Below are 56,860 nucleotides of genomic sequence, written 5' to 3'. Positions count from 1 at the left end.
ATGCAAACATGAAATAAATTTAATAATGAAGGAATTACAAAGGAACCCAATCAAGGTTAAGAGGAAATACAAAGTTCAGTTTAACAGTTCATGTCTGACTGGTGTGTTGTTAATCTTACATAGTAACTATTCCATAGACTTTCTAAAAAAATGTTGCAAAGAGATTTTCCTTGGAATTTTTAAATGCAGTTTAAATACCTTTTAAAATAATGTTTTTCTTTGCAACTTTGTCATAACTTAGGAATGGTACTTCCCAATTTAGTTCTCCTACTGAGATTTTCCAAACCACACTGCTACTATCTGCCTCCCCCTTCCCCCTCTTCAATTCCCACCCTGACACAGGCGGCCAGAGAGGAGAATTGGAGGCACAAAAGGTGGAGATCATGAGTTGAGATAAGAAGGACAATTTACTGGATACTGGAAACAGCAATGAGACAATACAATTAATAGCAACAGCAATAATATTAATAACAAAAGTATACAAAAAGAGAGAATTGCTCACATACAAAAATGCTCACTGCAGATCCTAGAACAATGAACAGGAAATGGAACCAGGACACATGTCTGAAAGACAGATGTTCTTCAATTTCCTTAGTGTGTGGCATGGAGAAGAGCTGTAGACTTTATTAAACTGAACTTACTGTCACCTTTCCCACTGCCTGAGGAGCACCAGAGAGTTAATGAAGAAGTAACATGGGGGGCAGGAAGAATTATTAATTGAGTTATGTGTAATATACTGGGAACTTGACAGGGCCTTTGCAGAATCCATTCAATACCTTTGCAAAGAAAGAGAAGTAAATCTTTGCAGAGAACTATTTTCCTGGTATGTTCTATTTTCTATATATTCTGTAATTCAGTAGGCAACCTGAACAAGAAGTAAATAAAAACATGAGGACTTCAATTTTACCTTAAAATGTGGTCAATGTTAATCTTGTATCTTGTATCACACAATCTTGTATAAAAGATTGCTTTCTGAAAATACAATTTGCTCATTAAAAAAGACAAAATACAGGTAAGCATTGAAGATTCTCTATGCTAAATATTACTAACACAAAGCTTAGACATGTCTTATGTAAAATCCATGTGAAAAACAGAGCTGCAAAAAGCTCCCTTGTCTTCAAAGCTGAGTTCACAGTCATCTTTAAAGGTATCAAGGCTTAACAACCGTATGTGCTGTTTTGCACCTTCTACTGCATTTTATCTTTGCGCCTTTTACATGCTGTTTTATGCCCACAGTGAATACTCTCACTTGCTTTAGTACTGGCTTCCAAAAATGTGGTTGGTTCTCACCGGTGACCCAGTTTGGGCCTTCTCTTTTGCCACCCAAGCACTTACACAGCTCACTAAGCAGCAGCTCTCATGTGCTGCTGCAATGGCAGTCACCCAAACCTGAGGGACACTTCTGTTCATTGCTTGCTCATATGAGGTGCTGGCTGGCTTCTGCACAGACACAGGGATAATTCCTCAAAGCATGGCACCTGGCCATACTAGTCCCCTGTTTTAATCTTCAGACTGACTGAGGTTACTAATATGATCTAGAGACACAATAAGTAGCCTAAGTACAGAGCCACATGTGCACTGCTGTTAAACCTTTGAAGACAGAACCGACCTTTTACTCCCACAGCACTTAACTCTTAATTAGCTTTACACCTATTTTTAAAACTTATCTTTAATCTCCTGGAGGTATCTGGAAACAGTTTTGAGACTTCAAACTATTTTTTGAAGGACATGTAGTCATTGCAAAGAGATCATGCTGTGTAGCGACACCACTTCTACTCAATGCAACAAAAGTGTAAAGTGAAGCTCATGTTTCATTTCTGTATTGGTCATTTGATGTGAGGTCTAATGATGTAGCAAACAACTAATTAAAAGCTTTAAAACTGCTAAACTATAAAGGAAACCATAACAAATAAACTATACAGGACATTAAGCATTAATTCATTTAGGGTTATCCGCAAAGGATCTGCTTAAAGATCCTAAATTCTTCTGACACTGCTACCCACTGCTGCATCCTTTCCTTTCAAAATTCCCTCATGTTAATCATTGCCTGTTGTCCTTAGCTGCTGTCCTCTGTCCTGTGATATGTTACCAGATCTTCGTCCTTTTTGCATGGTTGTGAGAATTGTAGCTTCTTTCTGACAGTCATCCTTGTCCAAACTGCAGGGCTACCTGTTAGCAGGAGCAGAAAGTGAGCTGACTGAGCACTGAGCTGCACAACAATTCGTAGTTTGAAGGAAATGTTAATGAAAAACAAGGCAAACAAAAAAAAAATTCATAGTTTTCGGTAACTCAGCTAATTTTAATTAGAATTACTTTTTGCTTCACTTTAGGATTCAATAAGAGACTGCATTCTTTAAAAATTAAAAGATTTCTTTCTCTTGCTCTTCCTGTAAAATATGGATTTCTTTTTTTTTTTTTTTTTTTGTTATGAGGACAGCAGGACAAGGGAGAAACTACCTGAAGATTCAGGAACATAAACTGAAACTATTGCAGAACACTATGGCAAAAGTACAGTTCCTGCACTTCTGTGCCCACATATGGGCAGGTACCTGGCATTAAACATAGTTCAGATAAGAAAAAAGTAAGCTTATTAGATATTCATTAGGTTCATCTTCTTAGACAATCTATGACATGGACTAATACTCCTAGAGGCAAACTCACGTCACTTCCAGCACAGAAGAATCCTCTGCCACTCTTGGGTGGTCACAAATGAGGACAATATTTCTGCCTCAAGGACTTGGCAATATTAAGACTGAGTCTCTTTTTGGAGCTGTGGATATTATGTCTGAGCTCCTGCCAAGCTTCTGTACAGCTCCTACAAAAAGATCCTTTCTTACATAAAGTACAGCTAAAGTTAAATTACTATTTGATGCACACTCTGTCTGATTCATTGGAATGTCAGGCAAAAATCAGACAAATCAGAAGCTGAGAAACGAGGTTAAATCACAGAGAATCTAAGACTTGAAAGAGAAAGATAGTAACAAGAACTGGTCTTTGAAATAATTCAATTTATTTTCTTATTATATAATTTTCTTTGGATTTTTTTTGCCTTAGTTATATACTCAGGATAAGTAGGCTTTTAGAGACAGGAAAAGAGTTCATATTTAAATAAAGATTTTTTTTTAAGTGCTACCTTGCATTGTTATCCTGGTTTTCAGTGCTCTGTGTGCAACAGGGTTTCCAAAGATTGTTTCAAATAACTTTATATTCATGGATAATAAATAAATAAATAAATAAATAAATAATTTTTTTTTATTGTTGGGCTTAAGCTGACAAATATCCAAATGTGTTCCCTGTCCCTCAGCTCCATCTGCTAACCTGCATCTGCTCAAACACCAGTTTTAGAACAATACAAATCCAAATTTCTGCCCGCTAATAAAAAAATTAAAAATACTGCACCCTTCTAACACAATCTGCTATTTCATATTGATTCAAGGTATTTTCAAACAATATGCCCTATGCAATCAGCCTCATGTGTTTTCTCAAAGACAGCATAAAACTGGCATGGAGGAAGCATAAATGCTCAGTGTCCTCTGGCTAATCTGACTAAAACATAAATACAACACACATGATCTATATGAAACTGGTGATGCTTGGTGATATGTTTCTTCCACAAACATGGTTCTTAGTATCAGGGAAAACAATTTAGTCTTTAACCACTTTTACATCCAAGCTATGATCTCCAAAATCTGTCCATTCATAGCAATCTGTAATCAATTCTCTACTTCCACGTTCATCAGTCCTTTTTCCTCTAGTGCTGAAGAAATTGGAAGCTAGAAACAATGTGGCACCTTTTTCTATAGCTCATAGATAAGGAAGAATTTTTCTGGCATGGACTCTCTCATGCTTCTCCTTAAAATGCAAACATACAGGTCATAGCAATCAACATTTGATTAGAACTGAGCTTCCAAGGTCCTTTAATTCATCAGAGGCCACTGAAGGAGAAAATTCTTCTCAGGTTTAAAGTCTAAATCATCTGGTTTTGCCCACAGAGAATGTATATTCTGTAACTTAAACTCTGAAACTAAGAGCAGACCATGGTTTGCTAAATTTTGTGTTTCAGCTTTCTGTTATTAATATCAAACCCAATATCATATCCCATATGCTGTCATCAGTAAGCTGACAGCTCACTCTAAATCCTGCTAGTGTCTGGTTTACCCCTTCCTTGGCTGGTGCTCTCTACAGCTTTTTCCATGGTGGGCACTTCATATCTTCCAAGCACGGATCCATCCCTCATCACAAATCAGTCTGTCTGATCTGAGAACTGAGTTAAAGGATGACATTTTAAGACTAGTCAGTCAGTTCACAAGGAAAACCTCAATTGTTTTTATAATTCTTTAATACAAACTAAGCCTTTGAAGAAAAGTCTCTGTATTTAGCCACACTTCCATATGATGGCATCATGCTCTCGGGTGCTCAGAGAAGGCTGCAACATATTAGGACAAATCAAGTTCTTACACAACTGTAATTTCACCAGCAAAAATTATTTGTCTTTTTTTGTCAGGTCTTTTGTTATGACAGTCCACTACATTTTTTTCTCCTACATGTTATTTTTCCCCTCAATTTTTTATGTTTCCCCATTCTTTTTTATATTAAATATTATTTATGTTAAAACACATCTTAAAAATTCTACTACAACCTTCTTGCAGTAATCTAACTAGGATGAGATTTTAAAATTTTTTTAATTCCTGTATGTCATTACTATCACAGAGAAACAGAGAAGAGATTGGCTATATCTTGAGTTACAGTGGCTGCAGCTACAGGTTATCTATAAAAAGTGAAATCATTGTTCATTTTATAAAATCCTCTGGACAGTTTTTTTCCAAAAGTCATCTAAAATCTTGCTGTTTTCTTTTCATGGTGAGGAAACACCATGTATTATATTAGTTTGAAAAAATTAACAGAAGAAAAATGGTTACATGGGTAAGTGAAGTTTTTCTAAAGTTTAACATGGCAATGGTGCTCTGAAACTGCAGAATGTCCACATCCCATCAGTAGTGTTGCAAAGGGCCCCAGTCATCATCTTTAGGATGTTGCCGCTTTAAAGGTTGCAAAAAAAGAGAATTTTAGTATATTTTATTCTGCTACTATTTCTAATTATTTTACTTTAGAGCATGTTTTACTCTTCCCAAATAAGTAGCAAGTTTAGAAGATTTATATTTCCACTTGCAGAGAAATGTGTGAGAACAGAGGCATTCACAGAGTAGCACTTTTATTTTTCTTATTGGTGATGGAAAGATGCAAAAATAAGTAATGGTGATGCATCTGTGTGGGCACGGCTCAGTTATAGAGAAGAATTCTAAGTTTATTAGTTGCCAGGAAAAGTGATCTGCTTCCACATGTATGGTTGTCTTTCTTTGCATGTCGTCTCATTGACAGTAAGTAAAAGTAAAATATATAAAAAAAGAAAAGTAAGTAAGTAAGTAGGCAAGTTAAAAAACCCAAACATAAGGGTTCTATTTGCCATGGCCACTACAGCTATTTCATAAAGTTATGTTTAACTCATTTTTCAGGCTTTGCCACCTGGGGCTTATATTCTGCTTGCTGAGCTGCTTTCTGCGCTGTGTAGAATGTTCTGACAGCAAGATGAAAGAGCATAAGCCCTAGTGCATTTGAAAATCAGCTCATGTAGCAGAATTTGCTTTCAACTCCATGGAACAGCTTTCTCAACAGCTGGTCAGAAAACTGACTACTGGGCAGGCCTTCCTGCTTTTCAAGTATGAAACAACAATTCTAATGCACCCTAAGAGCAAAGAAGACCTACATCCTTATGGGTCAGGAAATTAGGAAAAGCATCACCAGCTGGTCAAGTGAGAGACCCTTTGAGACCACATTGGAAGTGCTGTGTCTAGTTCTGGCCTCCCCAGAACAAGAGGAAGATGTACATAGGGAAGCAAGTGTCCAGTGCAGGGTCGTTTAAATGGTTGCAGAACAAGAGTATCTCTCATGTAAGGAGAGGCTAAGAGAGCCAGGGCAGCTCATATGGGAAAAAAAAGGCTCCTGAGTGTCTTTTCAAAATGCATTGAGTCTGGGGCACAAGTCTTATAAGGAGCAGCTGAGGGAGCAGGGATTGTTTAGAAGAAAGGAGGCTCAGGGGTGGGTGGTGTCATCACTCTGCACAACTCCCTGAAGGGAAGGTGTAGCCAGGTGGGGATTAGTCTCTTCACCCAAGTAACAAGCAACAGGACAAGGGGAAATGGCCTCAAGTTGCACCAGAGAAGTTTTAAATTGGACATTAGGAAAAATTTATTTGCCAGAAGGGTTGTCAAACCCTGGAACAGGCTGTCCACGGAAGTGGTTGAGTCATCATCCCTGAAAGTATTTAAAAGATGTGTAGATGGGGCATTGATAGACATGGTTTAGTGACAGGATTAATGATCTTAGAGGATCTCTCAAGGACCTTTCCAACTCAAACAACTCTATGATTCTGCAGGAGGGAGGGAATGAAGTAGTTTATTACACCCCTTACTTGACAGGAGAATCATGCTCCAGAATTAATTACCACACGAGTAACAAGCAGATAACCAATACTCTGCTTGTGAGGCCTCTTCACACAACAAGCAGAAGTATTCCTGCAGTGCTTCCCTGCTCCTCACCATCTCTCCCACGCATACTGCCATGGTGCCAGACTGCTTCTGAGGATGTCACTTGTCCACTTATTCAAAAGCTTTGCAGGCCCCTACACTCCCTCTCCTAGGCCCTCCTGGACATGTGGGAGAGAAAGGAGAGCACAGAGATTTCCCATTTCTCTTTCAACTGAGAGATTTGGCCCAAGAATTTGCATTACTTGAGTTTGTATCCTCATGTGGTTCTGAAAAATAAAGACAATACAGCAGCCAATCAAAATACCCACTTTCTTTCCAGAGATTTATTGGGACATAACATTAAATTTCTTTAATCTCAATGTTACATCAATACTTCTGTCCAGCCAATAACTGAAAAAAATAACACTGAGTTTCAATCCTCCCAACTACTTTAGCCTCTTCCTGAATTGCTTAGAGATCTATTAGGAGCAGATCTATTTTCCCCTCTCTCACCTTCTTTCAGCAAAAGCTACACTCTATTTTGCTTAACGAATATGTTTTGAATATGTACTTAATGAATAATGCTAGACCAAAAAAAAAAAAAACAAAACAAAAAAAAAAAAACCAAAACAAAACAAAACAAAAAAAAAAAAAAACCAAACCAAACCAAAACAAAACAAAACAAAAAACTCTGCTAGGTATGGACTTCCAGAAGTATAGGTTGAAAAATAATACAGGATTTTTCTCACAGTCTATCATATGATCCCCATGAATCAATAGTGGGTACCACACTGTTCAATATCTTCACCATCTTCATTAACGACTGGGAGGATGGGATTGAATTCACCCTCACTAGGTGTGATGATGATGCTAGACTGTGTGCTGAAGTGGACATGTCAGAAGAGAGAGCCATCTTACAGAGAGATCTGGTCAGGCTGAGAGTAATACACCAGGCTAGCAAAAACAGAACTGCATGAAGTCTAACCAAAGCAAGAGCAAAGTCCCGCACCTGAGTCAGGATAATCAAAGAGCCCAGTACTGACTAGGATCTGTGTGGTTTGGGAGCCACAGTGACCATTCTGGGGGTCCTGGTGGACAACAAGCTGAATGTGAGTAATCTGGGCAGTGGTAAAAAAGGCAAATCAGATCCTGGGCTGCATCTACAGGGGCATTATTAGGAGAGATGCAGACATGGTCATCCTAATCTTAGCGCTTGTCCTGCTGCATCGGGAGCGCCGTGCTCAGTTCTGGCCCACACAATTCAATAGGACGTGGGGCAGTCCTCTTCACTGCAGGCTTTCAAAATGCAGTTGGACAGGGTATTTTGTAATCTCATCTAGGCTTCCTTACCCATGAAAGGTTGGATCAGATGATCTTTTGAGGGTTATATTATGATTCAAGGACAAGAATCATGATCACAACTAAATCTGCTTCCAATTCATTTCTGTGAATGAACCAAAGGATGCAACATGACATTTAAGATAAATTCCAAGGCTTTAGATTATACCATATACTTACAGTTGAAGTGATGAAATAACAGATGCTGCTGATAACTGAAATAACTGTACAGATCTGAACTTTGTAAAAGTCAGTATAAAGACAATATTGTTGAAAATAAATTGGGAGAGGTGAAAAGGTATTACTGGAAAGTAAGAATATTAATTCTATTTAGATGAAATATAGCAAGAAAAAATAATCCAACAGCTGAGTCTTGATATTTGGGGCTGAACAACAGAAACCTATGATCTCAAAATGAGAATCTGTGACCAAGGCATCCTTTGGGATAGTAAACACATGGGCCTCATGTAACAAAGAAGAGAAAAGAGAAAGAGGGACCATTCATGTTCTCTGCTCCACACTTCATCTTTTAAATGGCCCAGTATTTAGAGTGATTGCTCTAGTCTGTCTTAGATTACTATCAAGTTAAGCACATATTTTCCAGCAATCATGATACACTTCTCCTTCAGGTTTAGTAAAGAGAGATCTAGCATTGGCCAGTAAGTTTGCAGCATGGCTGTCAAACAATTTTAAAAGCTGCTGCCAATTAAGGGCCAGAAATATCTCAAGGAAAGGTATATGGCAGGTGTTTGGAGGCCCTTCTGGACCCACAGAAAGAGACATTAAGAGACTATGGGGGAATGGGCATTAGTCGAAGGAAAGGTTGAAAATTATCCAAGAAAAATAAATTAAAAAATCCAGATCCCAAATTCTGCTGTTAGGCACCTACATCCATCTCTTAGGTTTTGCTGATACATTCAAAATTGAAGCTTCATTCCTAGCAGAAATCTTCAATTATATGATGTCTGCAAAATTATGGCAAGTCTATATTTATTTCACTTCCAGAAAAAAATTAAATTCAGATATCAAAAGCACCTTTAACTCTGCCATCTAATCATATGTTTCCCATTTTTCTTCATGTTGGTGACATCATCTTTTACAGATAAATAGATTAAAAGGCCAATTATATATTTGAGATAAATACAGAATTATCTATCGAATGAGATTGCCTCCACCATCTTTTTCTTCTGTCACCTACAGTGCTTCAGACACTTTAAAATTCTTCTAATGAAAAAAAAGTACACACAAAAACAATAAAATAAATAAATAAATAAAACCACTTTTATAGTAGTTAACTTTTCAGGGATAACATAAGACACAAAGAAATACATCTTCAGTCTATGCTGTTGATAGTAGAAAATGGAACAGAGACAGCTTCTGAAGAAAAACACACTAAACAGAAAAATGCATTTACAAATGAAATGTCTTCAGAAGGAAATCTTCACACATTTTACACATAATAGAAAATATTTTCTTGAAAAATAATGCTGTAAAGATTAGGAAGGCCCCAGTCAGGCATACTATTATTACAGAAATTGAAAAACAGCTTTCATACAGACAATGCACAAGTAGCTAAATAAAGGATGTTGTTATTTTAGGAGACAGCTGCTAAGAAAAAAGGAGTTGGTAGGAACCAGCAAGTAGACACTAAAAGAAAGAAATAGCCTGATGTCAAAGTACTCACAGATGCATCTTATATTTTCATATAAAATGAAAACACTAACAAAAAACATGGGGAAGGAAGATTATGTAAGCTTATGTATTTTGGCGGGAAAAAAAACAAAAAAACAAACAAAAAAAATCAGGTAGTAATTCAAAAAGGAAAGAAGAGAACCAAAATGATATCTTCTTAATTCCCTACTATTAAGCAGGCACAGATAGAATCATACACCACTGTGCACTGTATGATGAACCGCAATGCGAAATGTACGTTGAGGTGATTCGACGATCGGTGACTTCAGAGCAAGTCTGAAGAATTTTTCTCAGGAACTAGATATAACCTTTTGTATCTCTTCTGTCAACTTTTTAATAGTTGTGCTGTCTCCAATCAATATATAAATGCATGCAATAAAATGTGGACACCTGATGAGAACAAAGAATATATCCAAACTGTAAAAGGTAAAAAACTAGCCCAATGTAGGATCAGAGCATCACTATATAAGGCAGACACAGTCTCTGGGCTGAAAATGTTTATTCAGAGGGGTTAAGCCACAGACTTTCTTCACAGGAAGGCTGAAAGCAGCCTCTTTTTATCAGACTCCCTTTTCTATTTTATTTTAATTATGTTTGTTGAATTCATTCCTTTTGGTGACAATATACTATGTTATCCTTCTAAAAGCCATAAAAATGAGTTCAAGAAAAAATAATCACAATTTTGTCATTGATAGGAAATAATTGATATAATCTTCCAGCTTACTACCTTTTTCAAGTCAAAAACAAATACTCAGTTCTATCAACTGCAAGCTGCAGATGCAAACATAAGAAAATCCTCACAAGATTCAACCATCCTGGTCCACCTTTCTTACTGACAATATCTTGCTTTTAGATAAGAAGATGCAGGCATGCTGCAAGATATACAGCTGAGTGAAAAGCAAGTTGCAGCAGAGACAAGCTTAGCAAAAGCTCCAGCAGCTCCTGGTGGCTTGGGGAGGGATAACTATCAGCAGCTGACAACAAAGCTTTTGCTTGGTATTTCATCTGTGGTAATACAAAAAGCCCAGATAGCAAATCTAATCTGAAATTGGGTCAACACATTTTGAAGAACAGAGCAGACAGGACAAACACAAGACTTCAGCTGGGGCTTTCATACCAAATCCTGAATATAACTGCACCCACATCCAGATGATACTCTCATCACATTTGGTGCTGCAGTGAAGCAATTTAAAATCGTAAATTGTGAATTATCTTGTAGTCATTTTCAAAAGCATGAAAAATACCTCAGACTACTGTAGGAGAGGTTTGGAGTCTTTTGTTGCTCTGGTAGTATCTATTGTGCTATGTCAGATGGGACTCCCAGAGGTAAATACACAAGTTTTTGAATTGTCTAATTAGAGTTCCCAAAGAATATGCCTATTTCCACTGAAAGTAGTTTAAAAAAAGCAGAGATAAGAATTTATGGATGGAAACAACAAAAACCAAAATGAAACATCACTGAAAAGACGTTTTCTACTGCTGTAAGAAGAAGAGACAGTGGTGCTGCACAATGTGTAGCAAATATTTTTTCAAGAAGATGGGAGGCAATGTGCTTGAAAAACAATTTCAGAAAGCCATTGGCTTTCATGTGAATATCTTGGAAGCACACCCTTGCATACAAAATCTGACCAGAAACTGCAGAGAAAGGCTGATTTACTGAGAACTTCAGCAAGTAAGGTGGGGTAGCTGAATGGAGGATTTTTCCCTCAAATTTTTTTATAGACCAAGACTGGTTGTTTCTTGGGCTAACATGGCAGAACCAAACTTCATGTCTGAGTGATTCCTCCCACAACCAGCTAGTTTTCAGTCTTTCTCAATTACAGAAAACCAGGTTTAATAATAAAGAAGTATAAAGAGTTAGAAATATATGCATTTGAGCTTGAAACTGGTATCTCAAATTCAGACAACACCACCTTGTAAAGCAGTGTTTTTCAGATGGGTGATTGAAATCAGCCTGATGTACTCCAGCTTTCACAGTCCACCACAAGAGGAGTCTCTGATCAGTGTAAAAAAAATATCTGAATCAGTCCAAATTGGAGTTTACTTTTCAGTGTTGATTTTTACAGCTTCTGTTTTCCAAGGAAAATATTTCTTTTCAACCCCATAAACCCTGCTCATACAGTCAGCACTTGTGGGAGGTCTCATCTTGGCCAAGTATGTGCCGTGTTGCTGACATTCCTACAACAGTAAATCTCACCAGGACTTTGCAAGGGAGATCTTTACATCGTCTACAGCCTGTGAGCTTTCTGTATTTAGACAAGAGAAAGGCAAAACCGCAGGCTCAACCTCCAGAAAGAAGCTGGGAATGCTTTTGCTTAAACTATCTACCACTCCAGTCAGGCAAAGCAGGATTTTTAGTGAGTCATAGTGATGTGAGCTGTAACTGAACAAGTAATCTGAAAGACATCGTTATTAATAACAAAAAGCAAATACTATAAAATGAAGTTTTCCATGGCAACTAGCCTAGTCACAAAAAAACCCCACAATATTTCAAGTTAAAATACAACTGAGCAACAGAATACACTTTTACATTCTAGTCTACAAAGTCATAAACAGGTGTAGAAATGCACACAGAGGACGCAGAGGGTTCTGATCAGTTCATTAGAAGCACCAAACCACCTTTCTACTAAAGCTAGAATATCTTTCATCCAAATATATTTCCTGGGAAATGAGGCAATGAGACAACGGGAAGAAGACAAAAACAAGTGAACACACAGAAGTAAACCAAAAATTACAGAATTTCTTAATATTGCTATTCTAAAATAAGGCGAACAAAAAAATTGCTGCCTCAAAGCACCCTGCACTAGAACTCAGCAGTATTAACTCCCAGTGTCATGCAATTACTGCTTAGTACTCTGGTCCTCTTATGTAAAAAATCTCATGATCTGGTGAAATGTTTTGGAGTCTACTTTCTACCATTTTTCATAACCTTACAGGTTTATTTTTATTTTAATTTGAACACTTCCCTGTGGACTTTCTTCAGCCCCTTTTACTACAGACTTGCTTATGGCTAATCTGTGCTTTTGAGAGAAGAGATGAAGTCAGACTTCCAGCAGAATATAAGGGCTATCAGTGTTCAAGCTTTGCTACTTCTTTTCCTCAAATTTGTCTTTCATACTTCTAAATTTTACTTGTTTTATTTTATTTTCTGTGTTTGCACCCACTATTTGTGTTGTGGATAATCGTTCTTCTCACGCATTTTTGGCATTTCCTAAAGAATCATCATTTAATTTTTGAGACAGTACTCCAAGATAAACATCCTAACTCATCATGTACTTGGCCTACCATCCTGATTTGCTTACAAGGTGCTTAGTGCTTTATGTTCTGCATTTAATATTCTTTCTGTTATGACAAATTTATGACATGTTGTGTTCTGGAATTAGCTGTCAGTGAAGCAGGATTGTAGCTGTGTCTAACCCCACAGTCAAGGCAAATTGTAAAGCAATTGCAAGTATTGCACCCTAAGCCTCAACCTGTCATCACTGCTTTTCTTGTCAGTGTTTTCCTTTTCCCTTCATTGGTAAGTCTGTTGGTGTTGCAATTTGAGATTTGTGCGGCTCTCTAAGGCCCTCCATCCATACCCCTACCTTCAAGAACTCTAAATGCACAAACAAATGTGGAAACAAAACTAGAGCCATCATCAGACCAAAAAAATAAAAAGTTACGTCTAATCCTAACTCTCTTTTGGACTTTTTCTGGACTTTATGTTAAGCCAACATATTTTTTTCTGTTCCCTGGTCTATAAAGGTCTAAAAGATCGCTTAAAGTCCTCTTGGAGCTGAGTGAATTAACATTTCTAACATTTATTTCTCCCTTTGGTCTTTTTCACAAACTGTATGCAACCAAATCTATTCATTATTCAGAATGATTCACAATTTTCTTCAATGACTAATTCTTAACCAGCCCATAAATCTCAAACACTGAAGGAATACTACTGGAATCCAATGTGTTGTCTGGAAATCCTTTCCAGGTTGGCTAACTCTGTAAGTCAATCAATAAGAAAAGACAAAAGAATCTCAAATTTTTACAGAATTTGTTTGGTGGACAGCAAGATCAGAATGCTGAGTTTTTTGTGGCATGACTAAGTAATTAGGATATTATTACAACTCACTGCAGATACAATCCTCCTTTGCCAGACAGCATCTACCCTAATGTAAGGTATAAGATATTTTTGGTGAAATTTCTGTTTGAAAATTATAAACCCATGACATTTAATCTTGAAATGAAATAACTGAAAGTGAAAACTACACGGATTCCAACCAGTATTTTTTAGAAGAACACACCCTCAGGAGCAAATCAGCAGATTTATTCAACATAGCTTTTTTTCCCCCTAGCTATCAATGAATCAGCTAAGGCCAGATGCTGCAGTCCTGTCTTGCTCCAGATCAAGCAAACACCACTCCACCAACCATCAGCATCCCAACAGGTCTCTGAAAGCATGCTGCTTTCTATGATACTAAGATGGAATCTCTACAAGTCTGGTGGAGGACAAAGTCAGAATTCACAATGACCTTGCCAGACCGAAAACACAGTCTCAAAAAAGAAATGAGAGGACACAGTTAAATTAGTTTATTGTACCACTCTGTACTTTGCAGGGGGAATGACCATTTCCATAAATGGGAAAAAAACAGATGGCAAAGGACTGACAAGTTAATAGATCTTCAAGACAGATCCCAGGAACTATAATAGACTATAAATTGCAGGTGAATGAGCAGTGCGATACTACTAGAAAACTTGTGTGTATACATATATATTTTTTTTTTATTTTTTTTTTAAGTCAAATATTAGACAAAAACTTAAATGGCAAAAACATTATCAGACACCATAATTTTTTCATTCTACTGAGCACTACTGAAACTAGAGTTAAGGTCTAATGCCCAGTTTTAGATACTGCACTTCAAAAAAATCATGTGTATCAAATTGGAGACAATCCAGAGAAGAGAAAAAAAGAATGATGAGGCATCTGCAAAACACAAGCAATTAAGTAAGACTGAAATAATTGGATTTGTTTAGTCTAAAGTTAAAAAGATTACATGAGCCAGGGGTGCAGAAGGGTGGAGAAGGACAAGGCCTGAGGGAAAATAATGACAGTCTTTAAATATTTAAGAGGCTTCTTCCAATGGGAACGAAAAAAAATCATATACACTCTTGTCATTGGTAACAACAATAACAACAACAACGAAAGCTTCTGGTGAAATAAGAGAAACTGAAATTAAACTTCATGAAAAAGAATTTATAAAGTTAAAATAAGAAAGTACTATGATAGATATCAAAAGGATAGGATTTCTAACTGAAAAACTATAGCTTTTGAAAGAACAAATAAAAACAATACCTGTCTAGAGTAAATGAACTTTTCTAGTCCTTTACACCCTTCTTTTCTGTCACCATGATCATCTGTGCTACACAGATAATGTCTTGTAAGCTCAAAAACTGATTTCAGTAGAGTTCTGTGCCTGTCATTTATTTGCAAGTATTTAGCTACTTATTATGCCCTTAGGTCAATTACATTTTAAAAATTCATTAAAAACGTAATAATATAAATGCAATATGTATTTCTGAAGAAAACAGGAGCATCAGCTAATTAAGTCAATGTTTAAGACATCTACTTTTATTCCCTTTGCCCATATAGTTATCACAAATTGCATGCTATGTTCTCAGTCTATAATGAGATTTGTAATAAGGTATATTTCTCAGGGTCAATTGACATGTGAACATATAAAACATAGCCTCTTACTTTGACATACCCCTCAAAAATTCATGCCTCAGTAAGTCTTTCATCATAACTGAATTCCCAATCCACTCCTGTCCCTCCAGAAAAAACCAACCAACCAAACAAACAAACCTTTGTATGGAAAAAACCCAACTTTCTGACATTTTTAATGCATAACTCTTTCCTGAGACAGATCATTATTTACTCCTGTATCAAGAAAATTTGCAGCAGTATTCTTCATATCCAGTGTCATGTCATGACAAAGTTCAAGGAATAGAGAAGACATTACTGGCTTGCAAAATTGTCATGACAGCCACCAAACACAAATCTTTTATCTGTTCCTTAACAGGGACATGCTGGATGGAAAATAACAAAAAGAAATCTCAAGTGTCCAATAAATCTTTTATAGCGTGTCAACTGAGTCATCTTGGCAAGAACTGAGGAGATCAGAGCTCTATTGCTGATTCTGACAGCAATCAAACTATCTTGATCAATATCCTTCACAGCACTGCTTTTCTTCTTGTATTTCATTGATGCAGATTACACAAATCCATTGGAGTATTTTTTTCTACAGGTATGTAAAGTGACAAATCAGGTTTGTTTTGACTTCAGCCAGACACTGCAGTAAGGCCATTGAATAACTAATTTTTATGGTATATAGAAATCCTTGTGAAGATATATAGGTAGTGATCTCCAGTGGAAACCAAAAATTAACAGCACTGACTATTCTTTAAATTAAAAACAATGGGAAAATGTCAACACAGCTAAACTGCATGACAAGCAGAAATAAAGAATTATTGATTACTGTTCACAAGAACCTACAGGGCTTCTGCATTAAATATTGCTAAATCTTTCTACAGACAAACACAGTCACAACTATTTTCAGAAGATGGTAATGGATCAATACTTATTTTGCAGATACTTGTTATGCTAATCTGTTCACCATCATATTCATTAAAGAATATATTTATTAACCATACAGGAATGCACTACTTAGTAATATTCAGTATATATGATAAGTACTACATTTAATTTATAACTTGCTTCTTTTGTAAAGTTACTTGGAAAAAAAAAAAGGACCAAAAAGGAAAAATAAAAGAACCTAGTTGCCAGCAACTTTTGACTATGATTCACCCCCTGTTAGGGAGGAAAAATGCAAATAGTCATTGGGAAAGACAAAACAGCTGCTTATGGGTCTGACAGACTGAATAAACTTCCCACTGAAACTGGGATCTTGCACAAACTTATAAAAAAAAAAGGAATTCTCCATAAAAGTTTAAACTCTTGTGCCACTAGTGATCATATGAAATTGTCTCAGCAAGACATAGCCTGTGACAGAAAACAGCACACAATTTTTGATTATGCCCTTACTTGTGTTTGTACATTTGTCTTAATTCTGAAGAGGATCACCACTTACTCTCTAGTTTCTATGGCTAAGAAACTGAACAGGTTTAGAGTATCCACTGCATAACTGCTCTTTGGAGCCTCTCACTTCAGTCAAGTCTGTTGGCTTCAGGGCGTACAGAGACATGTTCACTGTTCTTTGAATAATGATTTTGACCATCACAAGTAGAGTCAATAGAAATAAGATCAACATCTTTCACTGCCGCGGGCTTAGAGCAAATGCTGCTTTTCAGCCATCCCTATGCTGTTTTATCCTCAAGCAGCCAAATAAGATCAGAACTGATAAAATAAGAATAGCTGCCATCCTGTTACAGCCACCAACTCATGAAGACTATACAAACCCAAAGGATTCATTAGATGACAAAGAAATAATGGGTGTTTTTTTTACTGGAGGAAGAAAATTATACTTTAAAAAATTGCAGTAATATATTCTTACTTTTTAAAGTAATTTTTCATCTTTTTGAGAAGTTATTTCTTTTCACTGTTTACTATAGTAATTTTTTACTTTCAGACTGAGGAAGAAATTACACATAGAGGCTTGGGAGCTGGGTCAATGAGACTGAAAAATTCCTGCCAGGCTGGAGGAAGTAAGGGTTCCATTTTAAGTTCTATCTCATTCAATTCACAGCACATTTTTCATTCCAACTAAAGCAAACAAACTGTAGCAAACAAACTATAGATGTTTTGTGGTGGATTCATAATACATTATTTTTCTAATTCCTTCATGAACTTTTTTTCCCCCTAGTTCTGTGGCTAAGTTACAGCTTCTCTGAATACATATTAGTCAGGACAGGAGCTACACCCACTCTAGGTGGTTTCAATTCAATACACCCAAGTGCCACTCACTAAAAGGTCAGGATAATAAGGTGCATCTGGATAATCTAAGAGGTATAGGTATTAGTTCCTAAAGATTTGATTTCTTCTCTATTCTTATAATGTATTCGTACAATACTATAGGTCTTCTGAACATTTAAAGGTTACCTGGTTCTGTTGTATCTTCAAAGCATAGAAAAGTGATTGGCATTTTCTGTCTTTGTAACAGCCCTAATTGTGACTTTTACTGTAACTAATATGATTGTTATTCTATTTATTTCCATTAGCATTGCTTCTAAGTATTATTTGTGATTGTTTCTAACACTACTATTATTTGACTGCAGTTGTCAGATAAATCATCCAAAAAGTGCTTGTGAAGGAAGGCAAAGAGGAAACAGAATTTCACTCTGGACCATACAGAATTTGGAGATCCCTTAGAAAAAGCTTTTCTTTTTTTTTTTACCTCTGTCAGGGTCAGGATTGAAGGCACTTGAGACAATAGTTCGCGTTCAGACTCCAGTGTCTATTGTTTCTTATCTATGTTACAGCCTCACTGCAGTGAGTTCTGCAGTCTTTCATTAGCAAGGCACAAAATGACTAACTATGTCTTGTTACAAGGTCTTTTGAGACTAAACTATCCAACTAAGAAATGACACCTAGATTATTTTCCCTTTTAACCCAATAACTGATCACGCGAAGCCCGCAATGAGGACTTTTCGGTCCAATTACAAAATGCCACCCAAACCCATGAAGAAGAAGGAAGAAGATGGTGAAGAAGAACCTGCCTCCATGCTAACACCTCCATCTTGCTTAATATTTATTTCTATATTCTAAAATCCCAAACTCTAAGTTTTCCACCCTATGGTATTACACACTTCTAACCAACTACTAACACCCATAATCCTAGTGATATTAATCAATTTTGAAAGCCTTCTCCACAGCCTCAGGTCAAATGCAGTGGTCTCTTACAAGCCTGTACCTCTCAGCACAGAAAATTTAAAATTCCCAGCATCCCAGGTTCCAACAGTTTAGTATATGTACAACAGAATCTCCTCACAGCATACCTCTGCAAGACACTCACCCTGAGTCTGCATAAAGTCTGCATTATGTGCAGCAGGGAAGACGAAAAGAGGTTTCCTTGTAATCTAAACAGTGGAGGAAATGTCCACAGCTCCATGAGGCAAAAACAGCTAAGTGACCTTTTCTGCTTGAAAGTTTGCTGCCACGCTGAGTACCTGCAACTCTGGAAACACAGCCAGCAGGTCTGTGATTAAACTAAAAGAAGAAAAGGAAGGAAGAGCCAGCTGGAGACACTGAGAACCTTCTGTTGGGTGATAGAGACATCTATAATCTGACATACTGCAGCCTTCAGCAGCCGAAGACTGTGTGCAGGCCAGCATGGAGAAATGTTACATATCGACAGAGCACAGTTCTTCAGACTTCATCTCAACCCTGCTGAGCAATTGAGATCTGGAATGTGGGCTGAATAGATACATTTGATCTAAAGGAGGACAGCACATTTGTGAATAGAGGGGTTTAAGCCAGAAGTCCCAAATTCATGGGCTATTTCCATTATCTCTGTGTATGCTCTGTAAGCTGTTGCTTATCAAGACTCTCATCAGACTTACTCCACCTTAACAACAAACACCAAAATCTACTTGACAGAAGTAAACACATGCTGATATCTTTGAATTTATAAACTGTAAGCCAAGAACTAAATAAGAATATTAAGATGCAGCTTTCATTAAGTTGTCCATTTACAGTACTTTGTGAACAATTCAACAACACTAGTATTAAAACTCTCTGATACATCATGCTTCAGTTGTAGCTTTGTTCAGCTACTCATCACAGAGGTACCTACTGCACAGTTCTTTGGACCATTTATTTTAACAACTTAGCTGTCCTGAACTCACTTTTAAATTGCTCATGTTCTGCGTTTCTATTTTTGCCCTCGGTTTACAACAAATTGAATTTTCTGTTCTAATTGTGGGAAATTTAATATTTCTCTTGCAAGCATTAGTATTTCTCCATTATAACTAGCAAAAATCATACAGGATTAAAGACCAGATCAGAAGATATTTCAAAAGTCTCAGGAATCTGCAATGTTGTGTTTTCATTAGCCTCTCTGTGCCAACATAGAGATATTTTAATGGATATTAAAAGAGGAATCAGGTCTCAGATGTACCACTAGATTTTATCTTGTTTGGTATTCAGGCCTAGGTTTAAAGCTTAATCAGCATCAGGATTTGTGTTTGGCTTCAGCAGAATCAAAACTTTACAATGGTACTTTGAAGTTTTGCAGTTAAACTTGTGGTTTAGCACTGTGAAAATCTGAGCTCTGTTCTGCTCAGCTCAACTCAATTCCTGTCTGAGCTCCAGCAAGCCCCTGAGCTGCCGTCCACCTTGGCACACTGCCTGGTTTGAAACAGAGTCTGCCTTGTTTGTTCAGTACAAATTCCTGAAACCCAAGATTCCTACTGTGTGTTTTACATCACAAGGGGACCCTGATGTTGGTTGAAGCCTCATAAATCTAAAAAAAATGCATATACTCCTGAGCAGGGAAACCTTACAGACATGCTGTCCTTGTAAGGTATTGGTTTAGAGTCATAACCGGAAAAAGCCGTCTCTCTGAGTTTAGGTAGAAGTAGAAATAGAGTGTACGAGTGACTATGCAACCAGAGACGTGAATCCTTCAATTCAAGTAAAATTAGGAAGGAGGCTTACCTCTCAAGTTCCCAGTTTAGAATATTTCTATTTTAAAATTAAATCTTTCAGTACTATTGTCAGATAAGATAACCAACTGCACTTCCGTCTTATAAATATCACTTGAAGTGTGTGTTACTAACTTGAAAAAAGAAAAGGGGGGAAATGGAAAAACAAAACAAACAAACAAAAAAAAAAACAGAGGTTTTCATTTTATAGTGTTAAATGTAGGTTTGGGAGGAGGAAAAGCTATAGCCTCATTGATTATGTTTTTAAGAAGCCATATGTAAGTGATTATAGCAACATATCCTGAAGACCATATCCTCATTAAAAAACCATTCTCTGCTTTTAGTCTGTTTCAGGTTTAGAACACCAACAATTTCCTCTACAGCTGATAAAGCCATGGTTTCAGGATATGAAGAATGCAAATACTAATTCAAGAAGGTAATATGTCTAAATTCTTCAGGTTGGAATTAATTAAAATTGTAAAGTAAGAGGAGGAAGTTGATAGTAAAAGTAATTCCTTGGAGCTAGCATTGAAATTAAGACTTTGTCCCTCCACTAAGTTAGTAAAAACTTTCTGATACACTTAAACAAAAATATACTGTCTGAAAATTGAAAGACTAGCAAAGGGGGAAATAATCACAATACAGCAGGAAGTAGATCCTCAGCTTTTGCGGATCATCTGTAAACCTCTTCAATACTGCTATCTTCACTACAAAACTGGAGGAAATGTCTAAGTAAGGTTAATCGACTCAGCCAAGGCTGAGAATTGTTACATGGAGTCATAGATTGGAGACAAACATATGACATAACACTGTGGATCATCAGCAAACAGCAATGAGTTTAATATGGCTGCCCCTTTTATAGGGACTTTGGATTTCCTGAGCGCAGGTAGTTGATTGTTTGGGACCTCTCTCTTCCCCAGGTTCTGCCCAGTGGTGTATCAGAATCTAAGCTAGAACAGCTCAGATTGTCATCTCATCTCTACATTTGACATTATATCACCTTAGTTGAAAAATCACCTGAGACCACTGACCTTGACAGAAAACACTGAAGTTCTTGAGGAGCATTTCAAAGCAGCCTTCACACTGCTCTTAGGTATCTAGAGGATGCCATGGCAAGAACCTTAAGCACTAGAATTTCATGCCAACAAGTTAGACTTGTGACAATAATGACAAAAATGTAGATGGTTACTGTTCAGGTTAGCTGAAAAAATTAGCTCACGTACATGACGTTTATCCCAGCTTTACCCTCAGGTCTGTTAATTCTTTGAGCTTTCCTTGACAGCTAGCCTGGAGAAGCACAGGGATCAGTTCCCACAGCAAATTAATGTCTCTGTGATACATTTGTGGGGATGTTACTGGAGTATCTCAACCAAGGAGTTGAGAAAACCACCTCACAGGTAAAAGAATAACTCTCATTTTCACGACTGCATACAATGCTGAGTCATTTCTAGGAAATCAAACCCAGAATACCTGGCACCATAAATAGCAGCTCAACAGAAGATCACACAGCATCAAACTTATTTCAGTAGTAGCCTCAATCCTGACTAAAACTTTTGGACAGTACCAGGCCACCATAACTGAAAACAGGTATATTCCTCAATAAGGCAATATGGAGAAACCTATAGGAAACCTTGTGAAAAGTAAAGCATATGAAAAGTCTAACAAGAGTTGGAATTAGATTAAAATTGTGGCAAACCATTCTTTGGTGTCACAGGGGATCATCAGTAGGGGTCCTGATATCAGGGATCTGTAGGCTGCTGATTGAAAGAAATGATGATTGGAATAGTTGAACTGAAAATGTAAGAAAAATACAAGTGCTAGAAAAAAATCCAAGAACAGGTACATCATGGAGTTGCCATCTGAGAGTTCCTTGGGCTGAGGTTCAACTGACTTTCTCCATTTCATAAAGGGCCTGGTGAGCTCCTGACCAACATGACAAAAGTCACCTAGGCAACAAAATAACCAACAAAGTATCTGTGAACTGTGACCACTGCAGTTATTGCACAGTTACATGGTGGCAATAAATCATTGCATCAATGCAATCACTGGTTGACTTCACACCTATTTTGCAGCAGCATTTCCAACCTCAGCTTTAGAGTTATATCCTTGGGTAGTTTGTGGTCACTGCATAAAGCAAAATACATTGAAGTTCTTCTGTTTACAAAGCATAAAGAATTAAATTTCTGGACATATTTGTAAACTCTGCAACATCTAAAGGGAATGGTTCAGGCCTTTTTCACCTACCATTTTTTTTTGCGTGATTCCTAAGACCATTCTCTCTGACACAACAAGACTGTAAATATAATTCCAAATGGTGAAGAACTGAAAAGGTTAGAGAATATTTGCAAATGTAAATTTTAAGCTCAATTAAATGAATTGGTTCATTGGGCTTTATTACTAACAAACACCTAAATACAAATTTGCTTGTGTATGCAAACAAATTTAAAAGGCAATAAAAGAAATATGAGCAGAAATAAAAACTTATGACTGCACATTAAACACCTTCCTCCCAAACAAAAGCAAGGATGGAAATTATCCTGCAGTTCTTTGCACAGTTTTTCTGGCCCTAATTTTTAATTAGTCAGTTTATGTTTAAGCCACAGTGACTCCTTCTAACTTATATAGCAGTATGTCTTAAAATATTAAGAATGCCATTTCCTGTTGCTATACCAAGTTGCAATAGGATTTTTGGTAGGAAAATATCAATATGCATTAGAAAGTCAATGACTTACCAAGTAAACTCACAAAATTACTTCTCCACCTGCCTACACACATGGATTAATTTTGATTTGCTTTGCTATTCCTATTTTCTTGTACATGCAGAGAGACTACACTAAAATGTAATCTAGCCTTTCTCATTGCAAACCCTTTAAAGAGGGAAACTTCTGAAGTGAGAGAAAAAAAAAGAAGCTTGAGCATTTTTGAGACCACTTTTAAAAATGTTAAAACTGTTCAGAATTTTATTTCCAACTTAGTGAGAATGGTATGAAAAAGAAAAAAGTTACAAAACTATGCCCAAGTCAATTTGCTAATCCGTGATATAGCTAATCTTTGTTTCACTCTGTGCCACCTAGTTATGTAAATTAATACAGGCAGATCTGACTTTCATGTCATTTTCTGCTCAGATAAGACAAACCTCTTATTGGAAGCTAAACATTTTCACCACTCACTTATACAAGAGTGAGGGAGGAAGAAAAGTAGATTAATCGTAACAGCGAAGGAGCACCAAATCTGGGTGCACTCGGTGCACTGGTACAGAAGGTGCTTGATCCTGACTGCGCCCTCTGATCTTGACGGCACAAGTGGGAGTTATTAATCAATCTCTGGATAATCCCCTCATAGTAAGGCACATGTCATCTCCTGTGTGTTTCAGAAGTTTGTTTGAAAATTTTGGAACTTGAGGGCTAAGTTGATGTGTATGGACTGGGGATGAGGGAAATTAGATTTAGACTAGGATGGTTTTCAAATTTCTGCCACCTCCCTAGGAAGTCTGAAGCATCAGAGTGAACATCAAACTGAAGGATGATTGCATTTCTCCTGAATTTGCACCCAGTTGTACTTGTACATAGATTATGAAGCTTTCATAGGCACCTTCAGGAAGAAGCCCAGGATTCAAAAGTGTCTGTTTTGATCTTCCAGTTTCCTTCCAGAGGTCACAGTCAGAAGCTCTCATCCACAAAGACTTTGGCAACCACAGAGGAATACCTCTGAAAAGACAATCTTTGCAAAACTATATGTATCTTTCAGAAACCTTATACAGTCTCGGCTTCACTGGCTTGAGAAACAGCTCAGGTATCCCTCAAGACTGCACAGAAATGTTAGTTATACAAACACTTGGTCAGATTCTTCTGTGAATGAAAATGTAGTGAAGGCAAAAAAGAGAACAATTTAACTGCTTGTCTGTGAAGAGGAAAGGAAGGCTACAAGGAGAAGAGGAGGCTGGATAGTGATAGCTTCATGTTTTCAAGAGAGGAACAAAAGCACAACAAGCCTTCTGGCCTCTGAGCTTCTGAGTGTTTCCCAGGGTACAGAGATCACACTGAGAGGAGAACAGGTGAAATAAAAAGCCCACAGGACAGAAAACCAGTGAAAGAAAGTAATTTAATTTGTTCAAAAATTCTGCAGATCTACCATTTCATCTTAAATTATTTTGAAATGCAAAAGGAGAAAGGAAGGAAAAAGAAGACATTTAAATTTAATTAAGCTACCAAAAGAGTATGAGAGCATGAAAAATAGCATAGGTCAGAAAACTCTGCAGGAGGAGTCTGACAAACCACCATGATGAACAGAAATTGAACTTTGTCTCTTGATTCCAAATATATGATCCATCACAATCCTGGCCTGTCATCTGGTAAGGTCAAGAGTCTCTGTCTTCAGCTGTTAATTTTCTACCCCTCTTGGCTTCTAACAGGAGTTTCTTGAATCGATGCAGTGTTTACTGAGACACAAATGATAACCATCAAAACATCTTCAATCTGATAGGCTCATGTGTGTGGTATGGCAGCCTAATATGCTGGAAGTAAAGCTGTATAAAAGCTACCATTTAATAAAGTTCTCTTAGCTACATATAGACTATTAATACCTTGTGGCTTCTAGGAAAGTGCAATCAAGAAATTAACAAAATGGGCTCTGCTCAAGAAGGAACAAATCCCCTGCAAACAGGGGATAAGTTGTCATAAGATATTAAAAAAATCTTTTCTCAGCCTAAGTGTTCCAGATGATTGCAACCTTGTATTAAACAGCTTTACATGGTGTATTGGGGTTTTGTGGCAAACTTTATGTAGCAGGGGGCTACAGAGCTGGATTCTGTGAGAAGTTTCCAGAAACTTCTCTTGAGTCCAAGACGGACCCATCTCTGGCCAAGGTCAAAACCATCAGGTGGCAGTGACTCTGGAACAATGTACTCAAGAAGGGGGAAAAAAACCTGTGCAGCAGCAATCACAGCCAGAGAATGGAGGAGTGAGTGCACATGACAGCAAGAGCCCTGCAGACACCAAAGTCAGGGAGAAGGAGGAGCAGGAGGTGCCCCTTTCCCTGCAGCTGCTGGTGCAGACCATGGTGAGGCAGCTGTGCCCCTGCAGCCCGTGTGGTTCCACAGTAGAGCAGAGATCCACCTGCAGCCATGGAGGACCCCACTCTGGAGAAGATAAATGTGCCTGAAGGAGACTGTGACCCTGTGGGAAACCTCTGCTGGAGACTCTTGGCAGGTCCCATGAAGAGAGGAGCCCAGCTGGAGCAGGTTTGCTGGCAGGACTTGTGACCCCACAGGAGAGCACTACAGAGCAGCCAGGCCCTGAAGGCAGGGATTCATGCTGTGGAAGGGATTTGCACTGGAGCAATTGGTGAAGAACTGCAGCCATGGGAGCAGCTCACACTGGAGAAGTTCATGGAAGTCTGTCTCCTGTGGGAGGGACCCCTCACTGGAGTAAGGGAAGACTGTGGGGAATCCTTCCCCTGACGAGGGAAGAGCAGCAGAGACAAGGTCTGATGAACTGACTACAACCCCCATTGCCTACACCCTGCATCAAGGTAGAGAAAATAGTGAGTGAAGCTGAATCTGGGAAGAAGGAAAGCGTGGGGAGAAGATGTTTTAAGATTTGGGTTGTACTTCTCATTATTCTCTGATTTGATTGGAAATAAACTAATTTCTCTAAGTTCAGCCTGTTTTGCCCCTGCTGGTAATCGGTGAGTGATTCCCTCCCTGTCCTTATCTTAATCCACAAGCCTTTGGCTGTATTTTCTCTACCCTGTCCAGCCAAGGAACAGAGGGATAGCATGATTTTGGTGGGCACCTGGTAACTAGCCACAGCCAACCCACCATATACATGACAAAATAATGTTAAAGCAGATAACTTAGTATTATTTTAAATAAGCAGATCAGCTGCTTGACAGTAGCAGGTACCTCAGAGAATGAAATAACAACGACATTTTAAATCTATAAAATAATTTATGTTCCAGAGGGTCTCAAAACACTTGGGGAGCATTTTGTTCATTACAGGAACTCCAAAGAAACCTCATATACCCTTCATAATTAGCAACAAAGAAAACAAATCATGAGCAATTTCTGTGTATTTTGTAAATATTGGCATGTTTCGTTCTAAATAGCTTTAGTTGCACAGCTGTAAATTTAGTAAACTCATCTTAATCATGAAATACATAATGAGTAAAACCACTTAATTAGTATATCTCCCTCAGAAATTATTTACCTAATGAGATGTAATTACGGTGAATGCTGTTTAATTGGAACACAATTAGCATATGTTCCATACCATGGTACTTACTCATTACCAAGGACATTCTATGGTGGTTAACCAGGTGTTAAAATCACTGCAAAATTTTAACTTTCCACCAGCTGATAACACAAGTTGCCAAAAAAGACAGTTTATGTGAACAGAATGTGATTTCTGTTCTTGCATTTCTGTTCAATTATAGTATTTTATGTCAGCTTTTTCCCTAATTCTAAAATCAGAGACTTAAAAACTGAATGCTAGGAAGTATTTGTAATTTCCTTCTTTTGGGCAAACCAAATTCCGACAGGCAATTACAGAACTTATTCACAGTCATAAGAATTGCACATGCAAATGGAACATGGGTCCAAAATATGGTTCTCAAAATATCTCACAACCACAAAAGCCACTTAATCAGGACTCCAGTATATCTAATTAGATTTTCCAATTACCAAAATAAAAATGTACCCCAAACCAGCTGTAAATCTGAGGGGGGAAAAAAAAAAAAAGATTGGCAGAGATGTTGCCTTATCCTCTCTGTGCCTGCAGCTGCTCTGTGATGAGCTGGCAGCTGAGCACTGTTCACTTAAGAGGACTGTGGCAGCAGACAAGGTGATGGGGTCACCAGTTCACCCAGTAAAGGGGCAGAGGCAAACCAGGCAAACACAATCCTGAACTAACAGGGCACTCACTGACAGCTGGAGGTGACATGTTTTCTTGTGAACTAGTAATAGTTTAAGGACATACTGCTCCAAAATGCATTTTAAATTCACATTTATTCATTTAGAGACAGAATCTTAGCCCACTTCTGCTTCTACCAGTGGAATAAACATTCAAGCAACTGCACTGCAGGGACTGCTGAGATGAACCCACTTGCCCATTCTCTCTGTTACACTATATGGTGATCTCAAAACAGTTTTCCAAAAGATAAATGAAGCTGTCAGAGCTCAAATGACCTTTATCTAGCACTGGAACCCATATGGCTGTGTCTGTGCCATGAAACCACTGCAGTCATTGGGGCCTCTCAAAGTGAAATCCTCACTCACATTTTCACGGCACTGGAATTCACTAGGTGCCTGGGACAACAGTGCTCCAACCAGGTTGCTCTGAGAACCAGAGGTGCATATAGACCACTACCACTTCAGCTCATTATTGAACAGTGACAACAAATAAGGCAGCATGGAAAAACCTTGACATATGAAATCTAACTTCACCAAGCTACATCTTTTGACAGGGAGCATCATGGGCAAAGGTTGTTACATCGCCTGATAGACCACACACAGGAAATCTGGAGCAGGCATTATATCTGTGAGCACACAGAAGCAGAGACACCCCCACTGCCCTTATCTCATAAAGCTCTTCTTTCACTGTTCAGAAAAAGGATAAGTCCATGGGATGTCAGCATCATATCTTCAGTGCCCCTCAGACCATCCTATCCACTTCATGAACAAACACATGAAGTTCACACACATGGCACATTCTGCTTGCAGTTTCACTTGATGTTTGTCCATCTTCATCATCCAAGGTCTACAGCCAGTGCTCGTGAGTATGCAGGCAGCCACTGTCATTGAGACGGCTTCTTGGGGCTAAGGGCTGGCTTGCACTGTGCCTTCTAGATGAAAACAGGCAGAGGGAGGAAAGAAGGCACAGGCTTGGCACTGCCTGCCCTTGCATTGAGAATGTCTATCATCCATTTCATAATCACCACCACATGCCAGGAAAAGGGCCAGATTTCCTAATCTAATTTGCAGCTGAAGCAAAGTCCCTCATCCTTGTCCAGGGACATCCTCAAAATGCTCACATAGCAGTCAAGTGAGACTGCTGTAAAAAAAATTTGTCTGTAGGAAGGAGACAAAAGTTCTCTTTATCTTCAGAATAATTTGGATAATGTTCTCTCCTGGATCAGGATGTTCTGAATGCACATGGTGATTGCTCAATGTATCTAGGACAGGCCTTGTCACAGAGAGAATGATGCACTTCACTCATAAAAGAGATGCAACAATATACTTAATTTATAGAAAGCTGTGAGTTTACAAAGTGCAATGGTAAATGCAACACTGGTTTAATGGCAAGGCATACTCAACTATTTACTGTATAGAAAACACAGTCAGACAAAACTCTCAGTGAGAGCTCACAGGCTTACATGTGAGAAAAGACCAACCCAGTGGCTATTGCATCTATATTTAAACATTTCAAAAAGTTAGATCTCACATTATTTCAGCTCTACACAAATGAAAAGGATTGACTCATGATGTTAAAAGCACTCCTGTGCCCATTGGGTCTGCTCTGTATCACCCAGGAAGAGCAACTGCCTGGACAGATAGCCTGCAGATGATTGTTTTAGGGCCTGAACTGGACTACATACTAAGACAGGAGACACTCTTTTCTGCCCATTGTGATTTCTACATGATGGCAATACTCTAGAGTATCATCTTTGCTCACAATCCCTGCAAATAAAATTTAATTCTGTCATGTAAATGAGGAACAAAATATTATTTTGGCATAGGTTAGGTGTGTATCACTTGCATATGTTTTTTGCCTCTTGACAAGGTGCTCTGGGGCCAATACAAACTGCCACACCATTGATCCACAAATCCAATGTTCTTATTCTTACAGTTCCAGTGCAGTAGCCTTAAACCATCTTCCTCAGGCATGTCAGGTTCAGCTGACCTCCAAACAAGCACTTCTTCTGTGGGAGTACTGGGGTAGGTTCCCACATCTCCCCACTATTGCTACAATGTGCTGGTAAATTTGTGGCATAAATCAGCCTGCTCCACACAGAGAGGCCAAAAGCAGGATTGAAGTTGATTGGAGCAAGCATTAGACATGCTTTGCTGAGGTCCTCGGGGACAGATAATATCTATTTACCTATTAATGTGCAATGTGCCATAGGGTGTAACTGGAGTAACATTCAGGGTATGGGTATTAAATAAGGCACATTCTACTGAACTGGGCCTTTGGGATGACCTCACAGATCAGCATGAATATAGATGTTAAAGCTACAAATCGAAAGATTTTCAGCATCCCTTAAGCCTTGAAGCCCTTAACAACCACAACACCCAACAGACCTTACAGGTACTTTATTTTCAGTCTAAATTATGTGTGTTAAGTAGATAGCTTTCACTATCAGCTGATAACATTGAACAGGTAAAAAACATTATGCAAAAGCCCATCAAAGCACAGAAGAGGTATAGTAAAGAGGTAGTAAACGTATTTGAATGATTACCACTGTTCTCTGTCTTTTGTGCAGTTTTAAGTACCCACAGAATCACACATAGTACTAATAGCTTTAGCTCTTTTATATCCTGATGTTCATGTCTTTGGGATGTTCAGAGTGACTCTGCCTTCCCTTCTCCAGTGACATCCTCCAAAGAAGTTACTTTGGGTGTTCTTTCTGATTTGTCTATGCCACAAAAAGCATGTCAGAAATCTCAGACTGGGAAAAATTTCAGAAGTGTTTATATTTCTGAACTGGCAACTTTCCAAGAGTGCCTGGGAGCACTATTCCTGAAGAATGAGGGGGAAAAAAAAAAAAAAAAAAAAGTGCATTTAATCTCATCCTACTGTGCTGTCTGCTTGCTTAAGTTTGCCAAGCAAGGAAAGTGCACATTAAGAAAACCTTGCTCAAGTAACAACCTGATTTCAAGTCTCACCTCTCACAGACAAGGAAACTGACAGCTACTGGTATTAACAGAGTAAAAGGCACACAGAGCCACTTTCAATTTGGAGGTACTTGTAGGCCACAGGATATCAACGGGGTTGGCAAAGTTCTACAAAGAAAAAACCCCTCCATAGATTTAGTACAAATTTCCCAATATCATTTGCTTTAATAAGACTGTAGCAGTGCATCTGAAGAAATATATTTTCTATCAATGACTTTCCTGAAGAGAAAGTAACATAACATTCAACTTCTGCCACTTGAAGCTGGCAGAAATACTGGAGAACTTCGTGTTAAGTGCAGAGGATTTTGTTAGCTCCACACTGTGCAAGTAAAATCCTGAGCACAACACTGAGTTTCTCTGCCATGAGTTTTTCCATTCTTCTTGCAGGAATACTGATGCTTACAGAATTGCCAGCCTTCTTAGCATTTGATATACATGACTGAATCTCCTGACAGGAGGCAAGGTGTTAGAATAAAAATACTAGAAATGCTTACTCACTGAGTATCAGAAAACATTGATATTACACATTGCAATATTCCAGAAGTCCATTGAAAACTGTTAAAACTGTTTCTCATTAACTCAGAAAGTTGTTCTGTTTTTTAGGATTAGTTAATGAGATTTCATCCTTCAAAGCTATGATGTGAATTTGGGTTTCTAGTGAAATTAAAAATAGAATTTTGCTTCATTTCAGTCTAAGTCCTCAGCTGTGTGAATCTGATAAACTCTGGAGTACATTCTGTGTTTAAATTCAAAACAATTCTGTATTTAAGGCATAACAAAGGCTTAGTAAAAAAGACTGCAATATACTGTGTTCTCACTAAAATAGCATGATAGACAAGCAGAATTTAAAAACAAAAAACCAAAACAGGGTTACTGCACTTATATTATGTCAAATTTCTGTTTTCTCCTCAATATGTAGAAAACCAGTTCTAGCTAGAAGCCTCCAAAAGAGACAACGCTCCAAGAGAGTTGTCTAAGCCATGTCTACATGACACCAAGCATAGACAACAGTAAGTGAAAACCACACTGGCCTCAGAGCCAATACAGGATAGCTGCTGTTGCACATTTTATTCCATAGGATGCAAGAGCTATTATCTTGGGCATAGTGCCATGGTAACACATGAATAGGAACAAGGTTTTACTTGCAAGACATTATCTGCTTTCAGGAACAAGGCACTATAGCCAAACAGTGCTGTGCTGCACTTTGTGATCCTCATGCACATTTGAAATCTTCATACCTTCATACACAACAAAGAAGTTTGTCCCTAGGAAAAAATAACCAAAAAAAACAAGATAGGCTTCAGACTGTTCATTGGACGTTTTCATTAGAAAATACTATGTTGGAATAGATGCAACAGTGCTTCACAAAGCTGCAAATGTACATTACCCTGAGGAAAAGATGCCCTCATTTTCCAGCTCCATCCAAGATTTTGTTCTCCTGTGGATTCAGTAAAAAAACTGCTGCAAAGAAAAGACAAACCATTTTGGGAGATAAGATGCACTTAAAATTTAAAGTGAGCAGGAGGTGCAGTCAACTACCTGCTGAGCCATCTGAGTTCAAAGATAAAAGCCAGTATTCACCAAGGCTTTCTTCACAAAGCAGCACTGATTCCCCAGCATGCTCATTCTTAAATAAAACCCAGTAGCAACAAGGATCTCATCTTCCTACAGAAATGGAAGCAATATCAAGAAGAGGGAGTTCTAATACGGGGCCATGAATCTCGGAATTTTTGTTAGAGATGCATCAGCAAATGGAGGCTTAGACAGAAGGTGTATGAAGGAACATTCTCTTGTGCCTTCTGTGCTGTATCTGTAGTAAGTAAGACACTGATATAACCATAATTGGTTCTTTATGATTCTATAGCTTGCTGTCTTTACAGTTCAAGAAAAGTAAATAAGTGTTACATATATATGTTTATATACATACCTATGTACACATATATATTTATAAACTGATGTATCTATGTACATACATATATTAAAAGATTTAATACATGAATGCAGTCTTGAAGAAACAAAATTTCATGCCCTGTAGGCATGGACACAGAATGTAACTCTTCATGAGAATATACTGTTCAGCTGGTGAAGTTTTCAAATATCAAGTCTGTGGACATCTATATAAAATATATGTGCAATATAAAAAATATTCCAGTCTTTTTTTTTTATTAAATGCAATTTGGAGGTAAAATCCTTGCACAAGCAAAATAAAAAGATCATCATATGCCTCTCACTCTTTATAGAGTAGATTCAAAACTCATGGAAACTACACATACTTGTCTCTTTTTTAAATCAAATGTGAAGTATTTTCCATTACTTGTATAGCAGGACAAAATTTAAAAAATTTATATCCATTATGGGTGCCAAAAAGGTGTAAGATACAATCCCAAAGAAGAAATGCATCTTCAATATGTAAAATTCTTGCTTTGTTATGACATTGTATTGAAGAGCTAGAAACAGAAATTTTGAAATTATGATTTTGTTCTGTCAGAAAGAACAACCTGCAGATCTTTTAGAGGACATTCAGAGCCCTCTTCTCCTAAGTGTCTCCAGAGGAGCCAAAGTATCTGCTGCAAGTCACAGAAATGGAAAATGTTCCCAGTACTAATTCCCATTAGTGTAGAACTGCCATAAGGATCTGGCATTTCTCATACAGAATATACAGTACAGGAAAGTATCAGATAGCTTATGTAGATTTCAGTGGTTGACCAGAAAGTTATGATACAGTTTTGTTTCATTATTCATTCACACTGTTACCAATAAATGGGCTGATTACTCTCCCATTCTTCGTCTTGGTTAATGTTTAACACAATCCTACAGAACAAGCATTGTGTGGTTCCTTAGGCTGGTGGTTTCTGATGAATGAGCATTGTATTAACCCACCAGGTGTGCAAACAGTTCTTCAACTGGTAAGAACACAACATGTCCTAGAGCCAAGACAGGAATTTGAGCCCCATTTAGGTTTGAATCTAACTCTTCACAGAGCTGAGATTAATCTCTGCTGAGAGCAGAGTGGGAGTTTTCATTATCTCCATATAACTACTTTCATTGTTGCAGAGATAAATTGTCAGCCTGATGTCAGGAGACCAGAGGACTCCAGTGCAAGACTGGGTGATTTCAAGAACAAAGGATGCCAATCATTCAGTACCTCAGCTAGTCAATAAGGCTGCTGCATATGCTGAAAAACAATGCAGACTAAAATACCATAGGAAATTTATACTCAAATCACTTCTTCCCATGGACAGGTATATCTGAAAGCAGCCTATCGGAAATGACCCAGTTTGTAACATCACATCACCATGGTCCTGCTGGAATGCAGGCCAACATTGTGCCCTTGTGGCAAAGAAGGCTAATGGAATTCTGCGCTGCATGAAGAGAAGAGCTGCCAGCAGCTTGTGGGGCAGGTAATCCTTACCCTCCATTCAGCACCAGGCTCAGAGGAATCTCCTGATATTGTACACACTCCTGAAGGGATGCCACTAACAAGACATAGCCTCTTTCCAGTGGTTCCACATGACAGAACCAGAGGCAACAGGCCCAGATTGAAAGACTGGAGGTTCCATTCAAACAGTGGAAAATGTTTTTTTACTGGGAAGGTGACTGAGCTCTAGCAAAGATTGCCCAGAGATATGATAGGATCTCTATCCTTGAGAGACACAGTCTTGGGCAACATGCTCTAGGTCTCCTTACTGGAACAGGGAAGTTGAACCAGATGACCTCCTGAGGCCCCTTCCAACCTCAGCCCCACCATGATTTTGTGTTTTGTTCAGAAAAAGTAGCAAAAGTAACCCCACAAGAAGTTTCACACAAGGAAAAAAATAGAAGTAAATCTTAGGATCATTAAAAACAGCATCACACTTGTCTGGGTTCTCAGTATGCTGACTGGAAAGAGGCAAAAAATTTCAATAATATTTTACCAGAAATGACAATATATATTGAGATAAAAATTTTATGACGTTCTATTTCTCAAACTAAGAGAAAAAGTAGAACTGGTGCATGGCATATAGGTGAGTAGAGAAGTCTGCTTCCTCAGCAGTATTTATCATGTTGTTCTATATTCACAAACTGTATACAGGCAAGGTCATACAATGTCTAATGACCTATCAAGACCTATCAAGATCACTTAGACCCAAACCAAAAAGGATTCCAAAAAAAAAAGGTATAGGAGCTGTACTTCTTCATTTGACATTGCCACATGTTTCTGAACATCTGAGAGATTTTATAAAGTAATGGGCTGACATTAGTAAGGAAAAACAGAATTAGGGACACTTTCACTGTGCATTAGCTAATTCCTAATTTAATATCTCAAAGAAGGCTGAAACTGGAGAGAAAACTAGGCTCTGCAAACCAAACACAACTAGTTCTCCATATACTGTACTGACATTTGGTCCAAGAGATGCAAGACTGGAGTCCATAATCTAAATTTGCATCCAATTCCAAAAAGTATTCTACCTTTTCACAGTCTACTACCTATTCTACTATTTCACAGCCATTCTCACAGTGTGCATGGTATTTGTTCAGTATTAATGATCAAGGGAGCAAACTGTCTTTCACCAATCAACAAAGGTTTCCATTCTTCTGTTTAGGTCAGTGCTGGAGACAAAACATTTCACTGGCTGACTGCATTACAACTAAGAATAGATTCTGTTGTAAAACAGACCAGTCAAATACAAAGCTATGCCTATTTTTCTCCCATGTTATGTAAGTTTCCAGAGGCACTCAAGTTCTCATCTTGACTTACAGAAAGAAGAAAAATGCAATGAGACCACAAACATATGGATGTGGATGTGCCTGTAAGTCCAACACAGCACAAAAAAATTGTAACTGTATTTGTTATTAAACAGGAGTGAAATCCAGAGGCTGACAGCTCTGGAAGCACATCTCAAGTGCACTCCCAGACAGTCAAAACTCTTGTTAAGTCCAGACAGTCCACACCTGCTACAGCCTAGAAACACTTAGACATGCCCTGTGCTGATTTCCATCAGCATATATCCTTGAGGAAAAAGGAAGAAAGTCCTAAAAGCATCCATGATGCCCCAAGACAGGACAATTTAGGACATTTCATAGGACAAACTCCTTGAATAGTTTAGTTTTTTATAGTTTATATATATATATAAACTATCTATGAATATTCTTAATGCAGACAAGACACTAATGCAGGAAAAAATAAAGTTAACCTTAATAAACCTGTGAAAATTAGTTTACTTACCTTCACATTGTTTGTTATACCACATGTGGTGTGGACAAGTCGTAATAAAAACTGCAAAAATACCACACAGTTCTCCCACAAACACCCTGCAGAAATTCTGTACCATTTTGGCACTGCACTGGTGTTCCTCACTTAACACTAGAAGACTTTTCTCTGGGAAATATTTGAAGTCCAAATCCTCAAAAACACACCAAAAACAGTCACTGCACTTAGTAGGATGCTAATACAGGAAATAATTGTCCATGAATGGCAGAATATTATACTCTTCTAAGTCCCAGGTAGGTTTTTTTTTTCAGTATGGGTTTTAAGACCAATTCATCTCTCCGTTAAATATTTCAACATGAGCATTTGACAATCTTTAACAGCAGAAATACAGTAAACTTACAGTAAACGTGTAACATTTTATACATAATATAAGAAGGCATACACAGAGACAAAGGAGAACTATACTATTAAATAGTCTGCTTCTGGGGGTAAATTAAATTTACTTAGAAGCTTAAAAGACATAGCATCTACTATTCCTTAGCACCCATAACAAAATTTTGGTCACAAATTTTCATTATGTTCATTCATCCACAGTGTCTGGCTTAAAATTTTCAGTTTCAGTCTTCTACTGCATACACAGGTGAAAAGAATAACTGCAATGGGAAGAGAATCCACATCATAATAACGAAGGATGGAAACACCTAAAACACAGAGGTATGGGGTTTGAACAGGGAAACATGAATTCTTGAATAAATCAAGTTTACTGAGCTCTAAACCAATGAGCAGCACTTATAGCAGGAAGCAGGCCCTTTTGCTCTGTGCCAATGCTACCATAGCAGCAGTCTCTGCCTATATGATTATTCTGCAACAAACTCATTTTGACATATTTTCATAGTGCCTTTAGAAACAGAAGAACTGGCAGCTCTTTGGTGTACAATCTTTGTGTGCTGTCCTGGCTTCCATTTCATTCATTCATTCACATGTGTACAGGATTAAAATATGTTGTATGCTTTATGTTAGTCAACGGTCACATATTTTTACTAGATTTCTTCCACAAACTACAATCTGCGCTCCTTCTCTTTCTCCAGAAAGATTCATATTCCCAGCATGTATTTCAGAGTGCATGCCACAGACGTTTCTTGCTGCTGATTTGAGGACAGTGGAATGTCAGTATTTGGGTGGTCCCCTTGCCAATGCAGTCTCCTTGCAATCTCTGGGTGGTCAACTCAGTGCCAGATTTCTCACCTGTGGTGAAAATACTGATTTACTCCAGGGAAACAGTCAACACAGTTAGTCATATAAAGGATGCCACTGGGAATATTTTTTCTAAAAATTGAGATCCCATAAAATACTTTTTCTTAACACGTAAATCTCCTAGGCATACCTCCAAGATCATTTTCCACTGCTTCTCTAAGTACCTTTTTTCCACTTACAAACAGCAGCAACACCAAAATAAATTTTCTGCCCTAGAGACAAACCCAGTACAGTTGCATTTTCCCCATAGTGGACGACACAAAAAAATACCCCAACTCTAGTGTGCAACCTTGGCCTCAGAAAATGGGCCAGTGGGCTATGGTTTCCCCCTGCCGGGCCCAGCAAGAGATGATTTTTAGCAGAGCTGCTGAGCCGGTTTTCCTTGTGAATACATTTTTCTCCTCTAGTTGTGTTTACTTCTCCTTAAACCTGAGATAATTGGACAATTTATCTTATATCAAGTTCCCAGAAGCCAGAAAGCATATTTGGGCAGCGTTGAGTTTCACAGATTCTTTATGCAGCTTGCCATAGTGGGCAAAACCCTTCAGTGGTCTTTAAGGAAAATATGATTTTTAAGGCTCTTACACTATGGAGAAGGAACATATGTGTTCCTAGTTTCATTGTGAGATATACAGATAGCCCTCATACCATGGCCAGTGAAGTACCCCAGATAAAATTTTCCTAGCACTGGAATAAGCTGGTTTTACTACCTTGTGGAAATCAGTCAGTCTGAAGGTTGTGAGGACACCAACAGTAAAGTGCAGCACAGAAAAATGTAAAACTTTGAGGGGATGACTAGGACAGGGAACATTTCAACAACCTAGACATACACAAGTCCATGGCAACTGACAGCAAGGACCAAGTGGCACTGAGGGAACTGGACAATGTCATTCCTTCAGTCATCACAGCAATTAGATAGCGTGTTCCTAAGCACTGAAAGAAAGAAAGCTATTATCATTCCTATTTACTAGAAGAGGAAGAAAGAGGATCTGGAGAACTACATGCTGATCACCTTTGCTGCTTCTCCTGGGAAGATGATGGACTGGACAGACCAAATATATAAAGGACAAGAAGGTTATTTGGAGCAGTCAGCATGGATTAATGAAGGTGAATCATTAGTGAACAGCCTTATGGCCTTTTATGATGACATGAGCATCCTGAGGTGCATGGAGAGAGAGGAGAATGAGAGAGGTTGCTTTATCTTAACAGAGCATTCCACAGTGTCTCACATCACACCTTCCCAGACAAACTGATGAAATACAGAGAAAGTAAATGGAAAACGAGGTGAAAACTGACACTGACAGGCTCAGAGAACTGTGATAAATTGTCACAAAAAGCAGCTGAAGGGCAGCTGTCTACAGTGTACTCCCAGCACTGATTCTGGGATCAACACTGCTTAAAGTCATCATTAATGACAGGACTGAATGCACTCTCAGAGAGTTTTCAGGGGATAGAAAACTACAAGAAATAATTAATATTCCTGAGTGTTGCTATTCAGAGGGACTTTACAAGCTGGAGAAAAGGGTAAACCTCATGAAATGCAGCAAAAGGAAATTTAAGGTCCTGTCCCTGAGAAGAAATAACTGCAGACACAGTATGTGCTGGGGGCTGGCCAGCTGGAAAGTAGCTTTGTGAAGAAGGATCTCAGTCCTAGAGAACAAGCTGAAAATGAGCAATGCTGTGCATCTTCATGGCAAAGATGGGCAGCAATCTCCTGGGCTGCACTACGAAAAGATTTGCCAGCAGGTCAAGAAAATTGTCCCTCCTCTTTTCACAAAGCTATTAAGATACTTCTGTAATTCTGGGTGGAGATCTGGGCACTCCAGTACAAGAGACATGGAAATGCTAGAGAGAGACCATTGCAGGACCATAAAAACCTCAAAAGACTGGGGTATCTTTCACAGAACACCAGGCTGAAGGAGCTGGGTCTTCTATAGCATGGTGAAGACAAAGCTCAGAAAGATCTCGTGCATTTGTAAAAATACTTGCTAGAAGGATGTAGAGATGATAAAGCCAAAATCTTCTAAGCAGTGTTCTGTGACAAGATGATGAGCAATGAGAACAATCCAAAACACAGGAAATTCCCAATAGGTGTAATAAACCCCCCCTTTTTTATTATAGAGGTGATCAAACACTGTAACAGGTTGCCCAGAAATGTTGTGGAATCTCCATCCTTGATGATACCCCGTACTCAGCTAGAGATGGCTGGGGCAACCTGCCACAGTTGACCTTTTCCTCTTGCTGGAGGATTGTCATAGACAATGTCCAGAGGTGCCTTCCAACATCAGTGACTCTGCATTTTACTGTTTTATACTTCTTTCCTCTGTAAAGGATAGAACTCACAGCACGCTCAAACCAGGTGACAGGGAAAAAAGTAGGAAGCTGAGGAGAAAGAAAGTGGCAGGATAGATCCTGCATTACCAAACCCTTACACAAAATAGCATCAGACTGGAAACCCACAAGCAACAGCAAATGTTCAACTAGATCAGAACTTCTCTTCCTTTTTCTAAGTCTAGCTTTAAAGTGTCATGGTAAACAAATATAAAAATACACTATTTTCATCCAGTTGAATAGCTCAGAGTTATTTTCACAGGTGAACGAGTATTTTCTTTCACAATGCATAATGGATCCTGATTATCTGCTTTCCTTAAGGTTACAAAGTCACTTTTATCACAGAAAATATGTGTGAAAGTGTATCTAAAAGGCTTCCCTGTCCAAGCAGGACTTTTCACACATTCTTCTCTCTAAAAGTTAAGCGCTATTCCTTTCAAAAGCAAAATCCTTTTACAGAAAAATGCAAGGATACAGAGATGATAATTAGTCCCAAAACTTTTAAAAATGTTAGGTGCACATTTTTCAACATTTCTGCAAGTCCAAAACCAGGGTCAGCTTTTCCTTACTAATAATTAGATTCAACTTGAAACCTTCCTTTAAGTTTTATGCCTAATTCAGTACAGGGCTAAAAAACATGAAAAAACTAAATTGAAAAGAGTATTTTGTAAGGGTTGGTGGTCAGCATGGAAGAGACAGGATGCACTTCTGTATCTCTGAATTGTTCTGAAAGCATCAAAAGAGAGTTCTGTCCTCCAGCTGAGAGGAAATATTAAGAAGCTCAGAAAATAATTTCTTGTCAATGTTAGGTAAGATGCAGAGATGTTTCTAGGATCATGCAGACTTGAGGAATTAAAGGCAGTTCATGTTGATATGAGAGGGGCAAAAAAAGTACATGGATTTTTCTAGCAGACAAGAGCCACATCTAGCATTATTTTTTCTCTATTTTTCTGTTTTGAAATGATAGTATATTTCTGAGTGATCCTCCATGAATTATAAGTGTCACCCATTTCAAGTTGTGCTGTAGGTATAATTTTATTAAATCATCATAGTTTAAGAGGTTCTTCACTGTCTTAAGTTTTTCACACACAGAAGCAATTTTATTCTGTATGTTCATAAAATTACACAACGAGTGAAAATTCACAGGATAGTGCCTAATCTGGTAGAAGGCTTCCTATGACCTCTTGGCTTGGATATCTCCCTGCAGCTCTATCTTGTGTTTTATTACAGAAAAAAAACCTACTAAATTTAGAAGCTATACTTAGAGCATTTTTCTAGAACAATCTAAATTTTATAAAACAAAAATGAATTATGGTTTTGTACTTGACTCATTATCAGCACTCAGTCTGGTTAGGAAAACAGTAAGACTAAGGTTTTCTGTTGTTAAGATTAACTTGAAAATACATATATATACACAATTATTTACTGACAAAAGCTTATTGAGACCGAGCAGATAAAACAAACATATTTTGGAGAAACAAAGTATTCAAGACATAACCAACATCCCAGCAGAGCACAGCTCTTCACAATAAATTGTTCTTTACACAAATTCACCTCAAGTGCCAAAAGCAATATCCACTTTTACTTTACCTCTAATATATGTCTGTATCCCACGATGAAGCCATAATTCCTTTTTGGCATGAACTTCAAATCTCTACTTAATACACCAGGAAAAAGTTCTGCAAAAACTACTCCCCCACATCTGACATTTAGGCTATAGTTTAAATGTAAATCTATTTTCACTTCTCTAGGCCGTGTGTAAGCAAGGAATTATTTAATCTCCTCTCACATTCATTGCTTTCCTAAGCCCACCTCACACCAACTATTACATTACACACAAAATCTTCTTACACCATATTCATAACACACCAAATAGTAAACACAATTGAAAATATCTGTTTATGCAAGAGCTGATCCATACCAAGGACTTATTCCTATCTACCTCCCCATAAATGTCTAGGACTCTCCTTAGACATGGAGATAATAATTATGATCCCAAAGTGCTACCACAGGTTTTATCTGCAGTCCTGAAGGACTCTGTTACCTTAGATACTTACTTTGCAGATCACAACTCCTTTCTAAAGCAGTGTTGGAGGAGGGCATGGTTGGCTGTTTTCCTATTCTCTTTTACATCTTTGGAGGCAGCTGGTAACTAACTTGCCTAACAGAAATTTCCATACAGCTTGCAATTACAGAGAATTATGCAGGAAGAACAAGCAGATGAGAACCTCTGTAGATACATAAGAGCAACTAGACATTCACAAGCCCTGGTCCTCATGGGGAACTTCCAACACCCCAATAGCTGGTGGAGGGAAAATGCAGCAGGGCATAAGTAAACCAGGAAGTCCCTGGAATGCACTGATGATAATTCCCATCTCCAAGTGATAGAGGAGCCAACAAGGAGAGATGCTATGCTGGACCTTGTTCCCACCAACAAGGAGGGGCTGGTGGGGTACGTAAAGCCCGATACAGCCTTGGCTGCAGCAACCATTTACCTGTGGAATTCAAGACACCTAGGACAGCAAGGAGGGCACACAACAAGTTCACTGCCCTTGAGCTCAGGAAAGCAGATATTGGCCTCTTCAGGGATCTGCTTGATATAATACCATGGGATAATTCTCTTCTCCTAGAGAGAACAGGGGCCTAAGAAAGACAGTTAATATTCAAGGACCACCTCCTCCAAGATCAAGAGTAATGCATCTGAAAACAGAAAGCCAGTCAAAAACTCTGGGAGGCCTGGATAGATGAAGAAGATCCTGGAAAATCTCAAATGCAAAAAGGAAGGACACAGAGGGTGGAAGCCTCTGTGTAGCCTAGGAGGAGTACAGAGAGATTGTCTGAGGAGCCAGGGATCAGCTTAATTAAATCTGGCCACAGACATCAAAGGCAACAAGAAAACCTTCTACAGATAAATCCATGATAAAAGGAAGACCAGGGGAAATGTGGACTTCTCCAGAGGAAAATGGGACACCTGGGTATCCAGGATTTGGATAAGACTGCCGTACTCAGACTTTTTTTTCCTCAGTATTGGCAAGTACTCTGTGTCATGACCCATCAGTAAGGAAGGTGATGTTTGCTATAAATTCTCATCAGGCTGTTCAAGACACCAGTCCACGTGATAGAGAACTCTTATGCTTTTACTATGCAGTCATCTTAACTCTGGCAAGTAGTCCTCTATTTAGTCTCAAAAGTGCTGGTTAACAAGCCCTTTACTTTTACAACACATTTCCAAAAGATTCCAATTCCTGCAACAAACTCCAATACAGAGTAAGGGGTAGAACATGATAGGTGCACTTTGCCCAGACAAAGCAAGTTAGGAGAGGAATAAAGACATAAGAGAGAGAAAGAGAAGAAAGAAGTTTACCTGTCTGTAGTTCCATGTTGATCATGCTGCACAGATAGTCTGGATCTAGGATAGCTAGACAAATAGAAAAAGAGGGAAAAGGAGTGCAGGCAGGACCAAATTTTTATAGTTAGCCTGCTGTATGTCTCTTATGCAAACTAAATTTTTTGTGCCCGTTCATTCACCCATGAGCATCCAGACCTCTAGGAGGTGAGTCAGGATGGGCATCCCCAGGTGGAAAGGGAGGTTGGCTTAGAACAGAGCTGTCCCACCTCCACAGAATCTTTCTTCCAATCACAACTTTTCTTTCACAACAGTCAGAATGTCTGAGATGTGCCTGGTCCACACATCTTGTCACACCAAGCTGCAGGAGGCAAAGCTGGGACTGGGTGAATGAAGAGAGCAGATCTGATTCAAAACCTCATCTAAGAGGTCTGAAGGCACAAAAGTCCCTGGGACATGATAAGAAGAATTCATAAATCCTGATGGAACTGCCAGAAGTGGCTAAGCCACCATCATCATATTTGTGAAGTAGTGACAGTCTGGTGAGGATATCACAGAATGGAAAAGAAAAAACATAAACCCTCATTTTTAAAAAGGGAACAAAAAGACCTAAGTAACTACAGGCCAGCCAGGCTCACTTCTGTGCCAAGCAAGATCAAGGTGCAAACCCTCCTAGAAACTATGCTAAGGCCTATGGAAATAAGGAGTGGCAGTTAACACAGCTTCACTAAGGACAAATTGTACCTGACAAATTTTGTGGCTTTCTATGACAGGGTTATAGCATTGGTGGACAAGGGAAGACTGACTGACCTTTGCATTTGACACTGATCCACCCAACATCCTTGACTCTAAAAAGGATTTGAGAGATTGAACTCTCAGTGAATAAGGAATTGGCTGGAAGGTCATGCACAAACACCTCAATGTGCAAGAGGAGACCAGTGGTGAGTGCTGTCCCCAGGCTTCACACTGAGACCAGCACTGTTTTAACAGAGGCAGGTACAGCAGGATCGAAGGCACCCTCAGCGAGTTTGCTGATGACACCAGGCAGTGTGGTGGGGATGCCATCCAAAGGCACCTGCACAGGCTGGAAATGTGGGGTTGTGTGAATGTCATGAAGTTCAACAAGGCCAAGTGCAAGGTCCTGTACCTGGGTCAGGGTAATTCCAAACACAAATACCATTGGTGGAGCACAAATTGAGAGTGGCGCTGAGGGGAAGGACTTAGGGGTATTGAAAAGACATGTGACCAGCAGGTCAGAGAATGTGATTCTCCATCTCTACTCCTCTTTCATGAGATCCACTTGGAGAACTGCATCCAGCTCTGGGGCCCCCAGCATAAGAAGGATGTGACCATGTTGGAGTGAGTCCACAGGAGGCCACAAAGATGATCAGAGATCAGCACCTCTCCTATGAACACAGGCTGAGACACTTGGGGTTGTTCCACCTGGGAAGAGAAGGGCCTGGGAAGATCTCATAGCAGCATTGAAGAATCCAAAGGAGACCTACAAAAGAGCCAGAGAGGGGCTTTATACAATGGCATGTAATGACAGGACCAGGTGGAATGGCTTTAAACTGACAGAGGACAGGTTTTAGATTAGGTGTTATGAAGAAATTGTTTACTGTGATGTTGGTAAGACATTGGAACATATTGCTGAGAGATCTTGTGAATACCCCATTCTTGAAAGGGTTCGAAGCCAGGTTGGATGGTATTTTGAGCATTGGAATGAGATTATTTTTAAGGTACCTTCCAATCCAAACCATTCTATGATTTTGAGATTCTAATATACAGCCAGATTAGCCCTGTTTGGGAATTCTGAAAACATTCCCACTCATGTTTTTTTCACCTGCTGTCATGTAAAAACTTATATTAGGAATAGGGACATATAAATTATAACACTAATTTTATTTACATTCTTGTCTATAATTTACCTAAACTGTAATCTGGAAGGAGTAAAAAAAAATTCAGGATGTATTAACTAAAAGAAAGCATACTTAAGGTGTGACTTGTCCTGCCTAAATGGCAAGAAAATGCAAAAACTGGATAAGCTATACACCAAATTATTTTGCTGCTGTGTATTGTAACATACACATCACCACCATCAAATGCAAGGAAATATAAATTGGAACAGAGGAACAGAGATTATCTCTAGCTTGAGAACTCTCAAGGGTGTATGTAACCTTTTAAATGACAATGACTGAAAACATTAGAGGCTCAGATCCATGCACTTTTTTCTTTGAATAATTCTAGAGGTAAAAGTTTTGCTCATTAGATGAAGACTACCTTACAAAGAGTAAGTATTACACTTTGGAGCATCGTGGTTACAACTTCTATGATTCTTTCAAATGGTATTCTCAATAGATCTGAAATGAGCATAATTTTCTTGGTGTACATTGTATAACAAAATGGGGAGACTTAAGCTGAAAAAATGTTGCTGTTAATACAGTGAAGTTGTCTTCTCACTGGACAACAGAATTTGAGCTACAAGGAAAGTATTTTTTTCAGTACTAATAGTAAAATGCTTATTCAGAAAGCAGATGAGGTATTCTTTCATTCTTCAAAAGGATGTTAGGACCTAAAGCAATCACACTGCAAGTGTGCAATCAGTGCCTCAACATCTTACAGTAGATAAGAGTCATAGGAAGAAGCCAAGGGCAAGTCTTGAGAAACACTCTTAGAAAACATTGATGTCTCTATCTAGTATTCCCCAAGGTGCTAACAGCACATGCTATTTAAAGCAAAATGAGGAAACAAGACTGCAGTGTTCTGCAGCTAGTTTAGATATCCAGCTGTGAAACTGGTGCAAGCTGAATGTGAAGCAGTTGATGTAAGAGCACAGGATGGATGTTAGGTGGTGTGCCAGATCAGCAGCTTCAGCTGGCAGCCCCACCTGCTGGTAGCATCCCAAGAGCCTCCGAGCAACACCAGCCTGCTGCTCCACAGAGTCATAGGAACAGGAGCAAAGCCAGCATGCTGTTCCAGAGCTGACTTATGGGTCATTCCTCTCTGCTGGAGCCGGTCAGGAACTGTAACTAACCCACTCAGAGCTGCATGCCTTAGGCACTGCAGCTAAGGAGGTTTATCTGAAACTCTAACAATGGCTCAAGTTGCTGGCTCCAGATAGTGGCAAAAGCCACATAAACACTCACAAATACATATAAAGATATTCAAAACCACCAGCATGTCCATATCAACACATTAAAAGGGTTCTGCAAAATGTCTCCATGTGAAAAAACCTTATTAAAGCACATTATTTAAGAAAGGTGTGAGAGGATGATCAAAGAATATTCTAATATCAGATAACCAGAAAACCCTCCAGTTAGGTAGAACAGAACTAGTTATAATCTAAAAATGCTGAAAATTAGGAGGACTTGGGATGGGATGAAATGCAAAAAGAAGGCCAAAATGGAAAAAAAACCCCAAACCTATAATGACAGACATGCCTGCCTTTTTCTCTCCTTTATGTACTTAAATATAGATAATCAATTAGTTATACTGACTTTGGTTTTTAAGTAATATAACAAGGTCTTAATGCAACTGTGACTCTCAAACCTTTACATCATCAGTTTAATAGCTCAAGAACTGAATACAAATTTTCTCACTAAGAAAAATTACTTTGAAGGTAATTGGGATTTCCTAGTCTGACCACAAACATGGAGCTGGCAACAGTGTGAGTTAGAAATCCTCGACAGCTTTTCATTGCAAGGATGGCCTTAGCAATATCTTACTGTCACTTTCTACTAAATGTTAATTTTTCAATGGTACCTAGAGAGAAATGAGGATAAACAAGTATTTTGTCTTTTCCCAACACTCTAATACACCCACCCTATGAAATAAAAAGAACCTCATAAGCTCCCATTTTTGGCTGAGGGAGAGGTTGTTTTTGAGACTGTGTTCCTCCTCATTATCCATAAGTAAATCCACCTTCCACATAGTTACATTATTCCTTTATTATGCAGTACATCAACAATGTTATATTAACTTTCAAAAGTGTCCTAAATGAACTACTTGACCTGGAGTCACAAAATAAATATTATTTTGAAGGAGCCTATTTTTATATTTGGTAAACTGCAACAGAGCTTCAAAATACACTCAGGCACAAGCAAATTAAAACTTACAGACTGCTTCAATGCGCCTCTGTAATAACTACTTCTTTGCCTATTCCAGCCACCTGGATCTTTGTCTTACCAGGCACAACCAGAAAACATATGCTGCACTTAACCTAATTCTCTGCCTCCTATCTGCACAGCTAAATACAGAGGACTTGGGTAGAACTGCTGCTGCCACCTCTACATTCATGAGAAAGATCAAGGTGGATGAGACCACAGTCTCTCTCAGAAGAAAAGGTGCCTTTTACATCATCCTCAGCAGCACCAGAAGCAAGAAGCCTGGTTTCTGAACTCTCAGCTGGATATTTGTCGCAGATTCTTGTTTTGATACAGCTTTTTTGTTGTTTGGTCTTCATTCTTGGTTTGGCCAGATTCACATTGACATTGCTGAGAAGCCTGTAAACAGTCCAGAAAGATCAAAGTGGAATAGAAGAGAGAATAGGACAAATATATGGCTGCAGCCCATCAAGGGAGCAAGCCCTGAGTGCTGCTTGTAGAGGAGAGAAAGACAAAAGGCAATAGTATTTCTACCCTCCCTCTGCCACTTAATGCCATTTTAATTTTTCAAACCAGCTGCCCTCTTGTGCAGGTATTAATGCTGTTCATATTCAGTAAGTAAATGTCCAGCAGAGAAAAGTGAATCAGTACAAGGTGACTCATGCGAGCAATGTCTGCAGCCCCAGCAGGTTCCATGAAATATTCAGGCTTTTATGATATTAATGTGACTATTTGTCAGACGAAACCTAAACTGAGACTGGTTTGAAATTTGATGCAGCAGTGCCTCAGCACGTATCTGTCAGATTTAGAGAAAAATTAAAACAGCAAGGGTCAGTTAAAAACTGCCAACACCTTTGCATTCCCAAATAAATATCTTTTAAGAACCTCTTTCATCACAACATGTTTCAAAGGTACATAGATTTACAGTACCTTTTGAAAGCCTTAAAAGATATTTTCTCTTTACCAAAAGCCCCTCAACTCTTATAACAGTAGTTTGTTTTGTTAGTGTAATGTATTCCCATAGCAGAAGGAATACTTTGCCAAGGCAAACATGCTCATGATCACATTATCCATAAACCTGAAAGGAACATTCTGCCTAAGATCAAGATTCAGACCTACACAAAGCTACTCCAGCTGCACCGATAATTACAAGCTGTGCAAAATTTGCACATGGTAGCTGTCAGAGGACTTAACACCAGCAGGAACGCACATGGGCAGACATTTCTGTTAGGGCTTACACGGGCATTCTCTCTGCACAGCATTAAGTTTTTAATACAAAACTTTAGAAATAACAAAAAAACCCCAAACCTGCTACTTCTTATCCTATTAAATTCTTTCCCCATACTGCTATTATCATTACATAATTCTTTTATCTCCACTGATACTTTTTCAATTCCAAAACACTTTAGAAGATTAACACAAACTCTGCCCAAGGAAAAAATCATATCTCCCCAAAACATTTCAGGAAAATCCTAAAAATAAATACTATCAAAAGATGGCAAAAATCAAGAAGGATTAGTACAATTTCCCAAACAAATTACTTGCTGATTTACAACTGCACAGAGATTAATACAAGTTTTGCAAAAAGAAAAAAAAAATGGGGATGTTCTGTCCACAAAAAGGTCTTTGAAAACTACTGGGATAAAAAATTTATCCAACAGTGGTAAATTGGCTGGTTTTTTTATTGGATCAGATCAAAGGCACCACAGTATCTGAAGCACTGGTTAACTACTGATAGAAACTCTGCTTTCATGTCCTTTTGCAGTACTAAGCTACAAAAGTTTGCAAGCCCTGCCATGCGTTTACTTCAGTACCTGAGCACGGCTTAGGTCACTCAGTCTGAGTTGATCTCATCACCATCAGGCAGCATTCCACACACTCGCGACAGCAAATTAGTCCAACCTGCTGCAAGAGCCATCTGGAGGGATTTTTGTAAATTGCATGCCTGCTCCTGTGGCAGAACATCAAGGTATAAGCAAGTCCTCATTTTTTTTCCTGGATTTCTTTCAAATCATTTGATGTGCAGTTACTCACGTCATTAATAATAATGCCAAAACAATCTAACTACTTAACAGCTGTCTGTGAACACTTTAAGCAACCAATCTTTTTAACTATATTCATTAAACATTTTGTAGGTGTGTCAGAGGTTTTGTTCTTCTGTGACAGAAGGCAGGTTTTCCATTAAGTCACTATTTGCCTAGAGGTTCTGTAAAATTCCATTTTATAACTGTAAGCTTTTATAGTCTTCAATACAGACTGCATAGATTACAGCTGCAGTTTACTCATATTGATTGTTGCATGAAGGGGAGGGACTGAAATTGGGATGCTCTCTATAGCTTCACTGTTAAAGATATAGAAAGATGGGAAAAAAGTGCAATTGTGATTTTAAAACCTCCCTACTACCAAATATTGGATGGAATCAAGAACTACCACAGCACCTCAGAAATCATACTCCATTCAGGTTTCGCTATATAGGAACAGCAAAGCTACACCTAAAAAAACCCTGCACCTCTTTGTGCCCATTTTCCTAGTCAAACTGTCTGAAGTAATTGCATTCATGGCCTACTGGAGGGGACAATCAATTAATTAGTTTAAGGTTCCTTGTGTTAGTGAAGAGAAGCAGTTCTTAATGGAATGATTCCTTGGTGACTTGCTTGCCTTCTTTTTCATAGATGAACAATCCCTGTGTCCAAACAGTACTCCAGCAACTGCAAGTCCTCTATGTAGGAAAATAGTATTAGGAAAGTATATAACTACTGTTAAGTTCTGGGGGCATTTGGCAGCTAGACAGTGAAAAGGGAAGTGATCAAATTAGTCCTCCAGAGAAGAATATCCCACAGGAGACAGCAACACTGATATCCCCCTTCTAGTTAACAGGGAAGCATGCTGGAGTTCCATTCATCAAAACCAGGAAACTCTGGTCAGCACATAAGTTTTTCTTCAGTAACAGCAGTGGAAAGAAGAAATTTTAGCTTCATAAAGATGCTGCAGAAACATAATCCTATTTCAGTTTTGTAGCAATTCAAAAGGCAGAGTTATCTTTCTGAAAGTTTAGTTTCATACGGTGCAGGATCTTCTTTAATGGTGATGTTGCTTCATCTGTCATCCAAATAAACCAACATTCCATTATGCAAGAGTACTGTCACAACTGCCACGTACAGGATATTCTTCCATATTCTTCCAAATTCTTCCTTCCTCTGCTGTTCTGGCTGCTGTGTTACATCAGCCACTGTCTTTCTTTGCCCTCTCTCAAGGCCTTTCCTTCTTGTAGTTGCCTGCAATTTGTTCACTACTTAAAAATCTGACACTTTTTGGACTTCTCCTAAAGTCCTTTTCAGGAAAAATAAATCTGTTGTATTCAGTTTATAGGAAGCAGATACTGATTCAAAGCTATTTGCAGCAGTAAAGTATATTTCTTTTTTTATACTTTCATGATCTTGCATTGAAGAGAGATCTCTGAGACAGCTCTGCATTCCAAATCATTCAAAACTAAAACACATGCTGGCCTGATCAGCTACTTCACTGCAAATCCATAAAAGCAAGTTATTCCTACTTATGTATCATCATAATCACAGTACACTATTGTGTTGCTAGCAGCATAAATTTCAAGGAGCACAAGTTCACAAATACCAGCAGCAGGTCTATTCCAGTGGCTACCAAGAGAGTCCTAGACATGCTTTTGATGATAAATCTTGCCAGAAACCTCAGGATTGTACAGTTATTTTGTAGAAAGTCTTGAGAGCTGTTTCTAGGACATTACTGAATTTCTGGTCACAGAGGGAATATCACTGCCTTGAAAAATCATTAACAGCTGCAGTCAGAACTTTCTTTCTTGAACCAATGCTATTTCAGACACTCAAACCCTTTCATATTTTTCTGCTGCATTTCTCAAGATCACATTCTAATGAACTATAACATCTTCTTTGGAAACATGTGAAGATAACCCATATGAAAACACTCTAAGTAGATAATTTTAAAGGAAGACTATTTTAAAAATAGTCCAGATGGGGAATAATTAGTACGTTTTTTTCTTTAAGTTCAACTCCAGCTCAGAGGCTCCCAGGCTTCAAAATCACACATCTTACCTGAAAGAGAGGGATGGGGGGGGATATTTATAACTGCCTTCCAGCTCTTGTTACTTACACACTCACTGATACTGGGGGTGGGTTTTTCTCATGTTTGGTAGAGTGGTTGATTCAGCATCTCTCCTTGATATGACCATACTTATGGGAATGGGTATCAGACTCTGTGCTCCCCAGTTGTGCAGTAAATGTGGTCAATAAGCACAGGGATGCGCTGCAAGACAATACAGAGAACAGTGAGAAAAAGAGTAGAAACAAATCCTAATTTAGTTTGGCAACAGAGTGTGCCCCAAAAAGAGTGGGAAGACTGTTGGGAATACTGGGTTGGGAGTGGTATGAGAAAACCAGGACAGTACAGTTTTGTGCCTGACTGATGAATATTTTCTTTGTTCTTAAGTCATAGATTCTGAAATTTTTCCATACACAAAGTCAGTGAAAAGTTGGTTTTCCCTTTGATTTCATATTGAACTTCAGTTGCATTTTGCATTAAAATTCGATGGTGAACGAGTAACTTCAAAGTAAGGACACAGACAGAAGAAAATCTCTTTGATGAGCTAGTCAACATAGTGCCTCAAGAGTCAAGTTATAGAAAATGTGAAATTTCACACAATACTGCAAAACATCTTTCCTCGCTTTTTAATTTCAAGATTACAAGAAAGCAGGATTCTACTTACCCTTTCAATCAGAATCTGCAGAACTTGATGAGAAAAGTGAATGAAACCCTCATGAGGTACCCTTCATGAGAAAGTGCAGGTCATTGCTATATAAATGCATAAGGCACATAACCTTTCCCAGCATTACCACACTGAAAATGCAGTTATTTTAAAAGTTGCTGGCTGTTTTCATCACCTTTGTTCAGAGGAAACCATGTAAACTGAAAAAATACAACAGATAATAAAGTTCCTTTGAGATTTCCAAATTATAGCATTACAGCAATTATATTATGCAAATTGGACATGATAATTTATTCTGACCAGGACTTCCACACACAGAACAACCCTTACAATGTCCTTCTCTGCAAGAAGTCTATTTTTGTGGCATATACAAGAAGAATGGATTGATGAGCCTTCGCTATTTTATAATAAACTGTCAAAACACTTGAAAATATTGCCCATCAAAAACAAGGACAAAGTTGTATTTTCTTCTTCTACCCACTATTCTACATTAAATTTTCCAGAGCTGGAGTTAATTTCCCCATAGCAGACCTCATGGTGCTGTGCTTTGCATTGGTAGCTAGAAAGGTCTCAATAACACACTAGTGGTTCGGCTACTTAACTTCCTAAGATAAGGTAAAATGGCAAAAGCTTATGTAGGATTCACAGATGGATCTTTGTGTTTTTGCAGTGGAAAACCTGCTGGGCAAAATTTAGCCCCTTCATTTTCTAAGTCATTGCAGCAATCATCACTCGGTACTAAATTCCAGAAACATCCTGAACTGGACTGTGAAGATGTGATGCTTCATATAATGCTTCTATTGTCACAGGACAATGAGGAAACCACTATGAATTATAATTATTCCTATACTACAATTAAGGAGTAATCATAAAAATATATTATCCACACTAATATGAGGCTTTTTGAGGAGAAAGAATAGGCTTGTCTACTTGTGCTTCATTCAGAGATAAGTATTCTTCTGAATAATTTTAATTTTAAAGTTTAAGTTTTCTGATTGCATTTATTGTAGAACAGTTGTGTTTGTCAGAATAATGCTCTAGAGCTGATATTATCATAAAACTTAAAGGGCTAAATTATTTTACACTGCTCAAGTACCATGCTTTTTTAAGGCTCCCAGTAAAGCTATTTATTAAAAGAAATCTAGTTCATAACTATAGGTTCAGAAAAGGAAAACATTTAATGCCATTCAAAACCTGGATTACACATACATCTTTATTGGAAGGAAGGGCTCAATCACATAATTTATCAAAAAAGGGAGAAAAGTTGTCAGTACTTTTGGGATGCAATTGGGAATTTCAAAAATTTGTTCAATGCTTGCAATTTTGCCCTACAGGTAGTTCTTCTACAATGATGTATTCTGTATCAAAAGTAGCTGTGGTTTGATATATATTTGTATGATGAGTCAATGCTCTCCACACAATTACCATACTAAACCTTGCTCTAGAAAATGATATCTAGAAAACCAGGACGTATGCACTTGTTTTTCCAACATATATAGAAAGACTATTATAAATACCAATAAGAGAAAGTAATATTTCACAATGAAGATTACATTAGAAACCTGGATTTCACTCATGTGACATACTACTTTTCAATGCAAGGGAAAATGTAGGGTATTTCAAAGAAGAAAATAAAAATATGGTACTCATTCTAAAATACATATTAAATGCCTTAAGTTATCATTACTCTTTCTATCTCTTGGCTTACACTCATCTGACCTTTATCCTTCTAGAAACAAGCACCTAAAGGCAAAGACCAAATCCATGTCTCTTGTGGCAGACCTTAAAGAAATTACTAAAATTAATAATTAGATATAGTCAAATATTAAGTATCCCTTGAGGTATCTGCATGGTCTATAATTTCACTGCCCAAGTCTACATTGATTCAGTGATCTCAACATTAAAGTAGTATTAAAATATTAGTCTAAAGATAGTCAAAGGTAGCCACACATCAGTAGACAACTCAAGGTAAACTTCAGTAAGTTTTTTTTTCTATCTACCAAGATACCATAGCAATTAAAAAATTCCTAACAATAAGGGGAAAACATACCATTAGTTACCAGACAGATGTTAGTTTACAGTCATTTTTACAACTCTTTTTCCAAAATTAGCTAAAAAGTGTGCACAAGCACAATTTCACTGATAAAAATTCTAAGAGATCTGATAGCATGCCATTCACAGGTGTTTTCTTTGTTCTTGAACCCATTCATGACTCCTATTTTTACCACTTTAAATCCTAAATATTCATGAGAGGCACAGCAGGCCCATTCGTACACTAATCTGTTCACTCACAGCACTGAGTTATAGTCTCTAAAGACAAACCAGAAATTTCTCTGCTACTGCTCTAGTATAGTGAGCTTAAGCAACCTGTTAGGAAGCTCCCAAATTCTCTTTCCCATTTCAGGATGTCTTTTCCTTTTGCCCAGTCTCTTCATGGTATGACCTTGTGTCTTAGTAGAAGGCCCACAACAGTTCTCTATGCTTTTGAGATAATAAGTTTTCATATGCCTATTGGCATGGAAAAATTATTTCATGTCACAATCACAGTGGTAAATGACATGCCAAAATAAAGGACCTTTGGGATGGGATCCTTTTCCTGGCTGCTTTTTTCAGTCATGCTGGTATGGCTTCTCAACTTGCTAAAGAAGCCAGTTGTTTCTCACTCACCTGCTCCTCCAGCTCCAAGAATTATGTCCTTCACTTATGTACACAAAGACAGTTTTACTCTCTCTCAAACCCTTATGTCTTATTCTGCCTACACTGTCATGGGTCTTTCCAGTTCCTAAAGACTGAATACCAAAACTACAAAGCCCTAGTGAAAATGTGGTGCAAACTTCAGCCCAGGAGAGGTAGTGATGAGCAGCCTGAACACCTCCCTGGACAGCATTTTACCCTACAGAAACACATACCCCTCACACGACAAACTGTAACGGAACAAGTGCCTTAGCCTCCTTTCTTCCGGTATCCAGCCCATGGTTTCTTTGTGAGTGTTCCTAGCCACACTACCAGTCTCTGTAAACTCAGACATTGAGAGAAACAAGCCACAGGATGGCACAGATTTGCAAGTCTACATCATCTCATCCAGTATAAGGAATGGGGGTGTTATTATGTACATAGACAATAAACGTAGATTCAGTTGGTATTCACAGGGATTTATGAGATTTATCATGAAAAGAGGAGAGTGCTTAAGCCTTTGAAAGTTGAGTAGGATGTTTTCCTCTCTGTCTAAATCACATTGCTCACCAATCAGATGCTAAAACAGCAGAGGGAAAGGCAACCAGAATGTGAAGTTTACCTGGAAACAAACATGTTGTTTGTTTATAGCAGCTCAAAAACTGTCTTGTACATCCATGCAGCAAGAGCAGAGCTGACTCTGGAGAACATAAACCTTTGTTTTCCATAAAAACCTTAGATCCAAGCCTGGATCCATTAAGTGTTGAACCTGTTTTGGGCCCTTCACTATGAGAAAAACATTTAGGTGCTGAAACAAGTCCGGACAAGTGCAACAGAGCTGGTAACTCTGTAACTCAGATCTGGAGCACCAGCCGAGGGAGCTGGGGGGTATTTATTTGGGAGAAAAGGAGACTCAGAAGAGACCTTACCCCTCTCTACAACTATCTGAAAAGAGGTCATAGTGAGATGGGGGTCATTCTCTTTTCCTCAGTCACAAGTGAGAGGATGAGAGAAAACAGCCTCAAGTTGCACCAGGGATGTTTCGATTGCAAAAATTTTTTCATAGAAAGGATTGGCAAGCATCTGATGCTTAAAGACCAGTAAGGAAGAAAAGGTCTTTTTCTTGGGGTCCATCTGGTTTCTAGATGTCGAAAAAGATTAAATATGCATAAGCAAAAGAGAGGCCATCCTTTTCTTACAGTAATAGTAGCTAGAGAGCATGCTAAACTCTTTCTGACACAAGTGCCTGTGATCCCCACACAAGTAGTCCCTTCTTGAAATAAATGGGCAGGAGATCTTTCTCCTTTTTTTTGCCTTTATTAAGAAGAATCACCTCAGGTGGGGAGAAATCGACGGGTTGCGCCCACACCGCCGCTGCTCCCAGGAGTGGCACGGAGAAGGAGGGTGATGCAGCTTTGTCCGCTGGTCTGCAGACAGAGCTGGGGATTCCGTCCTCACGGGAAATTAGCAGATTCCTCCCTTTTTGTCTAACACTCCAGGGCGTCTCTTTAATCAGCATCTTTTCAGGTTAGGGTGAGAAGCAAAAAGGGTCCAAGCAGGTACGGGACTACGCTCCCATCCTTAGACGTCACTTAGGTCACTTGTTGGCTCGTAATTTTAGGGGTTTTTCCTGGGAAAAACTGTAAAAATTCGGGGCGCAATGCATTTCTCATCTGCATTCTGGCTCTGATGTCACTGCTGTTTTCCTGGTACTTAGAGGGTCTGTCCCGTGTCCCTCCCTGGCAAGCGGCCAGCATCAGGGGGACAATGGTTAATAACCAGCCATTAACAGGTAATTGAAGAACTTTTCTTTGGCAGTGAAACTAACTTACAACAACTGGTCTGACTTGTTTTTAACTCTGCCACCTAAAAAAAAATAGATAGCTTTTTATTCATAACACTTCTCATTTGGAGTTCTTGCTCATGCAACATCTTATCATTTTCAGGTCTCTCATATCTGATAGTGCCTAGGAAACAAAGCAGTACCTTAACAAGAATCCCAGCAGCTTGTAGAAGACAGATGGATCTTGACCAAAACCCCACATGAAAGCACCATAAGATCTGCAGAAGTTCTGATGTAACCAAATACATTGCGAAGCTCTACAGAAGCAGGGAAATTTGAACAATAGATAAAATCAGTAGGAAAACTGGGGATGTAACAGATGATGCATACAAATTTCTGTTTATTACTAAGAAAAAGAACTACCAATTATTTTTACATTTACACTTCAATGGCTGAGATTCTACTACTGGTCCACAGGCCCTTATTAACTTCCACCCTCATCTTAGGTTTCATAGACATTAATAGGAAAAAGCAAGAGTAAATACAAAACAGAAGTTTAAAGTAATTTAATGTTTTATTGAGTAAATACAAAACAAAAGTTTAAAATCATTTAATGTTTTATTTCATGTTACTTTTAAAGACATTTTAGGTAACAATATCAATTTTATTCATCACCTGCTGGGGTTTGATCCCAGCTCAACATAAAAACACTCCACCATTGAGGTTATAACAAAGGGACTTAGTTTACTAAAATCAGAATCAGTGAAAGCTTTGCTATCAAAGCTGTTAGATGCATGTATAATTATACACTAGTAGCACTGTATTCACCATCATATAAGGGATTCTTTCAGCAGGGAGAATTTCTTGCTTTCCAAATTGTAAGACTAAAAATTCAGTATACATAGGCCCAAGGAAAGACAGTGTTTAGAGAATAAATGCAACTGAAAAATATGTTAGGATAATTTGTCTTTGGCAAGAAAAAAATCTCACAATCAATGAGATCAAAGGCAACCTAAATAAATGTCACCCCCCATACAACATTGTATCTAGAGGGTGGTGTCAAAATATAGAGCCTTCCAACAGAATATTTTTTACCTGCTATATATACTTCTGTAGCACACCTACATACCTAAAGAAGACAACCAGTTTATTTTTACAGAGATCTCACAGCATACTTGAAAGAGTATAGTTCTTTAGTATTTCTCCACAGCGTTAGAGCCTAGAAGTTAATAGTCAATCCCCGAGACAGACACATGCCTCTGAGGCATATGCATGCTGGCAACTTTCTCCTTACACCTGCCCCAAAAACAGGGAATTACTTTTCATGCAGAGAGGCAGCCAG

General features: G+C 38.4%; 2 long non-coding RNA genes across 2 annotated transcripts; one reads left to right on the top strand and one right to left on the bottom strand.

Moving 5' to 3' along the window:
* Window positions 1-27,806: 27,806 nt before the first annotated feature.
* On the top strand, window positions 27,807-30,545 carry LOC135289984 (uncharacterized). Its single transcript, XR_010352732.1, has 3 exons — window positions 27,807-27,961; window positions 29,036-29,124; window positions 30,469-30,545. It is a non-coding gene; the product is annotated as an uncharacterized LOC135289984 (long non-coding RNA).
* A 4,783-nt stretch (window positions 30,546-35,328) lies between these two features.
* Window positions 35,329-51,210, bottom strand: LOC135290944 (uncharacterized). The gene is made up of 3 exons (XR_010353775.1): window positions 51,063-51,210; window positions 50,450-50,602; window positions 35,329-36,517 (listed from the first exon to the last, which is right to left on the bottom strand). It is a non-coding gene; the product is annotated as an uncharacterized LOC135290944 (long non-coding RNA).
* Window positions 51,211-56,860: the final 5,650 nt, after the last annotated feature.

Source organism: Passer domesticus, chromosome Z (genome assembly GCF_036417665.1).
Source record: "Passer domesticus isolate bPasDom1 chromosome Z, bPasDom1.hap1, whole genome shotgun sequence".
Taxonomy (NCBI): Eukaryota; Metazoa; Chordata; class Aves; order Passeriformes; family Passeridae; genus Passer; species Passer domesticus.
The sequence above is the reverse complement of the archived record's forward strand: the minus strand, read 5'-3'. Positions and strand labels throughout refer to the sequence as shown.